Genomic DNA, 72,089 nt, shown 5'->3' with positions numbered 1-72,089 from the left:
AAAGAGTGCTCAAAAAATGGCTCTGAGCACTATGGGACTTAACATCTGAGGTCATCAGTCCCCTAGAACTTAGAACTACGTAAACCTAGCTAACCTAAGGACATCACACACATCCATGCCCGAGGCAGGATTCGAACCTGCGACCGTAGCAGTAGCGCGGTTCCGGACTGAAGCGCCTAGAACCGCTCGGCCACCGTGGGCGGCCGACCAAGTGCAACAGGCATGGAACCCCATCGCACGAACTGACATCCGGCACCTGTAGAACAGAATACATGCGCGTTTTCATACTTGCATGTAACTTTCTGGCGTTTACACCGGCTGTTGATGTACCAGCATTTCATGTATGCAATGTCTTACCTCGTACTTACATTAACATGTGGTCTTACAACGTTAAGCACTTAAATATGTTACTTTTTTTTGGTGTTGCGATTGTTTTTCCGTTAGGGTATTTGTAGAAAATTTTAAATTGGTATTAGCTAGCAGAATGATTTCTAGAACAAATTTTCCTTAAAACTAACCCAGATATACAAGCACCAAATGAAGAAGAAATTATCTAACAGATTAAAAACCTTGAAAACAGCAACATTTCAGGCGTAGACGGAATTGTTGCACCAATCAGGTGGCTCAAAAACAATAAAGGAAGTTAACATTGGCCATCCGAACGCTTAAGCAACCAGAAAAAGTCTTGCTGACTGGAAAACACCATAGGTACGACCGCTATATAAGTCGGGAGACAGAACTGGTATTAAGATTGTAGCGTTCCATTGCTCTTGTTGCATACAACTAGAATGTAAAGTCAGTGAATACCAAGCAAGCTACAGATCAAACAAATCGTGACCACAACAAAATTAGTTTTTGAAGCGATTTATATAATATCAAGAAACTTATAGTAATAAAGTAGTTTGTGTTTTTGTAGATTTTAAGAAGATTATGAGTCGGTAGACTATAATTGCCTTTTCAGAATTCTGAAGAAGCGAGGTCTGAACTTTACAACTTCGTCATTAGAAGAACACCAAATGGTGCAAAATCTAAACTATAATTCAGAAGATAAATTTTGGAACATTTTGAAATTAAAACAAGGGTGAGATAAGAGATGAATGCCTTCCACCTCTTATCAACTTTTAGAGAAAGTGAAAACAAAAATCAGCTCTTGAAATTGAGGGTTAGGACGTTGTTTACAGTACAAGAGTTGCCTCTGAAAGATTTGCTATGAAATTCTTTGCCAGAAAATAGAAATGTGTGCCATCTGTCGTGTAAAAGTTATTCTGTGCTTTATCGTATTCTAAAGGTTTGCACATCTTGTTCTCTGAAACGGAAGGTCCAATATTAGGATACATTGCTGACATTGACGACTTGGCAGTTCTGTTTTTAAACCAACAACAGGAAGAGTAGGTCTTCAATTTGGAATAAGAAGTACATACCCAGCAACAGTATGGCACCCAAAAGGCTAGAAATTAAATACAAAGTAATCGACAGTTTCTCATTTCAAATGTTTAAATGGAAGCATTGAAGAGAGTTGCCTCTAAATGGTTAACTATGAAATTCTTTGCCAGAAAGCAGGAACAGCCGCCACAGTTTCAAGAGACATTTAAGAGAAAAAAATACACCTCAAAATACATAAAACTTAGTCCTACAAAAAGTCATCAAACTACTGTAACATTGCTAAGCAGAAAAATTAATTTTAAATAGTTTGAAGATAAGACAACTTCAGCTGAAGCGGTCCTACCCGGATTACAAAGTCTTCTGCATAATTTTAAATAGGAATGAAACTCCGTAAAACCCAAAAGATGGAACAAATAGTTCCCAGGAACATTTTAGGTCCAAAAAACATTGAGGAATAAAGATGGAGACAGCTTTCTGTTTCCCTAGCATCCAGGTTCTCTTTTTCATGGTTTGGTGAATTTTACGGCGTTATTTAACTTCGTGGATGGATGCCCTTCCTGATGCCGTAGTCGTCAAGGTAACTTAAGGGATGGAAGTCATGCGTGTCATCTGTCGGGTAAACTTTGGCATGTGTGTTATCGTATTCTAACGGTTTGTACATCGTGTTCTTTGAGATGGAACTGGTAAACAGTTCAGCACTTGCCTAACGATTGCGGAAATCACGTAAAAACGACACTACAGCCGGTGACCCAGCTCATAATTAACACTCTGATCGATCTGGATCTGGACCACCTCCTTGTCTCGCTGTGTATTGCGCTGTGGGCTCTGCTATACGAACAGGTAAACATCACTATGAGAGCAAATAAGGAAATTCAAAAGTATGCCAAAATTTAATCACACGAGAAAAAATATTGGTCAGAATTGTGTTGGTGTGTTAAGGTAATGGAGCCAACCAATAACAATACTTTGACATCGAATGATTCACGACATATGTTCAAAAACAGAAAAGGTTGCACAAGACAGTAATACATTCTTCTGAATATATCATTGATTAACATTTGGTACGATTACACATCAATGATTTGCTGTTATTTACTTTTTTTTCAAAACATTTTGTGACATTATAACACCGCAGGTTATTACTACAAGAGCAAGTCCCCTATAATGTTACTCCCTGAGAGTTGACCTTGATCATGTGTTAGTGGAAATTTATTGGGCTATGTTACGTCACCAGACGTTTTATGTTTCGAGAGAGAGCAGCACTTATTTCAGCGGGAATCGAACTCACGGTATTAATGTTTTAAAAGTAATTATGTGATCATGCAAATGAATACGATCGCCAGCCTAATTAGTCAAAGTAATTCCAAACAAATATACGGCCAACAAAGTAAATTAGGACTGTTTTAAACTTTACTTGCAACAGAAACGTAAATCGGACTTGAAAACAACAGCACACCCAAGCCTGCAGTATCAAAGCAACTATCCATGAACAACAGCGATAAATAATAAAATAGTATTGGCAACAAGCTATCTCACACTAATGTACACTGTCTGTTCTAAAGTGTAGAGTTTAATGATCGCTATAAAGTACCATTTAATAAGGGAGGAGCATAGATAATTTGGGCATCCGATAGCTTTAATATTTTACTGTTGAGAGAAAGCAATTTTGAAATAGTTGTCAATCTGTCATTTTACTTAACATCAACACTATTTCTTTCATGCAAACCATATTATATAGATCATAATAGAAACATGTGGACTATGAATCTGTTATGGTTTTAATAAGTTGTTGCCAGTTATGGTTTAAGTGTTCAAATATCTCTAGGATCATTCCTGAACTTTGTAAACACTTTCACTGCGAAATTTACTAAATCAGTGGCTCAGCATAGGGTGGGAACTTTTAACAGGACACAGTAATAATATACACACAAACACGAACATATGAATAAAAGCACCAATACAAATCTGTAAACCAAAACGTAGTGATTTAAGACTTTGAACTGTAATGGCCTCTACTTTCTTTTTTATAATTACAGTTCCATTATACAACTTTTAGTAATGTGAACTTTAAACAATAACAGCAAATAATCACTTTGATAAAACCTTATCAAACACACTTTTGAAATGCTTTAGATATACACTTTGATGACCAAGTGAAACATTTCATACAGAAGATTAACTAAACACTTAAGAAAGTTACTACTCTGTGTAAGTTAATAAATATTTTCAACAGTAATGACTCTGTTGTCCATTATCCTCGGAAACACTTGATATATTTCAGGAATATAAACACAAACCTATTCAGTAAATGGCTGAGGATAAATCTGTGTTCTTGACACAAAGTTAAGAATGGAAAAGCTATTATTTAAATGTTCAGAAAATTACTGGTCCGTGCAGATAAGTACAACACTAAACTTTACTTGTCCCGAAGGTGGTGGTCGTGATAATTTTCTGGGTCACACATGATCGTGGCTCTTGGTGTAAAATGCGCCATAAAATATCTTCATTGCGGTGGAATTTCATGATTGAGAGCAAACCAATCAATGCCATAACCTAATAGCCAACACAAATCCACATCTGAGGTATAATTAATCCTTTCTTGCTATAATTCTTGGCTCATACGCACCCAGGATCGCAGCGTGTTGAATTTAGGCCGCAGAATATTCAGCCCCGAAGTCTTCTCGCGCCACTTCGCGCCAAACCATCTTTTGCGCTCCCGCCTAAAGCTTTTTGTTGCGGAGGAACTTCCTCCAGGTTTTATATTTCATTCAGTCCTATAGCCGCGAATCATGGGGCCACTTTAACAGACAAAATTTTAATACATTTGCATTACGAAAGAACATCGTTTTAAAATATACTTTCACAAATTAATTCTAATTACGTAACATTCCAAAATGAGAACAGTCTTTTCCGTATGTGTAAATTCAAAGAACATTATAACTCTGATATTACAGCATTTATAGGATACCCATCCAATTTGAATTGCGTAAGTGATTAAAATTTTTTGGATTTTCTTTCTCTTTAACTTTGAACTCGCCAGCTGTCAGACGAGGATATCTTGCATTTCCATATGATATGGTAACCCCACCCCCCACCCTCCAGTATTAGCATCATTTAGTTAATTACAACGTTCCATAAATAGAAATGATGTGGAACGAATCAGTTTACAAGCAGGGTCTGTACACAAGCTTAATGTTAACATAATGAACACTTTTTTTTAGTTCTACTCACGCAACTACTCTAAAAAACAAGCCGTTTTTTACGGCCTACTAGTTTTAAATGGAAATTCGTCAGCGGAGCAGAAGGAGTTGTTCAGGAAAAACTACTTTAGGTTAGGTTTAAATATGTGTGAAGCTTGCTTTGCTAAATATCACATTTGTGTTATTGGGCAAAGGATCAACAATTTTTGTTGCTGAATATTTAACTCCTTTCTGAGCCTCTGGCTGCTTTAATAATGAGTAATAAAAGTCATGTTTCCTGTAGCGCTGTAGGCTTGGACATCACAATTATTCTCCAATTATGATGGATTATTTATGAGGAATTTCAGTAGCGAATTTCATATGTTGTGATGCTGCAGTTAAAATGGCTCACTCCTTTGACGACAACGGATGAACACACATATTATTCTAACTGCTCGCTTTTGGCAATCGGTACTTCTTTCTAATTAGTGAGTAACCCCTAAAAATTTTCTGCAATTTCAATTCAGATTTTAGATAACTTCGCTGCCTGTCAATTTTTATGTGAATTCTGTCCACTCACTAGAGTAAGTTTACGACTTTGCACTGTTCGGACATAGCGGAGCCATCATTTTAGAGGTAGGTTAAATTATAACTCAGGCCAATGACATACTGCGCTTCTGAGTCAGATTTATAACCACGGTGACAAGTAGATCGTTTAAACTTCTTATTCTGCATGTCACTATGATACTTTTATAATGTAAATCCACAACTCGAGAGTTCACCAAGCAGAAATATCCAAGTAGACCGGAACCATTTTCTCTGAGGACAGGAAAAGAATTCATTGTGAGGGAATTAAAAATAGGAGTAACTAAAATAAATTTCTGAATTGCTCTCTGTTATACGTCGCTCAGTCCTCTAAGGCCAAAGCAAGAACAAAAATAATAACAATAATGTAAAATTCAGCTTTCAGCGTTTGATCTTCTACCGTATTATGGTATCACCCACTTTGCACTTCATGTCCCATATTCTATGAAAATGATCAGGAAATCCTATCTATGTTTAGTTGAAACTTCCTTTAGTGCGGATGAGTAATACCGTCCCAGCGTTTGTGGCCGTCTGCCTGCGGTCAAGCATAGCAGTATAGAAATAGGTTCCGTTAACCCAAAACGGCTCACATATATAAATAATACAGGTAAAAATCAATTAAGTTCCAATTCGACCGAGAATTCATTGATACATGATTGCATCAGTTTTCGCAAGTCTCACCTTGCTTTGTACTAATCTTATAGTTTCTGCACATATTATGTCCAGTTTATTCGATAATATGTGTTACACACTGCAATCTCCGAGTAACTTCAAGTTGGTTTCTTTCTCAGAGTTATCTTAATGATGGTCACATTCTATTTGATATTGCCAGAAAAGTGTGTCTGCCTGACGCTGCACTCAGTAACGTATCGCGGCAAATGAAAGGATCTTGCAACATAAAAAATGTAATACCTACAGACATCTAGCGATCACGATAGCTGTCATCACTCCTCGGAAATAAAATGAAATACACCAGGCTATGTCATCAAAACCAAACTCGTAAAAAGAGTTTTTGCAATCCTTTTCCCGTAGAACCGTACAAATGCTATGCTTTTCGTCCACAAATGAACTCAGAGATAAAATTCACTATCGCAGAAGTAAAGAAGCAATACGAAAATAAAAGGTAGAGACAGGAAAATACGTGTGTGTGTGTGTGTGTATCGCTGACCCAGAGTAAAACGTCCTTATTCTGGAAAATAGCAGATTTGAGCAACTCAAGCGAAAATTTTATTGGTGTCCTTTATAATGCCCATTTTATGTACGTTAGTTATTTGTTTACAGTTCCCATTACTTGTAGGAGCGAAAAAGAGGAACAAATTAATGTTACTTCGAAATGACGCATACTTCTACATTGCTTCAGTCTTTTTAATCAGAATAGAACGTACCTGTCAGTGAATTTGATTTACTAACATTTCAACCAATGACATATCTGGCGTGAGGTACTGCAGCCTCTCCCCCCTAACCCCCTTCCTATAAAAATAATGTTTGTCTTTGAAAACTCATCTCCCTCCTTGCTCCGCTCTGGGTTCCAAATGCATGGAGCAGAGGTTTATACCCAACTCGTTGGTTTTCTGTAGTGCTAGCAACCAATGTTAAAAACATGAATCTGAACGTTACCTTACTGGTAGTAAAACAAAATGTACAAATTTCAACCAAAAACTATACTCAGTTAAGTATGTTGAACATAGCAGGTACATGCAGTCTACATAAAGAAATACAGTGAAATTTCATATTGTGAAATAAAAATTTGCATTTTGAAAGTGAATTAATTGGTGAGTGACACACAAAGTTTTGGTAATAATGCAATAATGAGAAAAGTTACAAACTATAAAACATATTTTTTAGCATTTTAGGAATTTAACTGTTTTCGAAATGAAACGTAATGGGCTTACGGACCAGATACAGGATGTGTTATGTCATATGGCGAATATTTTCTAGTTATATTGAAATAACTTCATAACTTCGATGACCCAACAGCATATTACCATACTAAAACGAACCGATACAACGAGATGTCGATGAGATACAGCTCTGGTATTGTGGCGTGGTTCTTCCATTTCACAAACCACTCACACAATATTCTGATAGACTTAAAATTCATGGTGGTACAATAGTTTTGACTATTCCATCAAGTTAACCTCTTCATAATCGAGAAGCGCTGCAGACCAAACGGCGAGCACCCACAACCAAGCTGCTGTGCCCGTCTGCATCTAGTTTTATCCGTATCGAAGCGTAAGAACGTTTTTGACGTGTTCAGGAATCGTGTAACTGAGGCGGAACGTGGGACCCAGCCAGATATTCACCTAGTCGGGTGTGGGAAACCATCTGAAAACCAAATCCAGGCTGACCGGCAAACCGACACTCATCGCTAATCCGCGGGAGAGATTCGATCCCGGAAGCGCCGTGCTGACGCGCACTGCTCCCTGGGCACGTAGTTTAGACGATAATTGCACTTCCGAAAAAAATATGTGAACTTTTCGAAGCTGACTGTGAAAACTACGATTTTCGAGTTCCTTACTTTAGACAACCCAACCACTATGAACTTGATGGACGGCTCTACTGTAGCCACAAGTTTTTGGAAAAGTTATTTGTACGTCACGAGCTTAGGGGCCATTTACAAATTATCTCCAGAGGCTATCAATTACACTGTAAGTAGGCTGTTTAGGTTTTTATGTTGGTAACGCCACATAGCGCTCTGTAAAGCAGGCTGTTTAGGCTTTTATGTTGATAACGCCACGTAGCGCTCTGTATGAAAATCACTGACTGTGCTGTGTGCACTCTGTGGTTGGTTGGCATTGTTGTAATATTCGCTATTATAGTGTTGGGCAGTTGGATGTGAACAGCGCGTACCGTTGCGCAGTTGGAGGTGAGCCGCCAGCAGTGGTGGATGTGGGGAGAGAGATGGCGGAGTTTTGAGAGCGGATGATCTGGACGTGTGTCCATCAGAGACAGTAAATTTGTAAGACTGGATGTCATGAAGTGATATATATAATGACTTTCGAACACTACTAAGGTAAATGCATTGTTTGTCCTCTATCAGAATCATTCATTTGCTAAGTATGCCTATCAGCGGTTAGTGCCTTCAGTAATTAGAATCTTTTATTTAGCTGGCACTACTGGCGCTCGCTGTATTGCAGTAGTTCAAGTATCGAAGATTTTTTGAGGTAAGTGATTCATGAAAGCTATAGGTTATTGTCAGTCAGGGCCATTCTTTTGTAGAGATTATTGAAAGTCAGATTGCGTTGCGCTAAAAATATTGTGTGTCAGTTTAGTGTTGATCAGAGTAAGTAAAGAGGGAAATGTCTGAGTACGTTCAGTTCTGCTCTGCTGTTTGAAAATCAAATAACGTAAGGGGTTTATCAGCACAATCATTCACAAATTTTTCTAAGGGGAGGTTTGAACACCATAACGCAGCATGTGTGGCGGGCCCTTATATACAGTGGCGGACATTATTATTGCAACGCCTGGAAGGATAGCGAATAAGTAATGTTGTTGTTGTTGCGCTGTAGAGACATATACAAACCAAATTTCTTTGTGAAATGCGACTGTAATGGGCGTGAAATGTAGTTTCCAGAGCTACCACCTATAGCAGCAGCAACAGCTCTAATCAAGGTTCGCATCCAGTCGAACTGAAGTGAGATAAGAGAAACAGGTACTTCATTATACGCTTATTCAACTCTTTGCCAGAGTTCATCTACTGTACACTGGTCACATTAACGTGACCATCTGCCAGTTGCCTGAATAACAAACTTCTGCAGTGCGGACCGCTGGTGCAGGAAGAGTGTATTAGTGAGGTTCTGGGAGGCACCGACATGGAAGTGCAGCCATTCTGGCTCCAGGGCCGCGACCAGCTGCGCAAGGTTTCTCGGTTGAGGATCCACATGACTTCTAAAAGGACTCGGTTACACGATACATCAAACAAATGTAAAGGCAGTAAATTCAACTAAATAACTAGGCATTACAAGTACGAACAACTTAAACTGGAAAGATCACATAGAAAATGTTGTGGGCAAGGCGAGCCAGAGACTGCGTATTCTTGTTAGAATACGTAGAAGATGCAACAGATCAACTAAAGAGACTGCCTACTCTACGCTTGTCCATCCTCTTTTAGAGTACTGCTGAGCGGTCTGGGATCCTTACCAGACAGGATTAACGAAGTGCATCGAGAATGTTCAAAGAAGCGCAGCACATTTTGTAATACAGAGAAATAGGAGAGAGAATGTCATGAACATGATACAGGATTTCAGGTGAAAATCGTTAAAACAAAGGCGTTTCTCGTTGCGGCGGGATCTTCTCACCAAATTTCAATCATCAACTTTCTCCTCCGAATGCAAAAATATTTTGCTGACGCCGACCTCCGTGGTCGTAGCCCCGAATCCTCCCGAAACCAGGTAGGTAAGCAGGTAACAGGACCAAGAAAAGCCATAGAAGATATTTGTGAGAGACTGTCAAATTATTTACCAGAAGTTAAAAGAAGAAGATACGCAAGATATAACTACGAGGGATGACAACAATTTTCGTAAATTTTCGTGGCTCCAGCCGCACTCTTCTGAGTTTAAACACTTTCGCCGGTCTCCTAACTCCACAGGCATGAACGCTATTGAATATACCTTGGATGCCCTGCAACGTGCTGTTCAGAAGAGATCTCCACCCCTTCGTACTCTTACGGATTTGTGGACAGCGCTGCAGGATTTATGGCGTCAGTTCCCTCCAGCACTACTTCAGACATTAGTCGAGTCCATGGCACGTAGTGTTGCAGCACTTCTGCATGCTCGCGGGGGCAGGTGTTCTAGCTTCTTTGGCTCTTCAGTGTATAATCCAATGTTTGCTTCTTTTATCTTTGTCACTGCCCTGCTTTGTGTTAACACCACTAGTATTCTAGCACTGTTGTGTGTTACCCATCGACTAAGAAGTCCAGTTACCTTCCATAACTTCATGCTCTGCTCACCATTGGATACCTCCAGTCCTGCCCCTTGGCCGGCCGAAGTGGCCGTGCGGTTAAAGGCGCTGCAGTCTGGAACCGCAAGACCGCTACGGTCGCAGGTTCGAATCCTGCCTCGGGCATGGATGTTTGTGCTGTCCTTAGGTTAGTTAGGTTTAACTAGTTCTAAGTTCTAGGGGACTAATGACCTCAGCAGTTGAGTCCCATAGTGCTCAGAGCCATTTGAACCATTTAGTCCTGCCCCTTATTGCCATTAGCAGCCAATACTGCGGTTGCATGGTACGCATTATATGGGGCGTCGAATGCCGTAAACATCATTGGCCTTTTGCGACCTCACAGGCAAGGGTCTCCTTGTGACCCACAGCTGAAGACTCGTGTTTTGTATTGTAATTCTTCGTACCTTTTCTTTAAAAGCATATAGAGAAAAACGTTAATAAACAACGCTTACACATTAATACAGTTCCTTTCCAACCATCCTTCCCTATCCAAACTTGCCACGACGGTTACTACAATTTTAAGGAAAAAGAGAGAAACTATGGCGTTGTCTTTGCTCGCATACATCTTATGAAGTCCCTGACTTGTCTTATAACACGCAAACTGGACAAATAAACTACTCATCACAGGAGACTTCATGCTGACACCATGCGTAGCCCAATGTGAACTGATAGAATCTATAATTTGTTCCGCAAGAGCTGTCTAGATTTTTTCTGTGACGTAATCATTGTCCGAAATCCGATATTGAGTAGAGTTCATTGCTATGTGTTTTCAGAAAAAAACCTCTATCTCCAATGTTTTCTTACAAGGTCTGCCGGATTTACATTGGTAAGAGGGTCGGCTAGCATCAACACAGTAAAATAAAAAGAAAAGAGAAGAAGGATTCTTACTGGGTGAGCATATACGTAGGGTTGAAAAAGTTATAAATTATCGTTGATGTAGGAGTGCAACAGTAATGTGAGTGTGTTGGTAGAGCACCACTGAGGAATTATCTCGACCCATCATGAGTGCCATAAAATAGATATCCTATTTCCTAGCATATATCACAAAGTCGATCTCCAAGTTACTTCTGGACCCAGAAATAATGCAAGCAGCTGTGAAACGCTGTATAATTTGTGCTAATAGGCAGAAGACTTGCGTCATAAAGCCACCGCAAACCCTTCCATGTCCAGAGAGGCGTAGTATTACGTGTTAATGCGACGGCTCCTTTCTGCTACTCACATTTCGCCCGTGTGCTGAATACTGTGTGAGTGGCATGCGACGCGCTCGGTGGAAAGAGGCGCTCTGTTTTTGTGCAACAAGCTGTGTACATTCTAGCCGCTTTCCTAGAACGCTGCGCGCCGTCGATACGTTTCCTCCGTACAGACGACCAACTCAATGCAGAAACTGCTCCTAAACCAGCTACCACGGACAAGCGGAATGTACAACTCTCTCTCTGTGTTAGTCTCACAGACACACTGCCAAACTTGGCAATTGTCGACTATGAAATACCGTTACGTTTAGCGCAGTTAGTCTCAGACGATTCTCCGGTTGGGGCTTATCGGCAGTCGTTCGTGAATAACTCAGTCGCTTAGAGCATTTACTACAAAGAGCAAGAGTAAGATACATATACTACCAATTTACAGACATAACCTACGACTACACTAGAAGGTCCCGTGACCGCCTGTTACACCACATATGGCGTTACAAAGCGACAACTATCTTCTTTTACAGGGGTGGCTAATATTTTGTTCCGTAATCTTAAAATAATTTAGGCAACAATCGAATCAGTGTATGGTGGGCAACAGTCTGTGTTATACGTCTGTGGATTCTACAAATGCAACGCGGTCTGACGTATGAGTCATTACAGATACTTTGTTCAGAAGCGAACGTTGCAGCAGTCGACAAGCGGTGATGAATTAAGAGAGGTAATTGTTTAGACAACAGCCCCAACGAGGTGCAGAAGTTTCTACACATTCTAAGAAAAAAGGAGAACGAGTACTAATGGCGGATTCACTCTTCCACGGTGTCATGCACTGCTTAGACACTGGTAACGCACTGACTTTTCAGGGCATTCTTCAAGGTATATGGTTCAAATGGCTCTGAGCACTATGGGACTTAACTTATAAGGTCATCAGTCCCCTAGAACTTAGAACTACTTAAACCTAACTAACCTAAGGACATCACACACATCCATGCCCGAGGCAGGATTCGAACCTGTGACCGTAGCGGTCGCACGGTTCCAGACTGTAGCGCCTAGAACCGCTCGGCCAGCCCGGCCAAGACAGGTGATAGTCGCAAAGCAACATGAGGCCTGGCTATACAATAATGGGACTCCTGCTGTAGAACATTTTATTTCAAAAACATAATTATTTAGTCATCGTTATCATCAATATACTCCACTCCACTTTCCTCAAAAAGCACCATACAAAATTTCCATTGATGGAAACAGTGCTGGAAATACTCCTCTGTGAGATTCTTGATGACACGTGCCGCTTCTTCTTTCATTGCTTGGGCAGACTGAAATCTTGTTCTTCTTAATGCAGATTTGAACTTGGTGGACAGATAAATCGCATGATGCTAGATCAGACGAACAAGGTGGGTGGTCTAACGCTGGGATGCTGGTCTTCGTTACTTAACAGACTTTGTGATATGAGCCAGTGCGTTGTTTTGGTGCAGAACCCATAACTTGTTCTTCAGCAATTCGGGTCGGGTGTTTTTTTTCCACTTGTTGAGCGAGAACCTCAAGGTAGTAACGATTTGATACTCAGGAACCCAGTGAAGACACACATTTCCAGGAACACTGAAAAAAAGAAACAATTATCACCGCTTTGAATCTTGATTTGCTCATTCGAACTTTTTTCACTCTTGGTGAAGTGCGGCAGTTCCAATGCATGGGCTAATGCTTAGTTTCTGGATCATACGTGGAAAACCAAGACTCGTTACATGTTATCTTTCTTTCCAAACAATTAGAATTTCAACGGTATTCCAAGTGTCAGTACAAATATTTCCACGAGGTTCTTTTTGGTCGATCGCGAGAAGTTTCGGAACCAGTTTCGGAGGCACTGTTCTCATCTTTAACTGGTTATGTAAAATTTGCCTAACGCATTCTTGGTCAATTCTTAAAGTTTCAGCAGTCGACAGAATAGTCAACCGACGGTCGGGTCGAATCACATTACTTACTTTTTCACCATTTTCATCCTTTTTTGATGTTGAAAGACGTCACTAGCATGAGTCATCTTCAACGTTTTCTCGTCCATCTTAGAAACGCGCTTGAACCACTCAAAAATTCGGGTACGTGATAAACAGCCTTCGCCCTACACTTCTGTTAGTAAAAGATAGTTTTCAGTAGCAGTATTTCGATGTTTCTTGTGAAACTTCACAATTCGTTGCTCTGTTATGACACTTACGATTTTTCCGGCAAAACAGAATAACAGCTCTTAGACAAACGAAGGCCACACTGCTTTATCTACCAGAGATACCCCATTCGGAAGCACAAACACACACACACATTACTAGACTAGCAATACCGTATACATTATCAGTGGTCTCACTAAAGTATTGCCTCAACACATTCCTTGACATTTGCTACAGTTTCAGCAAGTTATCGAATACTTAACCGATTGTCAAATCAAACCAGGTTACCTACGTTTTCGCTATTTTCATCCGTTTCTCGTGTTGAAAAGTGTCGTAATATGACGGCGAACGCAAAGGATGTGTATACAGCTGTTTGTGTATTGACAAAGCAATCGTAAGAAAAGGTGATGTACTGTTACAATTACGGGTCAATATATGTGACGTGTTTGGCTGTATCTTTTCGAGCACCAACTTAAAGATACAAGGAAAAAGACATATCTCAGTGCAAGCATAATTAGAAACATCTTACGTAGTTTTCTTTCTGAGATTATGTAGGACTTTTATTCGAATAGTATGCTCGTTATGAAAGAGCTCCTTTAAGTAGAACGTGCTATTTGTCGTTCATAATAGGTGCCTTTATTCAACAGAATGTTCTTACGAAAACTACAGTCTGGTTTAAACATGTATTTATGTAACTTAATGCTCCTCTATGATACCTCACAACTAGGGTTTGAATACCTTTAAGGAAAACACATGGAAGGTGGACCTACATATTTCACCATTTGCTGTTTCATCTAATACACTTTACTGCTTAACAACAACGTTACAATTACAATTTAAGAAAAACCTTATTAAAAGAATCACAATGCTCACAAACTTTAAAAATCGTGAACAGGTTCAGTTCATTAAAAGCAAATTTTAACAATTTATATCATTAAGAGCAGGGCTTGAAACCGGAGGTATACAGTTCCCCAGAACCTTAACAATGGATTAACGACCGATAAAGTGGGGGATGAATTTGCCGAGTCGAACGCCACCAAGTGCATAGCTTCTAACAAAGATTTTATCCCCTACCTTCCAGTGAAAGAGACGTCTACCCTGGTTTTAGTGCTTTGCCTGTCAATGATGGGCAGACTCGATATTGTTCCTGGCCCATTGCCAGTTTTGCTTGAGGGTATCAAGAGTGATAGATGCGGGCAGAAGATCGTTAATATTCTACAAGTTAGCTAGTGGAGAAGTGAGGGTATACGGCAACATCAGCTTTTAATGTTTCGTGTTGATCAGAATCAAACGCTGCTTGAGCCGAGGTAGGGTAGTATCCCATTTACTCGAGGACTTATTATGGTATAAAATCAAGGCCGACCTAAGATTATGGTTCACTCTTTCAGTACAGATTATATGGCGTGGTAGTGATGTGGTTAGTGACTCTGTGGAGACAGAATTGCTTAAACTGCTTAGAAAGAAACGCCAGAGCGTTATCGCTCACCAGAGCCTTAGGAGGGCCAATCCAGTAGAAGATGTTGGCCATGTGTCCGGCAGTAACAGCGGCAGTATCCCCTCAGCTCGGAACGAGCCAAAGAAATCGCGAAAATGCATCAACGACCACAAGGATATAGTGGTTTCCTTTCTTAGTGTGGGGAAGGGGTCCCACAAAATCAATAAAGATTTTATCCTTAGCGTTCTGTTCACGCTTGAATTGTAATAACCTGCTTAGCGGGTTGTTATTGTGTTTCCCTCTTCTGCAAGAGTCGCACTCACCAACCAAAAACAGACATCCGTATACAAAGACGGCCAGGTGAGGTGAGCTCTTAGACAAGATGTAAATGCCCACGAGCAACGAACTGTAATGAAAGATGGAAGGGACTAACTAAAGAGGCAAGCAAATCCTAAATTCCCCATATTCGCAAACTTCTTTACGCAATATCCCGTTCTTCAAAGAATATCTCAGAATCTCCTTTCCAGACAACAATTGCCTCCTAATCGGTCCCTACATCAGATCCTGGTCCTGCTTAATTTTAAGATGAGCAAATAATTGGGGCACTTCATTCATAACAGTATAAATAAGATCAACAGAGCACTGAACTTGATCTCCCTCAGTGGTGTCTTTCTGTTCAAACATCCGGCTGAGTGCATCAGCTGCCTGATTCTTGGAGCCATTAACATGGCACACCTTAAAGTGAGACGTCGAGATTCGGACCGCCCAACTCGCGATTCCCAGGCTTTCCTGGGCTGATTATCTGTTTTCAAATGGAACTCCCTACGTTCCAGATAGGATTGAAATGTTTCTAGGGTGAAAAGAATGGCAGAAGCCTTACACTGATACACAGAATAATTCAACTCGGAGCCAGACATCCTTTTTGATACAAAAGCTAAACGAAGTCTTTGATTCTGATCTTCTTGGAAGAGTACCGCAGCAGCCCTTGGGTTGGAGACGTCTGTCTGTACAATAAACCTCTTGCCGAAACTGGGCATGGCCAAAATTGGTGGGGCGAGGTAGGGGAGGGGGGGGGGGGGGTTCCTGATGGCAGTCTTAATAGCTTCAAAGGTACTCTGTTGGGTTTCACTTCATCCAAAATTTTCTCCCTTCCTGTGCAGATTATTAAGAGGGGCAGCAAACTGAGAGAAATTGGGAAGGAACCTGCGGAAATAGTTGGCCATTCCAATAAATCTAGCTAACCCTTTCCCAGTTACATGTTGGGGGAATCTCTCCAAGACCTTCGTTCGCTCTTGTTCGATACTAATGCCAACCCCAGAAATGACCCAAAAATGAAATCTGACGGCTCGCGAGAGTAATCTTAGAGGGTTTGACAGTCAACACAGCGTCGCAAAACTACATCTGTCTAACATGGGACAGGTGTTCCTCAAATGAACTACTATAAATGATCACATCATTCAGGTAGTTAAATACACTGACGAACTACAAGTCCCCCAAGATACGATCCAACAACCGAGAGAGAGAGAGCAGCGGCGTTGGTGGCCAAGCCAAATGACACCCTATTGCACTCGTACAGATTTCAGTCGGTGCAAAAGACCGTGATGTGGTTAGATTTTTCGGTAAGAGGGATTTGATAATAGGCTTGATTCAAATCACACACAGTGAACCACTTAGTCCCAGAGAACTACATAAAACAGTTGTGAAGATTGGGCAAGGGGACTGACTGTAAAACAACCCTACAATCCACGACTGGCATATAGTCCTGATTTTGATCCTTGGGGACAACAAAAATGAGCGAAGCGTAAGGAGAAGTAGAATGCGTGATCACTACATCATGCAACATATTAGCCAACTTATGCCTGAAAATATTGATTTTAGAATACGAAAGTCGATAAGGAGAGTGCTGAACAGGAACATCATCAAACAGACGTATATCATACTCTATCACACTAGTTACTCCTAACTTATTAGATAAAACATCAGGAAATTCCCACAACAAACCCAATTAATGCGTAGCCTGCTTCGATTGAAGATGAGCCCCGTCCAATTCCCAGTCTCGCAACTTACAGACTTAATCACGCTCGGACGGCGACAAGAACAGAGAGCTACCTTCTCGCCTTGCCGAGAATTTAAAGAACAAAGCACGACTAGCAAAATCAAGGACCATTCCGGTTCTTTGAATGAAATCACAGCCGAGCGACAAATTTCCTGCTACGTCATTTTCAACCTGGAGATTAACTGGTAATGAGATACTGCAAATGAAGAAGCCACCATGTACCTCCCCAACCAGAGGCAGCTCCTGCCAATTGGACACACGGCATCCCTGAGGGCACGGGCGCATGGGAGATAATTTACAGAAATGGCCGAATTCCAAATACCAGTTACAGTCAAGTAACGAGACAGAGCTACTGGAGTCGAATAATGCCTACAGATGTTCCTGTCTGACACGGTCACAAACATAAGGGAGCGACGATCTTGTTGCAGCACAAATACGTGCACACTAGGGAATTGACCTTCTCCAACGCGTACAAGGGCTGCCCCCTCCATGGCACTAGCTGTTAGGCCTCGACGCCTTCGCAACTGGACACTCGCGTACTAGATGGTGAGTTCGTCAGCCTAGGAAGCTGAAGGCAAAAGTGTCGAACCCACACCTACCCTACGCTGCTCATCAGCAAAAGTGCGGGGTTCAATAGAATCTACTAATTATTGTAATTGATCAAAGTTGGTGGGAGGCCGAACAAACACCAAACGTGGATCGATTCTCAAGGCGCGTGTCCTAAGATATTGGAAATGCTGTCAGACTCGGTAACGGACATCCCAAGGCCTAACACGGCCGTGCGCACTCGTTCCACATGTTGGCTCCACGACTCTGAGGACGCCTGTACCTGCCAATAACACTTCACTCAAGCTCATTGCGTGTACGTGCCGACAACTTTCCGTCTATAATAAGCCCTGAGCTGCCCTATAGAATCCTGATGTTTCAAGGTTTCCGAAACCAAGGTACCCAGTGCTCTTTTATCTAAAGGATAAAGCAAGGACAGTAAAACATGGAGCAGTATGTGTAAGGTATCAGCATGAGACAGAAACCGCACAAGTAGCCACAATATTTGCTGCACTTGATTTAAACTATCTACAGACAATTCTGAAATGCCATTCAAGGAGCACATAATCGGGTTGGGATAATTACCAAAATGATCAGAGGGCAAACTACGTAGACTTCAGAGCTCTTATCGCCGAGTTCATGAAGGCCTTTAATTTCCTACCCAGAGCATACATTCTCACTTTCTAAACTCAGGGATGCAGCACCAACCTTCAAGTCCCTTGGTCAATCACTCAACTACTTAAATAACAGGGATAAACCAAGGACTTCCACTGGAACGTTATGAAGAGAGGCACCTCTTCCCAATGATATCCACCGAGCGGTTCTAGGCGCTTCAGTCTGGAACCGCGCCACCGCTACAGTCGCAGGTTCGAATCCTGCCTCGGGCATAGATGTATGTGATGTCCTTGGGTTAGTTAGGTTTAAGTAGTTCTAAGTTCTAGGGGACTGATGACCACAGATGTTAAGTCCCATAGTGCTCAGAGCCATTTGAACCATTTGAACCCAATGATATCCGTCGAAAGAGTAAGCGACCTGTCCAACGCCGCACGCAACCTGGTCATCCATTCCGGGACGCAACCTTTGGTTGGAGATTGACATATTTATAGTTCATACAGAAAGAACTTCTTTTTTAGATGCAAAACTCTGGGTCACCCCCTGGAATCCAGGATAAATAACGGCCCCCTGAAAACAATGACAATTTGATAAGAGTACAATACCTTGAAAAGGATAAATATATTACCACAATAATTACAAGAGGCGACAAATGACGCCAAAGACAAACAACTCTAACCCCCTTCCTAAACAGAACGTAACCGCGCTCTGCGTATACCAATTGATATACCTCGCAACTACGGTTGAGATAAATTTAAGGAAAACACATGGAAGATGCACACACATATTTCGTCATTTGTTGTTTCATCTAATACGCTTTATTCTTAACAACACTATTATAATTACAATTTAAGGAAAACCTTGTTAAAAGAATCACAATGATCACAAATGTTGACCAGGCTCAGTTCATTAAAAACAAATTTTAACAGTTTTTACGATTAAGAGCAGGGCTTAAAACTGGAAGTATACAGTTCCCAAAATAAGAGAGAGGTCACATCAACTAGGCGTGGCTGCAAGCAGGTCAACAAACAATTTTATCGGCAAAATAAATTACAAAGACAGCTACTAAATGGACTAAATTTCCGAGCTTGGGTAACACATTACACAAGTGGATAACGCCCATTCAGATTACAGAAAAAATAACAAGTTACACCACTGATTGTGGCTGTTGGAGAGCCCGTAACTACGTGTAAGCTGTAAGCCTTAATAGGGATCCCTTAAGCAATAAAATACACAAACCCGAAAAATACAGACAAAGCTGGGAATCATACAATTTAAATGTGGCTCCCAACTGGTAGACAACAACAGAAACACTGATAATGAACCTTAAATAAATATGCAACTGCCCAAAATACAAGATAAGCTGAGAGGACATACAATTTAATGTGACTCCCAACTGATACACACCCGCAGAAACATTGACAATGACCCTTAATAAAGATACACCTGCTCCAAGTGCAAGATAAATTAGGAGGATATGCAATTCAAATGTGACTCCCAACAGGTACACTCCAGCAGAAACGCTAACGATGACCTTTAATGAATATACAATTGCCGAAAATTCAGGGTAAGCTGAGGACTGCAGCAAACGGCTATCACAGCCAACAAGTACGCAAGTTTCACAATGAGTGGACATAGGTAATGACTGTACATCAAAGAAGAGTCTCAACAGTTTATATCGATTAGTAAAAGGGCTTCAACTTACGCACTCAGAAGCAGCAATACGGGTACAATGTTAGTTAAAGAGCAGGTATAGCGAGAAGGAGCTTCATGGTTGCAGAACATACTTTAAAATAGGGCAGACTATTGGTTCCCGATTAATCGGCGCCGGCCGCTGTGGCCGAGCGGCTCTAGGCGCTTCAGTCTGGAAAAGCGCAGGCATGGATGTGTGTGATGTCCTTAGGTTGGTTAGGTTTAAGCAGTTCTAAGTTCTAGGGGACTCATGACCACAGATGTTTAGTCCCATAGTGCTCAGAGCCATTTTCTTGATTAATCGGCGATCAACTTTACTTAACTTGAGCCACAAAGACGCGGCTGCGGCTGGTAGAGGCACCAGATTTCTGGTCAACCAAGACGCCGTGTGACGATGGAAGTGCCGCCACGGCCGAAAGCAAACATGTCTCTGCTCCGGGCCCAGGGAACATGAACGCGTCGTCACTGACAAAGCTACCCTGCCAACACACCAAAAGGGAACAGTAATCCGTGCAGATATTGCTTCAGACGAGAATGCCTAATATGTAGTTATTTAGAGGCGGAAATATCAGCTCCTGCTGGCGCCGTGATTGAGGAATACTCATCTACAAAGGGTACTTTGCCTCTGACAATGATTATGTAACGAATATAATTTCCCCCATTCAGTTTATAACGGAGAATACTCGTACACTTGCATGGCTTACGGCCTGGAACACAAATTTCAGTCACTTACACTGACCAGTGATCATACACACAGTCACTCATAGGCATGTTAATATAACAGGTCCGATTCCACATCACACAGACATGGCCTTGCAATATCAAGTACCCAAAAAATAAGAAAAGAACACGTATCTCAACTTATATGTGAAGGAGTCGTGACTTGTAGGATTCCAGCCGGGGCGCTATTGCCTCCAATCCATACAGGCGGTCTTCGAGGTGCTGGAAAATTTAAGCTTGCGGAGTTGACCAGGAACTTGTCGACCGGGTTGAACGCGATGTCCTGTGCTCTTCCCGCAACTAGCCACTAACAGTGCTTAAGCTAGCCGGAAACACTTGCTGCTGACTGATTTAACCATTCGCGGCTTCCCGAGGCCCGTCCAGCCGATTGACTGTACCAGGCCCCGCCAAACCAACCCCGCACGCTTCGACCAAAAACCCTAGCTCGCGAGGTACGCTGAGATCGATATCAGTACAACGCAAGTAGATAATGGCGCCAGCGGGGTGCCATGCTGTCATGATTAAACCCGCCACTGGTCATCGCCATAGCACGATTCTACAATGTATGTGTTAAACTCAACCAATACGCAAATATTAGATAAACTGCAGAAATTGTTTAGACCAAGGCGCAAAAATTCATTTTGTTTCAAAAAATCTTAGAGGTACCCTGCAGAAACTGCCTGAGACCACCATCTTACCTCACAAAATGCCAGGTTTCAGTAAAAGATACGCCTTTGGCAGCCTAGTAATGTATCTCTGTGCGGAGAAGGTTTCACTCTTCACAGCTATTGGTTGTTAATCTCTGGCGCATGTGTATTTTGTGACAGCGTCATCCCCGTTATTTTACAACTGCATTTCGTAAGTCCGAACTTTAAGGCAAATGGTCCTTCACCACCCTATGGTAGAAAACACAGGGTCCTAAGTTGCTATGGCAGTGTTCGACCGAGTATTATCATGAAACAAAATCACAGCCTGGGACAATCTGCGCCATCACTTTCTTTTAATAGGTCTTTGGATGTTCTGTACAGCTTTGCAATAGCATTGATCGTTGATTGTCGTAATGACGAGTATTCTCTCCAACATTAATAATTTTACGAGATCTTAATGCTCATTTGCAATGTGTTTCGTCTTTCCTATATCCATTTTTTTTTTCGCGATTATGCGAACTTTCAGATGCTAGTGTAGGGGGCCGCAACTGTCATAGATCACTAGACAAGAACTGTTTTACCAGCTCGTTATAAGAATGTGGAGATGTAATGAGTGTGGTGAAAATTATCTCAATATAAATTAAATGGGCTTTATAACCAAACTGTTCTAGGAGCCTTAGTACAAATGTTGATGTACGTAAAAGTAGTTATAACATCGACAGTAGTTTCGAACAGAACGGTGTTTCTATTACCCCGTGGACCGTCCGAAACGGCGAGTAGTATTTGGGTTGTACGAGCGCCCTTCTGTTCTAAAGGCAGATTCATTGAAGGATATTGGCCGGTAATCCGTGCCCTCCAAAGCAAATCTGGTTATGACAGTGGATGGAGAGCTTTATGCTGCACAACAGATCGCTGTAACGGCTATACGCCTGGGGCCCGTGGAATATGTGATTGTAAACGTAATGGAAGCGATACATACTTCATTCTGTGTAATGGACGTCGTGATTACGCTAATCGCGGACCCAGGGCGACGCCTGGCGTCATCTGTTCGTAATAGCCACTCGGCATATAGCAGTAAAGCTTCCATATGCAGTTTGCATAAGCGCAGCGGCAGGTCGTATGTAACAAGCTGATACTCGTCTCTCAACGTGTCATTATCCCATACTAACAGTGTATCCGTTTTTAATAAAGATTTAGTATATAGTGACTTTTCCCATTAATAAATCGGAGAAACAAATAGTGTCATAATTAACGATTTTTTTCTATATTCTTGAATATCTTCATTTGTGACTATCTTTCCGTTTCTATAGGATCTATATTCTCGTTATATGCTTTGCAAAGTCTACCCTTATTTCGCAATTCTTCACATTTTGTCCACACACTTGTTTATTTTAAGCTCAGTTTGTAACACCACATTTAGAATGTATCCTGTTTCTTCTTTCCCGGGTTTCTCAATGTGCGCGTAAGACTTTCGTTCACCTGTGTTCCTGAGGCAGTACTGTACAGATTTCTTCCTTAAATACGTCTGCACTTTCTGTTCAAATCAATACTGATATCTATCAGCGCACGTTAGTGTGGGATGCGTCCAACCTCATTTTGCTGGAAACGCTTTCAGTGAGGCGTTTAAATGGTTGTGTAGGACTGACATCCCATTCTTTCTCAAGAGTCGAAATCAGAGAAGGTACTGATGTTAGACGCTGGGGTCTGGAGCAAACTCGACATTCTAATTTATCACAAAGGTGTCGGTTGCGTTCAGGTCGCGATTCCTGGCGTGCCAGTCCATTTTCGGAATGTTATTGTCCACAATCCACTGCCTCACAGCTGCTGCTCTATGACACGGTGCATTATCATGCCGATACAAACAGTTACAGACTCCGAACTGCTGCTATACTGTACGCAGTACACAATGCTGCAGGCCGTCCGAAGTGGCCGTGCGGTTAAAGGCGCTGCTGTCTGGAACCGCAAGACCGCTACGGTCGCAGGTTCGAATCCTGCCTCAGGCATGGATGTTTGTGATGTCCTTAGGTTAGTTAGGTTTAACTAGTTCTAAGTTCTAGGGGACTGATGACCTCAGCAGTTGAGTCCCATAGTGCTCAGAGCAGAGCTGAATGTAATAACAGCATCATGAATTCCTAGTTTCATTGTATGCATACCTATAAATACAGTTTTAAGAAGGCGGTTCCGAATTATGCTGTTGAAACATTCATTTGGGTGCTGTGTCTGAACCTGCAGACATTTCCTTAGAAGGTCAGGATGAGCTAAGTCTCTGAAAATAGGTTTAATTGCTGTAATAACAGCAGCAGGAAGGGAATGCTGATGAGAATAAGATTCTCCAGTTGCCTATTGTATTTGCACCACGAACTTTCTCCTGATGGACACTGTAAGAGGTCCGAGCAGATGTAATTTTACGTAAGAGGTCCGAGCAGATGTAATTTCGATGTATTGCTCATGCGCTGCCTGCGATATGCAAGATATAAGAGAATCTCTGACCAGAGAGCAGTGTTGACTGCAGTAGGAACTGTGTAGCTGTAGCAGTAAGATATTGCTAGTCTGCAGTCTGCTCTGGTCTGGTCTGGTGTATCGTGTTGGCTGGCCCCGTCGCGGTGTAGCGATGCCGGAGCCTGAGTATTATTGTATAAGGTAAAAAGCAGCCTCGCGCATATGTAGTAATGATATCTCAAGTCCCATTTAAATGTTAAAAATCTCGTAATAATAATCTTTCTCATAAAAAAAATTACTTTTTCGTTTTATATTGCAGGTCATACGTTCCACTCAAATTTTTTGATTGTTCCCTTATTGACAACAGACGTTATTTCAGGTACGAATTTTCTGGTACAACACGACGCAATTATTGACTTTCAGAATTCCTATTTAATGTTAAAGGATGAAAATGTACAACTGGCATTAGAATTTCAGCACTCTTTATCTGCAGAAGAACAAACAATTAATCGGACAGAGGTCATTTCTGCATCACGTAACATGGGACTGTCATTCTACATTGTTCACAGATAGCGACTGCTACGGTCGCAGGTTCGAATCCTGCCTCGGGCATGGATGTGTGTGATGTCCTTAGGTTAGTTAGGTTTAAGTAGTGCTACGTTCTAGGGGACTGATGACCTTAGATGTTAAGTCCCATAGTGCTCAGAGCCATTTGAACCATTTCTTCACAGATACGTATGTTCACAACTATTATACACCAGACGAAGCCGACTATGACGTTATGCAGATGATTTCTGATAAAGTTAAACAGAGCAGTGCAAATACAGACGACGAACGCACGCAACTACGCAAAATTCTTTTACAGCAAGCTCCAGTTTTTGACAACATTCCTGGAACTATGTCCGGTTTTATGTATGAATTTCAAGTTAAACAGCACGATACATTTAAAGCCAAACATTATCCTGTTCCATATATTCACAGAGAACAAGTTAAGAAAGAATTACAAGCTATCCTTGACCAAGGAATCGTTGAACCGGCAGTTAGTCCGTACATAAACCCGCTCCATATTGTTAAGAAAAAGGATGGTTCACTTCGCCTCGTACTTGATTCGCGTCACATCAGTGACATTATTATTAATAAAACAGATCGCCCACAGACACTAGAAGAAATTCTACAGAAATTTCATGGTACTGCTATTTATTCCACATTAGATTTGAAATCGGGATTTTGGCAAATTCAGCTCCATCCGAACTGCAGAAAGTACACAGCATTTCTCTGTTTTGGTGACTGTTATCAATTTTGTAAATAACGGTTCGGTTTGACAATTTCTTCAGCAGCGTTTATTCGCGGTTTGAATAAAATACTTCAGACAGAACTTAAAGACAGAATCACAACGTATGTAGACGATATTCTTATTGCAGAAGCTAACTGGCCTGAACACAATTTGATTTTTGAACAACTGTTACAAACATTTCGTGCACAAGGACTCACAGTTAATCTTAGCAAATCACACGTTGGCAAAACTTCTATGAAATTTCTTGGACATGTAATTTCAGCAGAAGGCATTGCGCCTGACCCGGAAAAACTTAAAGCTTTACGTGACATTACTGTACCTACGACGAAGAAACAATTACGCAGCTTTCTGGGATTAATTAACTTTTTTCGTAAATTTATTCATTACTCTGCTTTAGACACCCCTAGATTATGTCAATTGACAGGTAAAAACACTATTTGGTCGTGGGATAGCCAAGCGCAGTCTGAATTTGTTAATTTAAAACAAGCTTTGTTGAATGCACCTCTTTTATCACACCCAGATCTTACTAGAAATTTTTCCATTGCCACCGACAGTTCTAACACCGCTTTAGGCGCACACATTTTTCAGGAAATTGAAGAAGATGGTTCTACAGTAATTAAAAACATCGCCTTTGCATGTCGCATTCTGTCACCTGATGAGCGCAATTATTCTGTTACAGAACTTGAAACATTATGTGTTGTATGGGCATTTACGAGATTTCGGCATTTTGTTTATGGAAGACATACGACCGTTTACACAGATCATAGAGCGATACAGTTTTTACCTTCCGCAAAATTTACACACGACAGGTTAAGCAGATGGAAACTTTATTTACAGGAATTTAATTTTACAATTGTTCATATTCCCGGTACGCAAAATATTGTAGCAGACGCACTATCCCGTTCTCTCAGCAACAATCAGCAAGACATTGCAACTAACTTCTGCCAAGCGAATTCTAGCGTCATGTATATTCAACAAGTTGCATTTGAAAACTTCATCTCAGCATCATTACGAGATATAGCACAAGAGCAGAGTAAAGACAACGTATGGAAAGAAATTAAACACCTTTGGCAAGATAGGAATAATGTTACCATCAGAAACCATTACACTGTACGCAATAACATTCTGTTTCGCCGCTCTCACCCTGACAGCAACTACTGGTTACTATGCATTCCTGACGAACTTGTTAACAAATTAATTTGGTATACTCATTTAAGTTACGCACATTACGGAGGCAGAAAATGTTTTCTTATACTGAGACAGAACTGTTATTTTGCCAAGATGGAGAAACGTATACGACATGTTTTAACGTCATGTAAAATCTGCCAGAAAGCTAAGTCAGACACGACTTCACATATTCCTCCATTACATCCCATTGCACCTGTTAAATTGAGACACATGGCCGCTGTAGACATTTTTGGTCCGATTCCCAGAAATAATAGAGGTTTTTGCTACATCTTTGTCGCTGTTGAACTCACTTCGAAATTTGTTACCTTCACTCCGTTACGCAAAGCTACTGCTAAATCGATTTCGAATGCATTTGTAAAACATTTTTTATTCCATGTAGGGCATGTATTAAAAGTAATTTCCGACAATGGACCACAATTTCGATCTCCTATATGGACACGTATGTTACGAGCAAGAAACATTTCTCCGATCTATGTATCCAGATATCACGCTTCTTCGAACCCTTGTGAACGTCTAATGAAAGAAATTGGTAAACTGTGTAGAATATACTACCATAAAAAACATATTGACTGGGACATACACATACTCTCATTCCAGGATGTAATTAACTCGATATCAAATGAATCTACTATGCTATCTCCGACTGTTATACTGAAAAATTTTGAACCACCTAACAAAATTAAAGAGTTAGTATCCTTTCCTACATTTCGTCAACTACGACACCATGAAGTGATTGACATTGCGCTGAACAACATCAAACGTGCCACAGAGCGCCGGGGAGGACAGCAAAAACAGGTTTGTACACGCCGTGACTTTCACATTGGACAGAAGATATTAGTACGCACACATTATTTATCCAACAGAGGAAAGAGTAGATGTAGTAAATTTGAGCTTCTATACGCAGGTCCATATCGAATTTGCAGCATTCCTCACCCCAATGTAGTACACGTCGAAACTTTGAGAACCAGAAAAAGCAAGGGCAATCACCATATTTCCAATATTAAACCCTTTATTGAATGAACATACTTTATGATTTGTCGCACTGTAATGCCATTTGCAGATATTTATATGAATGCTTACTGATGATTATCATATTTTTTCTTTGCAAATGCCCGACAAGGTAAGGTTAGCAGGTCGCTTTTCTTGTCGTTACACATCAGACCGTGCACATTTTCCATTTTTCGTGTATGTATGATTGTTTTCCTGTTTTGTCTGTATGCACTATGTAATCTTTAAGATATAACAAACGCCAGTTGACTTTGACATTCTTCCTTATGATATCTCAATATCTTGACTATTTTACATTTTTTTTTTTTTTTTGCTACTACATTATGATACTCGTTGTACATTTTTTGCACTTGAAAACTGTCTATGTTTTTGCCATAATACGTTTTCTGTCATGCTATGCTGTAAGCTTAATTATATCACTAGAAACAAATTTTCATTTAATGAGTATATGATTTAAATGCAAGATATTAATCCTTATTCATCATTTTCAGAAAGCAATAACGTGTAAAAGAAATAACTTAAACAAACCACAGTGGATTACTATGAAATGGGAATTTCACCTTTGGAATGAACGAAAGAAAATGCAATACCTTGTCATGAAGAGTAAATGGATCGGAATTAACAAGCATTAACAAGAATATACTATACACATCGTATGACAGCAGACTTGACTAATTATTTTTCTTTCAGAATACGAGGCGATTGATGCACACTGCCAGATAGAACTACACATCTTAGTTTTAGTGATGAAATATGCTAGAAATAAGAAACACTATACTATGAATAGTTGTATGAAGTAAATGTTAATATGAATGTTAATAATGAAGTGTCTTTTTTGCGGATGATAATGAATGATGATGAATAGTTATATGAAGAATATGCTAATATGAATAATGAAGTTTTTCTTTGCAGGTGATGATAGTAATGAAGTTATGGTAATATGAATAATGAAGTTTTTGCTTGCAGATGAGAATAATGATGAAGTTTATATATTTACTATTAGTTAAGAGATGCTATGTAGTTATTTAAGTGTTTGTTGCAGTTCGTTTTGACAGTATGTCTTATGTCGCATGGTATAATGACTGAATGTTTTGGAAAGAACAGCTAGAGTACATACATATTGAGTACACGTTTCATTACCTGTTGATTCGAAATTCACTACTTTTCAGCATAATATGCGTTTCTTCTTTCAGCTGAATAATCCATTTTGTATTTTTTCGAGGAGAAGCTATTCATGAAATTAATGTGCTATAAGCAGTTAGTCATTAAACCCATTCTAGTACTTGCATTTTTTTTACCCATTTGTGTGTGTCATTCATGAATGTGAACACATGTACTCTACTTGTTTCATAACCTTGCTACAGCTGACTCATGACGAATGACGTTATTAATCCTTATTTCCAGCAATAAGTCAAAAGCAAATATTTTCATGCCCCAGCAATTAATTATCGATCTCAACGCAATTGCTAGCACAAAAAAATGTATTACCAGTCCCAAATTATGCTACTAGTTTAAGAGATATTTCTAGTTCTAAATATAATGCAAATTTCTCAGATGTACTGAATCCATTATATCTATGTATTATTGGACCACAGACCTTTAGTAATAGTTACAGTGTGTTACATTTTAAATATGTCCTATGTCACTTGACTGATGAGTTCTGAGTAATACTGAATGATGTTTTGTAATGAGGCATAAATGCTATGCCAATAATTTCTGTAAATAATATTTTTGTTATGCTCTATAAATGCTATGCCAATTATTAACTCTCATTTTGAATGATGACTTCTGAATAATACTGAATAATGTTTTATAAAACTATATGAATACTTTGTAACTGGCCAATGAATGCCACTGTTTCTTATATTTTAAATTTGTCTTATGTCACTTACATGATATCATATATGAATACCAGTAGCTTGATGCTACACTCATTAGCTCCTATTTTGAATGATGACTTCTGAATAATGCATAAAAATGGTTTGTAACTGGCCAATGAATGCCAATAATTACCGCAATCGGATGAGTTATGAAAAGTGTTTTGTAATATTCAATACTTGCTATATGTTTAGTAACTGGCCAATGAATGCCAATGATTACTATAATTAGATGAATTATGTAAATGCTATGCCATTAATTAACTCTTGTTTTCAATGATGACTTCTGAATAATGCATAAAAATGGTTTGTAACTGGCCAATGAGTGCCAATATTTACTGTAATCAGATGACTTATGAATAATGTTCTGTAATACTCCATACATAGTACAGAAATGTTTAGTAACTAGGCAATGAGTACCAACAGTTACTCAAATCGGTTGATGGACTAGTGTAATTCACAATGATAACTAGCATAAGACTTAATGTCCTTCACCTTCCGACCTAACTACCAGAAATTACTGCAATATCCGTTTATCCTGTCCATCCTCATGATCATGGAGCACTATATTTGGATTTTGCACTAATTCTACGTTGGTGAAAGAGTATGGATTCTACAAGAATGTGGTGTTGACACATCATGCTGTCCACCACCTTGAACGATGGAGATGTTATTATGATCCTACTGTTTGGTGTACCTAATGTACTACCAAAATGATAACATTGAATATTAATACAACATTTCAGTGTCTTGGCTACACTGATTAACACTTCAGGGAAGAGAACTTCAGATTGTCTCACTTGGTGTTGTGCTTCTGTAGAAAGATATGGACTTTCAGTGCAGCTACGTGCAACCTACTGTGCTACAACCATGATGCAATCCTTCCCTTTCCTTTCCTAGTTTTTGTAAAATGGTAAAAATATATACAGTGTGTGTGCACTTTATGTCATTTGTTAATATGTTTTGTACTCATTGCGTGTACATTTTGTGATTTCTTGATATGTTCTGTACTCAGTGCATGTGCACTCTATTTCATTTCATGTTCTGCACTTATATATATATATATATGTATATACCCTGTGACTGTAAACTTAGTTAATTAAGTAGATTATAGAAAAATTTGTTGCTCATGGCAAGTCCAATTGACTCACCATCGCTGCCAAATTTTTGCCCCCCCCCCCCCCCCCCCCCGTGGAGGGTTATGTAAGAGGTCTGAGCAGATGTAATTATACGTAAGAGGTCCGAGCAGATGTAATTTCGATGTATTGCTCATGCACTGCCTGCGATATGCAAGGTACAAGAGAATCTCTGACCAGAGAGCAGTGTTGACTGCAGTAGGAACTGTGTAGCTGTAGCAGTAAGTTGTTGCTAGTCTGCAGTCTGCTCTGGTCTGGTCTGGTATATCGTGTTGGCTGGCCCAGTCGCGGTGTAGCGATGCCGGAGCCTGAATATTATTGTATAAGGTAAAAAGCAGCCTCGCGCATATGTAGTAATGTTATCTCAAGTCCCATGTAAATGTTAAAAATCTCGTAATAATAATCTTTCTCATAAAAAAATAACTTTTAACAACCATTCATTTCAATTTAAAGAATTTACCAATTTCTCCAATCCATGATCATCCCGATTGTTGCAAAAGAAAAATCAGTTGCTTCCTTTCACAAATGACAAATCTATCGGCCAGCATTGCACAGGGCTGTGCCAAAAAAATTTATTGTAAGAGCAGATATATATGCGTTATCCGGCGACTTCATTGAGGTAAGAACTCTTCTCTTTTGTGTTCAGAATGATCTTTCAGGGCCATGACGCAGCACTGCTGACGTCCAAGATTTACCAGGTTAAATTCACAGTCAATTATTGAAAAGTTATAAGTGAGCGACAATTTAATTGAGAGTTTAGTTACATTGTATTATTACCAGGTTACGGAAATTATTTTGTTGGGACGTTACACTGAATGTGAACGACATAATTATAATTTTTACTGTTGAGACGTTTAGGAAGTTTTCTGTTTTGAGCTTACATTAAATGAGAAAAGAATTTTGTGGGAAGGTTAAATGTGAACGATTTTTGTAGGGAGGTTACAATTGAGAACAAAATTTTGTGGGGAGGTTACAACACAATCCATCACATGGTTCATTATCAGTAGAGGACTTATGGAAAAATATGGCCCAAACATCTCTCTTCATTGCCTCCATATTTTCTTATTTCTCCTAATTTCCTACCCATAGTATACCTGCAAGTTTTCTATAACAACTACTCGCAATCACACTTGAACAAAACTAACTGCGTGTTTGAAAGCGCGTTGTTTACAAACAGCAGAAACAAAAGAATACCGACCATTGCATTCCAAGGATAGGCAATACACTCGGGAGTAAAAAGATTCTCTAGCTTGCAATGTAGGGGATATCTAAAATATATGCAGAAAATTAGGTGACAGAAAAGTGGGTGGGGCACATAAACACACGTGGTAGGAAAAAGCTCTTTAAATGCTCGAAAAACATTTTTTCAGCAAAATCTTTTTCAGAATACTTAAATAAAACCTTAATCTATCAAAATATGATGAAAACCGAAAATCGATTTTTTCGACCTGAATCACGGTGTGGTCCCATTAAGTAGTAGTGTGTAAGTCTAGAGACCAATGGCCTCAGCAGTTTGGTCCCTTCGGAATTCACACACATTTGAACATTTGTTTAAACAGTCATATAAAGTGACACCAGCTCTTCCATACTTCGCTGATGGCACTACACATGATGGCAAGCATTCGCCAGACCGAGACCCTTCCATTGGATTGCCACAGTGTTTAGCGCGATTCATCACTCCAAATCACTTGTGTCTAATTATCCACCGCCCAATAGCGTCGTCATGTACACCATCTGAAGCGTCGTTTAGCACTGACTATAGAAAACTGTCGCTTATGAGGAGCTACTGAAGCATTGTACCCCACGTTTTTAACTTCGTGTACACAATCATTGTGCTGTTTGGACTGCTGGTAGCAGTCTCAAACTCACGACTTATTTTGCCCGTGATTTTATGCGATTGTTTTTATAACCACTCTCGGCAATGTTGGTCGGTCACTATCCGTCAGTACATTGTCTCTGCTTGGTCTTGGTTTAGCTGTCGTTGTTCCTTCGCTTTTCCACTTCACAACATCTCCGGCGACGTGAGTAACTTTTGAAGGGTTGAAATGTCCCTCATGGCATGTTACTTAGGTATCATCTAATGACTGGTCCACTCCCGAAGTCGCTCGGCTCTACTGACTTACTCATTTTGGTTTTAGTGCATCTCACTCGACTATACTAATCGCATCCTATTATACCAGCAGATCCGCGTTTGGCACTTCTAACGGTCAATCCCGCATTACATAGGGATTTCTGGATATTTTTCATCAGATAGTCTAATCTGATAGAAGCAGAGATTCTTGAACGAAACTTTATTCCAAGTCATCAATCTACTGCTGATATCTACGCTGTCGTTTTCGTCCTGCTGTGTATTCGGCTGTTAAGTTGTTAAGCATGTCGCTGTTTCGCTGTTCTTTTTACTCAATTACAATACCTACACTAAGGCTTCGTTATTCTGAATCCATACTATCGCAGTACAAAAGAAATATAGAGTGATTTAAAATAAATAGGTCAAAAGAAAGTATTCCTGTGACTTTAGTATTGACTTTATTTTAGGAACTGGCATATACATTGATCAGCCAGACTATTATTACCACCGACCTACTACGATATAAGTCCGTCCCGGCGTTAGCAGCGCACCTGGCGATAATGACTGCTAGTCAGACACAAGCACGTTGCAGGTAAGTGACTTGTATAAATTAACGAGCTGCAGGATATCGTCTCGAGTCTGGTTTATACGGTGCGTTATATTTTTATTTCTCAGCCGGCGAAAAAATGTCCGCTTTTCTCGTGTTTCCACCTGATGTTTTCTCCATAACACTTCAATTATAACTGGCAGTGACCGACATCGAAGCAGGGTATGACAAGAATTGTGAATCACATCACGACTCTGACAACGCTCATTTCCGAATGGTAATCACTGCTGTTTTTCTTACACGTAAATATAAGTTTATTCTCAGAAACAAAACCAGAGGAAGAGTCAGCACGCAGAATAATTATCCGAGAACCTATTCCCATGAGAACTTTAAATCCGCCAGTACCATCACTCATTTTCAGGCAGATCTTGTTGGAATGATTCGAACTGATCATTGTTTGATCAAGGTAATACACTGTTGGCTTAAATGGTTTAAATGGCTCTGAGCACTATGGGACTTAATATCTGAGGTCGTCAGTCCCCTAGAACTTAGAACTACTTAAACCTAACTAACCTAAGGACATCACACACATCCATGCCCGAGGCGGGATTCGAACCTGCGACCATAGCAGGTGCGCGGTTCAAGACTGAAGCGCCTAGAACCGCTAGGCCACACCGGCCGGCAATACACTGTTAAACTACCTCCTTCTATTCTATCGTACAGCACCTATGCCACTTCTCTGAACTAAAAACTCTCTTCTTAACGTGTCTGCTACGAACGTTTTTTAAATTTTTTTACATTGACGAAGTGCTTAACCATTGAAGCCTGCATCACAGTAACACGTTTTTGTGACTTCGGGCGTTCATCATTCACATGCAGCACTTTAAAAGATCGTACTTAAAACCATCCAATTGTGTTACAGGTTCCTTGCGATTTCGATGCTTTCCAGGTGACACGAAACCAATTTTTTCTACGGTTCCTACAGCTCTGAATTTTCGTTTACAATTCTCTTTGCAGTTCTCTTGGCGACACCACATGGTTCTGGAGTCCGTTCTTGTGTTTTCAAATGTCAGTAGTAGGAGAAATGCTTTCAAATTCACGTTTGAAAAAGTTCTAAATGCGGTAAATAATCCACGTCGCCTGCTTGTGAAGCACTTTTCCCGTTCCAGTTGCTTATTCAATGCGGAAATAATGATCGTTAAATTACTGTGTGCCCCCTATAATTAATCTAATTTTCTCTTTGCTGTCTCTACAGAGGACTGATGAATATCTCAATAATGGATTTCGAAACTTCGTAAGTAGGCTTTCGTAGGATAACTGGCGTCTAGCGTCTGTCGATTCCCGTTTCTCACCATTTCCGTAAAAAAAAAAAAAAAAATAAAATAAAATAAAAATAAAAAAAAATTGTGTATGTTCAGTATCCCCTGTTATTCCTAACCAGTATAGATCCCACGTATTTAAGCAATAATTTAAAATGGGACACACCAATAATTTGTAAGCAGCCTCATTTGCAGACTGCAGACTGATTGCATTTTCACAGTATTCTGCGAATGAACCGAAGACTACCTCCTATCTACACCTGAGCCTCTGTGATCATTCCATTTGATGTGGGTACGAACTGTTACATCCAGGTATTTGACTGAACTGACTGATACCAACCCATTGATGTTATAGGGTAGAGTCATGCAGTATCGGCTGGCATAAGTTTTTAACTTCACTGTGTATGTGTGGTGGTAAATCGGAATATTGAACAGCGTAATGATTTTCATTTGTTTTTTTAGTACTTAATTACATCGAAAGTAAAAGAGTTACAATTACAAGGCTGCTAGAAAGTGTCTTGCATCATCGTCCATTATCTTTTCTGTGATAATATAGGTTGTTAACGATACACTGCAGTCATACTTACTGAATAATAGTAGAACACATGAGTATGGGAACTTAAGGTACTATTTCACCTCAGTTCACCAATGTTTAGCCCATTGTTTTACACATCATCATTATCATCAGCCAATTCAATCATTAAATGATGTGGCCTCTTCGAGTCGTGGATTCAGGTAGGCTTTCAGCAGTCTTCTCCAAGTGGGACGGTCTTGGGCAGTTCTCCGCCAGGTGTTACCAGCGATCTTCTTGATGTCTTTGTCCCATCTGTCTGGTGGTCTTCCTCTAGGCCTCGGGTGCTCTCTCGGACTCCACTCCAGTACTAGCTTCGTCCATCTGTTGTCTTTTCTTCTTGCGACGTGGCCAGCCCACTGCCATTTCAAGGAACCTACTGTCTCTAAGATGTCCTTAACCTTCGTCACAGACCGAATGTTATCTGCCCTTTTCCGATCCTTTCTTGTACAGCACAGCATTGATCTCTCCATGGCTCTCTGTGCTGTCCTAAGTTTCCCTTTTGTAAATGAGTTCAGTGTTCATGTCTCGCAGCCATACGTCATTACGAGAAGAATGCACTGATCAAATACTGCTTTCTTCAGATTTACTGGCAATTTTGATCTGAATACCGTTGAATTCTTCTAAATGCTTGTCAGCCAAGCTTGATGCGTCGATAGATTTCTGGCCTTATGTCTCCCTTCATATTTATAATCTGGCCAAGGTAGACATATTCACTGACTTCTTCTAATAAACTGTCCTTGACTTTCACATCTCCAGCTGCGACCCATTTGTTGGACATTACTTTTGTTTTGGAAAGGTTCATGTTCAAGCCCACCAGCTGACATTCCGATGCAAGATCTGTAACTAAGTTTTGGAGCCCTGCGAAGTCTTTGGCCAGTAAGGCAATATCAACAGCAAATCTCAAGTTGGTAAGCCTTCTTACATTAATTCTAATTCCCTTACCTTCCCAGCTCAGCTCTGACATAGCCATTTCTAATACAGCAGAGAACAGTTTTGGGGAGATGGGATCGCATTGCTTGACACCCCTCATGATGCGGAATTCTTGAGTTGATTCGCTGATGTTAACATAAGCAGAAGAATTCTCGTAGATTTTCCTGAGCACTTCAATGTATGCTGCTCCCACTCCTTGCTCACTCAAAGCTTGGAGGACAGATACATGGCTAACGGAGTCAAATGCCTTTTCAAAGTCAACAAAGGCAATGCAGAGAGGCAGTTGGTATTCATTCGCTGCGCTTATCACTTCACTAACGGTCAGAATGTGGTCAATAGTGCTAAAACTGCTTCGGAATCCTGCTTGTTCTACAGGTTGGACTGAGTCTAGGGTGGAACTAATTCCGTTTAACAAGATCTTTGTGAAAATTTGGTACAAAATTGAGAGCAAGTTGATAGGAAGGTAGTTTTTAATATTGTGAATACTTCCTTTCTTGTGTATCAAAATAATCTTAGCCTTGTTCCACGATAGTGGGACTGAAGCATAGTGCAGGCAGGAAGTAAATACTTTTGCCAAGTGATTTATTGTTGCCTCTCCTGCCAGTTTGAGAATGTCAACACTGAGCTCATCATCACCCGCCACTGTTCCCTTCTTCATGCTATCTAGAGCACACTTGACTTCCGATGGGTGTATATCTGGAACACTAGGTAAATCATTTAATTTAGATACACTCAAATTTTCCCTTGGATTGCTATACAAATCGCTATAAAAGTCTCTGATGAACTTCAAAACCTCCTCCTTTTCAGTGATTCGACAGTCATTTCCATCGAGTGCGATAATCTGCTTTTTACCGATTGTGCGTTTGGCTGACTTTAAACTTGTCTTGTTCTCCAAGCTTGCTCGTAAGGTGTCTTCAGTGAATTTCTGTATGTTAGTTTTCATTTCTCTTTGCACTGCCTTGCATAGTTCGGAATAAGCTACCATGTCACGATCTGTTTCGATTTTCATTTCTCTCCTCTGTTGTAAAAGGGTTTCAGTTTTGACACTGAATTTCTTTGGTTGTTTATTTTTTTGGCATAGGCCACCGACTTCTTGTGCACTTGAAACAATCATTTCCGCCAAGTCACCATCTTTAGTTACGTGGAATTTGCTTTGCAATTTCGAGGAATGTTCTTCCAGGTTTTTGAGGTTGATTACCCTTCTCTTCCGTTTCATAAGTTTATTCCTTTCATTTCTCACAATGAGTTACATGTTTTACACATATTGCAAATAAAAATGCTCACCTGATCCACACAGCCAACATGTCCCCAGCCTTGAGGCTTGGTACACAGCACCCAGGTCTTTTCCAAATAACTCTAAGCCACTAATGCACTGTTCAGTCTCTTCTGTTCACCCATTATCTCTAGCACATTCCAGTTTTACTCGCCGGTTTGTAATTGGCTTTTCATGTGCATGTTTTGCGTGCTTTTTTGGCTCTGAGCACTATGGGACTTAACATCTTAGGTCATCAGTCCCCTAGAACTTAGAACTACTTAAACGTAACTAACCGAAGGACATCACACACATCCATCCCCGAGGCAGGATTCGAACCTGCGACCGTAGTGGCCCCGCGGTTCCGGACTGTAGCGCCTATAACCGCACGGCCACCGCGGCCGGCGTGTGCTTTTTTATTTTCGACCACCCTACTTAAGTTCAGCTTTCTCTTCTCTTCACTGACGATCTTTTTCTTTTCTAATTGTCGTTTTGTTAGACATAACCTTGCTTACAGCAATTATAGCGCACTCTTCATTACATTTTCCTCGTACTTTTTCTCACATTTTCCGCCATATCAAAGTGGAAGGAAGTGAGAAGAAGAAAATATAATTTAAAAATTGAAATGACTTCTGGCAGATAATGAAAGACAATCGGGTAGCCGGTACTGCATGACAAATACGCATTATGAATAGTATATTGTGCGTTCTTTTATAGAAATTACAACGAAGCGTTCCTTAGATCCCATTTCTTACATAACATGGATAACCGAAGTTGTTTTTGTTGTTGCAGTCTTCAGTCCTGAGACTGGTTTGATGCAGCTCTCCATGCTACTCTATCCTGTGCAAGCTTCTTCATCTCCCAGTACCTACTGCAGTCTACATCCTTCTGATTCTGCTTAGTGTATTCACCCTTGGTCTCCCTCTACGATTTTTACCCTCCACGCTGCCCTCCAATGCTAAATTTGTGATCCCTTGATGCCTCAGAACATGTCCGACAAACCGATCCCTTCTTCTAGTCAAGTTCTGCCACAAACGTCTCTTCTCCCCAATCCTGTTCAATACCTCCTCATTAGTTACGTGATCTATCCACCTAATCTTCAACATTCTTCTGTAGCACCACATTTCGAAAGCTTCTATTCTCTTCTTGTCCAAACTATTTATTGTCCATGTTTCACTTCCATACATGGCTACACTCCATACAAATACTTTCAAAAACGACTTCCTGACACTTAAATCTATACTCGATGTTAACAAATTTCTCTTCTTCAGAAACGCTTTCTTGCCATTGCCAGTCTACATTTTATATCCTCTCTACTTCGACCATCATCAGTTATTTTGCTCCCCAAATAGCAAAACTCCTTTACTACTTTAAGTGTTTCATTTCCTAATCTAATTCCCTCAGCATCACCCGACTTAATTCGACTACATTCCATTATCCTCGTTTTGCTTTTGTTGATGTTCATCTTACATCCTTCTTTCAAGACACTGTCATTTCCGTTCAACTGCTCTTCCAAGTCCTTTGCTGTCTCTGACAGAATTACAATGTCATCGGCGAACCTCAAAGTTTTTATTTCTTCTCCATGGATTTTAATACGTACTCCAAATTTTTCTTTTGTTTCCTTTACTGCTTGCTCAATATACAGATTGAATAACACCCGGGGAGAGGCTACAAACTTGTCTCACTCCATTTCCAACCACTGCTTCCCTTTCATGCCCCTCGACTCTTATAACTGCCACCTGGTTTCTGTACAAATTGTAAATAGCCTTTCGCTCCCTGTATTTTATCCCTGCCACCTTTAGAATTTGAAAGAGAGTATTCCAGTCAACATTGTCAAAAGCTTTCTCTAAGTCTACAAATGCTAGAAATGTTGGTTTTCCTTTCCTTAATTTTTCTTCTAAGATAAGTCGTAGGGTCAGTATTGCCTCACGTGTTCCAACTCTACGGAATCCAAATTGTTCTTCCCCGAGGTCGGCCTCTACCAGTTTTTCCATTCGTCTGTAAAGAATTCGCGTTAGTATTTTGCAGCTGTAACTTATTAAACTGATAGTTCGGTAATTTTCACATCTGTCAACGCCTGCTTTCTTTGGGATCGGATTTATTATATTCTTCTTGAAGTCTGAGGGTATTTCGCCTGTCTCATACATCTTGCTCACCAGGTGGTAGAGTTTTGGCAGGACTGGCTCTCTCAAGGCTGTCAGTAGTTCTAATGAATGTTGTCTACTCCCGGAGCCTTGTTTCGACTTAGGTCTTTCAGTGCTCTGTCAAACTTTCCACGCAGTATCATATCTCCCATTTCATCTTCATCTACATCATCTTCCATTTCCATAATATTGTCCTCAAGAACATCGCCCCTGTATAGACTCCTTCCACCTTTCTGCTTTGCCTTCTTTGCTTAGAACTGGGTTTCCATCTGAGCTCTTGATACTCATGCAAGTGGTTCTCTTTTTTCCAAAGGTCTCCTTAATATTCCTGTAGGCAGTATCTATCTTACCCCTAGTGAGATAAGCCTCTACATCCTTACATTTGTCCTCTAGCCATCCCTGCTTAGCCATTTTGCATTTCCTGCCGATTTCATTTTTGAGACGTTTGTATTCCTTTTTGCCTGCTTCATTTACTGCATTTTTATATTTTCTCCTTTCATCAATTAAATTCAATATCTCTTCTGTTACCCAAGGATTTCTACTAGCCCTCGTCTTTTTACCTACTTGATCCTGTGCTGCATTCACTATTTCATTCCTCAAAGCTGCCCATTCTTCTTCTACTGCATTTCTTTCCCTCATTCCTGTCAATTGTTCCTTTATGCTCTCCCTGAAGCTCTGTACAACCTCTGGTTCTTTCAGTTTATCCAGGTCCCATCTCCTTAAATTCCCACCTTCTTGCAGTTTCTTCAGTTTTAATCTACAGTTCATAACCAATAGATTGTGGTCAGTGTCCACATCTGCCCCTGGAACTGTCTAACAATTTAAAACCCGGTTCCTAAATCTCTGTCTTACCATTATATAATCTATCTGAAACCTTCTAGTATCTCCAGGGTTCTTCCATGTATATAACCTTCTTTCATGATTCTTGAACCAAGTGTTAGCTATGACTAAGTTATGCTCTGTGCAAAATTCTACCAGGCGGCTTCCTCTTCCATTTCTTAGCCCCAATCCATATTCACCTACTACGTTTCCTTCTCTTCCATTTCCTACTGTCGAATTCCAGTCACCCATGATTATTAAATTTTCGTCTCCCTTCACTACCTGAATAATTTCTTTTATCTCATCATACATTTCATCAATTTCTTCATCATCTGCAGAGCTAGTTGGCATATAAACTTGTACTACTGTAGTAGGCGTGGGCTTCGTGTCTATTTTGGCCACAATAATGCGTTCACTATGCTGTTTGTAGTAGCTTACCCGCACTCCTATTTTTTTTATTCATTATTAAACCTACTCCTGCATTACCCCTACTTTATTTTGTATTTATAACCCTATATTCACCTTACCAAAAGTCTCGTTCCTCCTGCCACCGAACTTCACTAATTCCCACTATATCTAACTTTAACCTATCCATTCCTCTTTTTAAATTTTCTAACCTACCTACCCGATTAAAGGATCTGACATTCCACGCTCCGATCCGTAGCACGCCAGTTTTCTTTCTCCTGATAACGAAGTATAGCAACGAAATTAATCACTTACCTTAAAACGGATATCACATGCCACAAAATATCTTCCGTGCACTAAGAGGTACAGCAACATTCTCAGGCACTCAGAGCAGACAAAACACTGAAGAGAGGAGAGAGATAACAGATTACAGTGCACATCAATGCACAGGCTTGCTTCTGCTTACTCTACACTTCTGCCACAGTAGTGGCCGGTACTGTAAGCCGGCCGATACTGCACGACTCTCCCGTAATCGTAGGATTCCACTTATCTTCGTTTTGTCGTGTTCCATTAGTGGAGTCTGCGTTCAGTTACGGTCCCCGTTGAGTTAAACACACTAGAATTCTTCCTCTCCATTGATCAAAATTTTCTGTGAAGTTCCACAGTTTGCAATCATGCGATGCTCATATTTAGTCAACTGCTGATTCACGACCAATGGCTCTGAGTACTATGGGACTTAACGTCTACGATCATCAGTCCTCTAGAACTTAGAACTACTTAAACCTAACTAACCTAAGGACATCACACAACACCCAGTCATCACGAGGCAGAGAAAATCCCTGACCCCGCCGGGAATCGAACCCGGGAACCCGGGCGCGGGAAGCGAGTACGCTGCCGCACGACCACGAGCTGCGGACTCACGACCAATGAGTAGATCAATTTAGATGATAGTTGTCACAAGACAGAGACACAATTCATGGTCGCAGGACAGACGCATACTTAAACGACGAGACAAGTAATTTTTTGGCACGAAGTAGCATTCGGTACAATGTCAGCTATCAATACTGTTCAGCAGGTCCTCTACGTCTTCTACACTTTCGGTCAGAAGACCGTTCATGAAGCCCAACATTGCTATATATCTCGTTTGCCTGTGTATAATTACATTGTCAGTGTGTGAAACAGAATTACTTCCAGCTTCAGAACCAGTATTACAATCATTCTTACAAGGAGACCGCGTCTACTCGTCTACACCGAGATCGTCCAAATTTATGGCATGTATAAGGCTTGGCCAGAAATGAAAGTGGCAGAAGTGGGAGTTCCAGATAGCCAAACGTTTAAAAAAGATAGCATTTTTGGCTCGAGTCGGTCGACACATGGGTCCGAACGGCAAATCTCCTGAAAGACCACGGCATCTTAGTCAAACTCCTGGGACAGAAATTCCCAAGACGGGGTGAAAAATAGACTGGAAACGAATTTACAAAGATTTCTTAATGGATTAGACCACAGAAATATATAGACGACGCCATTAAAAATGCACTGCAGACGATACAAACGACACAGGACAAATATGTGGTCGCGATCCTAATCGATATAGCCGACCCCTTTAATAACTTCTGGGGGCCTGGACTATTTGGAAGATTTGGGGATATGCAGATACTCACATTGTTATACAGTCAAACCTCGATATAACGAATTTCATGGAAGTATGGAAATTAAATTATTGTACCAGGTTTTGTTATCGTGACTCGGAGCAAGGAGCCATGTTTTCGTGGCTGAGAAGTACATTGCTGTAGTATTTTTCTGATGAAAAATAACATTAAAAGACAAACAATGAAACACATTTTGTTCACTTCATTTGTTAATACTGTACCTGTAGAATGTCTTAGTTTTGTGTACAGAAAAATTCACTTATTTTCATTTGTTTCTTTTTTCTTCAAGATTCTCTTGTGAATATTGTCTTTATCTCCTCTGACGCAATCAACTGCTGCGCTGAAACACTGGGAATTGAAGAAGCTACTTGCTGAATGGTTTCCAACTGACCTCTTAGCTTCATCAGAGGAGGGGGACTCTCACTTATCACATCACTGTCATCGTCAGAATATTCAACAGACGAATCACCCCTTAACTCCTCGATGATAGATTCGTCGGTATATGCTTCAAACTCCAACGCCTTATCATCCACTTACACATATTCAACTACTGAAGCATATGGTTTTACCAATAACTGCTGAATAAATCTCCAGACCACTTTGAATATCATCCTGAATTATTTCATCCACTACAACATTCTCACCAACATCTTCACTTTCGGAAATTCTTGCATTTTTCCAGCAGTTCACAATCACATTCGGATGTACTCTGTTTCAGGAACTAGGAATCATGTCACAAGCCAGCTTCACATTGAAACTGTAGCGATTGCTCACCTTCGTTTCAACGTTTGCGATGCGGGTGAACTAAACGTGAACGGTATTTTGTCTTAAAGTTCTTAATTATCCCCACACCTAGTGGCTCAAGAATCAAAGTACCCTTTGGGGAAAGTAGCATAGTTCAACGTTCTTCAACGCTTGCATGTTCTTATGCGCACTACAATAATCCACCAGCAATTCAATTTTCTTATTCTTCATTGACATCTCTTTATCAAGCGAAAGCAGCCACTCACTAAAAGGGTAGGCGTCATCCATGCTTTTCGATTTGACTTTTAATTGACTGCAGTAAAAGAAATCACATTTACAATACGACTCTAGCAAAACATTACAGCTGAAGCTATACTGTACCGAATTAACTTATAAATTAAGGAAGGTAAAATAAAATATATGTACCCTGTTACCTGGTAAGCTTCTTACATTTCTGAAGCACCGTGGGTTTGCTGATCGTCCGATCATCAGTGGTGTCAATTTGTGTGTCCCTGACGCGTTGGCCGGCCGGTGTGGCCGTGCGGTTCTAGGCGCTTCAGTCTGGAACCGCGTGACCGCTACGGTCGCAGGTTCGAATCCTGCCTCGGGCATGGATGTGTGTGATGTCTTTAGGTTAGTTAGGTTTAAGTAGTTCTAAGTTCTAGGGGACTGATGACCACAGATGTTAAGTCCCATAGTGCTCAGAGCCATTTGAACCATTTTGAACCTGACGCGTTGCTGCAGAGAAGAACAGTTAAGGTACGTTGTCCAAGACGCGACGCACACTAGCGACTGCGACGGGTCGCTACGTGACGTCAGAGGTTGTCCGCTGGCGCATGCGCAGTTCGAGTTTGGGATGCGACGCGCGACTGTTGCGGCAGCTGTCGCAGCACTGCACCAGTGAGCAGTGTTGCGACGGAAGTCGCACGACACAAAGACGTACGGCTGCGAGAAAGATGTCGAGCCAGTCAAGGAAAACTGAAATGAGCCACTCACAGGATGTGATGCTCTGTGAGCTGGTCTCGCAACAGCCTTGCCTTTACGATTTGAAGAACCCTAAATATAGAGACACTATGTTCAGAGACAGAATTTGGGAAGAAATTGGTGCACAGTTGAAACTGGCAGGTGAGTGAAATATATAATATTTTCCCATTAATGCAAATTTTTCAGGCCTGTTATGAAAATCAGCATAATCCATGCAGATGTAGAATTAGAATGATGAAAATGAACTTGAAGGTCAATTTTCGCATTACTCTTTTTTGTGACGATAAAAATTGAAAACGGCAAATACATTATAAAATGAACAATCTAAAGTACAACGAGAAAGTTACATTTTACAATACCTTCACTTTGAAAATAAACGGTAGATTGGTGTCTTGATGATACCTTCTAGTTGTGAAAAACCACCACCAGATTGTTGTACAGCTTTCTGTAATCAATAGATGTTCGTTTTTGAGGAAGGCGTTTCTCAACAGATTGCGCAAACAGTATGCTGCAATAAGTAATTTGTCACATTCACTTCAATTCATTGGTAGAAGATGGTGCTCATAAAACTTGTGCCACAAGTGCACTACTGTTTTACAAGGCCCTTCTGGTCTGACACAGTTCACAATTGAAATTCGTCTTTTGTAAATCCTGGAGTCATCTTTTGAGTGCAGCTTGGCAAGATTAAATGTTCATGTCATCCATAACGATGTATGCTGTCAGAATACAAGAATATGGAAGTTCATTTGGATGGGAATAAAGATTCAGTCGGCTATGAAAGTTGCCTTAGCTTGTTCCAAAAGTTTCTGCATGGGAGAAACTGACAAGTATAATTTGGGAAAATTTTGTGAACAAGCACGGACATTATTTCTTCCACATTTCTGCCAGTGTATACTGTAGACGGTAAGAATCAAAATTCTAGAGATGTTTAAGGTGTAACCCATCTTGTTGTCAAGAACTCAAAACAATGCAATGACGCTAGCGTGCGCTTATTGTTAATAAACTTATCTTTCATTGGAATTTTAGGTGAAATGTGCAAAAACAGTTGGAGGAATATTCGGGACTCGTATCAGAGAAATAAACGAGAAAGAAAGCTTGGAACAGGTTCAGATGCCTCAGCAAAACCAAGGAAATGGGTTCTGCTTGATCACTTGGCTTTAAGAAACCTACGTTTCGTGGCATTTTAAGTGAAATTGTCAAGAGCATATGGAGAAATATTAGTAACTCATACCGGAGGAATATGACATAAAATGGTTTCATTAGGTCCAAATGTGTCAGCGAAACAAAACAAATGCATTCTCTATCGTGTGATGACCACACGATTCTCGTTGCGCGTCGACAGAACTGGCGGCTAGTCGCGACGCTCCCGGAGATATATGAGCCCAAATCTCGGAAACGGAGATCGATATCATGCTGATCTCAACTTAAAAAATAATTTCGATATGTTAGCATCTTTTCATCGGCAACGATGTATGACCTAACGTGAACCATACGTAAAGTAGCCAGCGACCACATTTTTCACTGTACACAATTCAAATTTTATGCAGTAGGTTACTTGTAAATTAAGTATCGGAATAACTGTGACGAATATCGGAAAAATAGACGCCTCATTATCAAGCTGTGATGTGAAATTGTAAGATACGCAAACATCAATTTTTTGTGCCTTTTACTTTCCTCACAATTGATAGAGAAGTAATATACAGCGAAAAAAACACGCAAAACCGGAAGAGATACTTTTCAATTTTTTAAAGTAAAAGGAGAATCTGTATCGAAAAACTAACTCTGGGAGCCGATGTAACTTTGTTGCATTAACATACAGTATTTTTTACAGCAAGCAGACGGCGACACGGCCGCAACACGACTGTTGTCGTCGCCGTTTCCCAAGCTCCGGTCGGCGGCGGCGGATTCAAATACACAATAAAAGTAAGAATTCCGATTTTCTTGCTGTAAAAAATACTGTATGTTAATGCAACAAAGTTACATCGGCTCCCAGAGTTAGTTTTTCGATACAGATTCTCCTTTTACTTTAAAAAATTGAAAAGTATCTCTTCCGGTTTTGCGTGTTTTTTTCGCTGTATATTACTTCTCTATTAATTGTGAGGAAAGTAAAAGGCACAAAAAATTGATGTTTGCGTATCTTACAGTTTCACATCACAGCTTGATAATGAGGTGTCTATTTTTCGGATATTCGTCACAGTTATTCCGGTACTTAATTTACAAGTAACCTACTGCATAAAATTTGAATTGTGTACAGTGAAAAATGTGGTCGCTGGCTACTTTACGTATGGTTCACGTTAGGTCATACATCGTTGTCGATGAAAAGAAGTTAACATATCGAAATTATTTTTAAAGTTGAGATCAGAAAGATATCGATCTCCGTTTCCGAGATTTGGGCTCATATATCTCCGGGAGCGTCGCGACTAGCCGCCAGTTCTGTCGACGCGCAACGAGAAGCGTATGGTCATCACACGATAGAGAATGCATTTGTTTTGTTTCGCTGACATATTTGGACCTAATGAAACCATTTTATGTCATATTTCTCCGGTATGAGTTACTAATATTTCTCCATATGCTCTTGACAATTTCATTTAAAATGCCACGAAATGTAGGTTTCTTAAAGCCAAGTGATCAAGCAGAACCCATTTCCTTGGTTTTGCTGAGGCATCTGAACCTGTTCCAAGCTTTCTTTCTCGTTTATTTCTCTGATACGAGTACCGGATATTCCTCCATCTGTTTTTGCACATTTCACCTAAAATTCCAATGAAAGATAAGTTTATTAACAATAAGCGCACGCTAGCGTCATTGCATTGTTTCAAGTTCTTGACAACAAGATAGGGTTACACCTTAAAAATTTCTAGAATTTTGATTCTGAACGTCTACAGTATACATTGGCAGAAATGAGGAAGAAATAATGTCCGTGCTTGTTCACAAAATTTCCCCAAATTATACTTGTCAGTTTCTCCCATGCAGAAACTTTTGGAACAAGCTAAGGCAACTTTCATAGCCGACTGAATCTTTATTCCCATCCAAATGAACTTCCATATTCTTATATACTGACAGCATACATCGTTATGGGTGACATGAACATTTAATCTTGCCAAGCTGCACTCAAAAGATGACTCCAGGATTTACAAAAGACGAATTTCAATTGTGAACTGAGTCAGACCAGAAGGGCCTTGTAAAACAGTAGTGCACTTTTGGCACAAGTTTTTTGAGCACCATCTTCTACCAATGAATTGAAGTGAATGTGACAAATTACTTATTGCAGCATACTGTTTGCGCAATCTGTTGAGAAACGCCTTCCTCAAAAACGAACATCTATTGATTACAGAAAGCTGTACAACAATCTCGTGGTGGTTTTTCACAATTAGAAGGTATCATCAAGACACCAATCTACCGTTTATTTTCAAAGTGAAGGTATTGTAAAATGTAACTTTCTCGTTGTACTTTAGATTGTACATTTTATAATGTATTTGCCGTTTTCAATTTTTATCGTCACAAAAAAGAGTATTGCGAAAATTGACCTTCAAGTTCATTTTCATCATTCTAATTCTACATCTGCATGGATTATACTGATTTTCACAACAGGCCTGAAAAATTTGCATTAATGGGAAAATATTATATATTTCACTCACCTGCCAATTTCAACTGTGCACCAATTTCTTCCCAAATTCTGTCTCTGAACATAGTGTCTCTATATTTAGGGTTCTTCAAATCGTAAAGGCAAGGATGTCGCGAGACCAGCTCACAGAGCATCACATCCTGTGAGTGGCTCATTTCAGTTTTCCTTGAGTGGCTCGACATCTTTCTGGCAGCCGTACGTCTTTGTGTCGTGCGACTTCCATCGCAACACTGCTCACTGGTGCAGTGCTGCGGCAGCTGCCGCAACAGTCGCGCGTCGCATCCCAAACTCGAACTGCGCATGCGCCAGCAGGCAACTTCTGACGTCACATAGCGACCCGTCGCAGTCGCTAGTGTGCGTCGCGTCTTGGACAACGTACCTTTAGGCGTACTTTCGACTGCTTCCCTCCTTTACACTTTTCTTCTCTAAAGGCCATCGTCTTCTCTGGCATCATTTGATAAAACAATCCCGTCTCAAGAGCGTTGTACAAGTTTTCAGGACTGTATTTTTCTAACAGTTCACACGTAGTGTTTTTCCTCCAAAATTCTGCATCAGCTAACGGTGCTGATTTTTCTTCTCCTGAAATCACTTTAAAAATGATCCCATGCCTGTCCTTAAACATTTGCATCCATCCGTTACTTGCCTTAAAATTAGTATCGCCAAGTAACTTAGCGAAGTCTAAGGCTTTTTGACATATCAACGGACCATTAATTGGTACATTCTGCTCAGGCATCTCGCTAAAGCACCGCAATGTAGCACTGTCCACATTGCCTGCAGCAGCCGTCTTCATTGAAGGGTTAAATTAGCCACCTACAAAACTTTCTTCAATTTCTTTTCGCTTTTTAAGGAATGTAGCTAACATTGACTACACAAGTTCATACTCCTTCGCCACGTCTACTTGTTTCATTCCGTTATCAATGTCTATGAAACCCCTATTTTCGTCTCCAGCCTTATTTGTTTGCGAGTTTCAGCCATTGTCCAAATCTTCGCGAAGTCTAAAGCGTTTACGTCAACTAAAAATATTCACAAATTGCAAAAATCACGGACACAAGCTGCTTATGAGCCCAACGAAACACTTATGTCTGTTACTGAAACTCAACAATGGACAAACTAAACACTCCTTCAAACAAAGGAGCTTTGCGACGTTTGTCGCTCAGCACAGCTCGCCCGCGGCTGTACGCTTTTCTCTTTACTGCTAGAATAAATACAGTACTCCAGTATGTAGCGAAGCTTCTGGAAATAAAGCGCCGAGAGTCTAATAGTTAAATAAACAATACCTACCGCTATAATAAGCTTCTTAGCAGTAGGGAATAATAAATTCCTCGAAATTTTGTCTTCGTTATAACAGGATGTTGCTAAATTTACTTCATCGTTGTATTGAGGGGTAATTAACATGGTAAATATAGGAAATCAGCCGGGGCCATATAAAGTTATTGCTGTACCCGGGTTTATCATATACGGAAGTTTGGCTGTGTTAGAGTCCCCTAGACTATTGCAACAATAGAGCTGTAGAATGGCGCGCAGGCCATTAGAAAGTCTTCAAAAGAATTACAAAAGGCAGCCCACAGGTTTCTATATGCGGTCCAACGTTCTTGATGAGGAGAACAGGACGACAGAAATAATTGCGTATGCAGACGACGTAATGGTAATTATGTCGATCAAGTCAAAAGCAAAGGCAAGACAGAACTGGAAAAAGTAAATAACTGGCGCTGCAACAACTTAAAATAGCAGCCAACACAACTGCCTACCTACTGCTAAAGGGAGGATTGCAAAGAAACCCAACAGTCAGATCTCACAATACCACCATACAACGAAAACTAACGACAATATACCTCGGAGTATATGTTGACGGAAAACTCTCATTCAAAGACCACGCAAATCTCGCGACTGACAAAACGAAGAAACTGATTCATAAACTAGCCAGACTCAACACTGCACGTTTTAGACAACCACTGAAGATCATGCGAACCTACCGCATCGCCTTGTTTGAGTCCATTCTGAGCTTCACAGCCAGCACGTGGGTCCATCGTCTCTGCCTCGAGTCACGCAATACCATAGTACGACACGGAGAGAGAAGCATCCTTTCAAGAATGTCTGGAGCGTTTGGGACAACATCTATGGAGACATTATGCGTCGTACTGTCTGTGTACCCAATAGGATTTACCATATGTTTCAGAGCTGTAACATACTGAATGAAAAAGGGACGACAGGTCAGTGAGGCCTGGCAGAGCGAATGGGACACAAACAGACAAAGGACGCAGAGTACACACATTCTTCTCGAACATCCGAGAACGAATGATCATGAAATATGTATATAGATCCGACACGTGGTATGCTCAACTTTCGTACAGAGCATGGACCATACCCACAGCATCTCCATCGTGTTGGACTAAGTGACACAGACATAATGAGAAATCTGCACAGTGGAACACATGACATTATATTGCGACGTGTCTATACATATTCAGCCACAGCAGCTCGAAAATGCCATACGACAAAAGATAAGACAGCTGGATGATCGGTTAGAACTAAACACCACCACAGGCAAAATTTCACAGGCACTGCACACAGCATACAGACAGGAACGACCCTACATGAGACGACAGAACACATGGAACGATTCCGACAACACAACCACTACTCGGAATTCTCAATAACCTCAGAACAAGACAACATTGATACACAGAACACTGTAAAAGTAAATACACTACTGGCCATTAAAATTGCTACACCACGAAGATGACGTGCTACAGACGCGAACTTTAACCGACAGGAAGAAGATGCTGTGATATGCAAATGATTAGATTTTCAGAGCATTCACACAAGGTTGGCGCCGGTGGTGAGACCTACAACGTGCTGACATGAGGAAAGCTTCCAACCAATTTCTCATACACAAACAGCTCGGCGTTGCCTGGTGAAACGTTGTTGTGATGCCTCGAGTAAGGAAGAGAAATGCGTACCATCACGTTTCCGACTTTGATAAAGGTCAGATTGTAGCCTATTGCGATTGCGGTGTATTGTATCTCGACATTGCAGCTCGCGTTGGTCGAGATCCAATGACTGTTAGCAGAATATGGAATCGGTGGGTTCAAGACGGTAATACGGAACGCCGTGCTGGATCCCAACGGCCTCGTATCACTAGCAGTCGAGATGACAGACATCTTATCCGCATGGCTGTAACGGATCATGCAGCCACGTCTCGATGCCTGAGTCAACAGATGGGGACGTTTTCAAGACAATAACCATCTGCACGAACAGTTCGAAGACGTTTGCAGCAGTATGGACTAGCAGCTCGGAGACCATGGCTGCGGTTACCCTTGACGCTACATCACAGACAGGAGCACCTGCAGTGGTGTACTCAACGACGAACCTGGGTGCACGAATGGCATAACGTCATTTTTCTCGAATGAATCCAGGTTCTGTTTACAGCATCATGATGGTCGCATCCGTGTTTGGTGACATCGCGGTGAACGCACATTGGAAGCGTGTATTCGTCATCGCCATACTGCCGTATCAACCGGCGTGATGGTATGGGGTGCATTGGTTATACGTCTCGGTTACCTCTTGTCCGCATTGACGGCACTTTGAACAGTGGACGTTATGTTTGAGATGTGTTACGACCCGTGGCTCTTCATTCGATCCCTGCGAAACCCTACATTTTAGCAGGATAATGCACGACCACATGTTGCAGGTACTGTATGGGCCTTTCTGGATACAGAAAATGTTCGACTACTGCCCTGTTCAGCACATTCTCCAGGTCTCTCACCAACTGAAAACGCCTGGTCAATGGTGGCCGAGCAACTGGCTCGTCACAATACGCCAGTCATTACTCGTGATGAACTGTGGTATCGTGTTGAAGCTGCATGGGCAGCTGTACCTGTACACGCCATCGAAGCTCTGTTTGACTCAATGCCCAGGAGTATCAAGGCCGTTATTACGGTTGGAGGTGGTTGTTCTGGGTACTGATTTCTCAGGATCTATGCACCCAAATTGCGTGAAAATGTAATCATATGTCAGTTCTAGTATAATATATTTGTCCAATGAATATCCGTTTATCATCTGCATTTTTTCTTGGTGTAGCAATTTTAATGGCCAGTCGTGTAATAGAACAAGGAATAAATAAAATTATTTATAGAACATTAACCAATGATAGAAAATGTATAAGGATTGTAGCTATACATAAGTAACACGTACATAGTTGCTACGTTTAATATCATAACGGCTTGTATTACAGAAATACACTGAGCTCAAACTTCCTGTGGAGGTGAGGCTCGTCGAACTTCCGAGGCTCCCCTCCCATAATAAAAGCCATGTCATTGCCAGTAATTATTTAAGAATGTCATACTAATGTCAAACGCCATCTGAGCTGTAAATTTCCCATAATAGATCATTTTCTATAATGCATTACTGGAAATTACACTATAACAGTAAAATTATACGAGAAAAATACGTTAATTTATTGTGTATAATGAAAAACTGTAAATAATATAGTTCAATACAATTTGTAGTTAGATCTAAGCAAATTTCTGTTCCATCTGGGACTGGCTCGAAGTTGCTCCGATGCCCTCCCTCCTGGAACAGCCAGGTAGTGGCACACCTTCTTCTAATAAAACCCTCTCCTATCATCTGCTAGCTTCTTTTGAAATAAACAGATTGTTTCTGGTTTCTTTTCCTCACATTATGCTCATTTTATAGCAATATTAACTCATTATTGTTACTCTTGTCGTATTGCTAAAAACAAATTTTGTTAGAAATATGGAACAATGTACTGTAACATGTAAAATTGTAAAATGTATTACCTGCTTTTCAAAATAGAGAGCAGGTTTTGAAATAGGCGATAAATGAAACGAAATTTCCATTAGTGTAGTTTCCAGGCAACGGTGGGCGCACGGAACGGTGTTCTGAGGACCGTGGGATCGATTCCTTATGCGGACCACTTTGTTACTTTCATTGTTACATTACTTACACTCCAAACAAACCAAATCCATAATATATTGTATTTCTTAATATTTTCATAAAAGGCATGGTAATGGAAAATTTGGGGTGGCAAATAAATTTCGAAGAAGGTGTCGTCCTTACAGCGTCCGCGAGGACCCTGCTTGTTACGGCTTAACGTGAAGCTCCGGAACGCCAGTCGAGAACGACGGAGGAGTGAAGGCTGTGAGAAGAGGTCAGCCATTCGCGTGTTGACCGACCTCCCTCCAGGACGACAACGCGTCAGCTCCGGCCCCTACGTGAAGACGACATAAGCGCCGCGCCCGACTGGTGGCAGCCCACTTCGATAGCCACTTCGTTAACCGATGCATTGTAGCCTCTATCATTAGAAATCTCTACACAGCACAGACTTGTGTTTGTCAATTCTGAAGAAGAATGATTAATTTGTATGTAGCCATTTGCTTGCGACATATCTGTACTAGTTAAGTATTTGTGCCTGTCTTGTTGCAATAAAACTCATTAATATGAGTTGTTTGATTGCTTGTCTAGCGAACCTGGTATGCAAGATTCCTAGACACAACACTGGTAATAACTTTCCAAGAAGGGATTGTAATGAAAGCGTACAGGACTACGTATTCCATTAGTTTGATTTTGACCTTACGTGAGTTGCGTGAGATCTGCTGCAAACTGTGCGATAAGAGAGAACCTTAGACAAATGTAAACCAAGTTTGTTTTTCTATAGAAGCCATAAAATAACCACGTAACTGTAAAAATTCAGTTCGTATATTGTGTTTGTAACGTTTGCAATACGCTGAGGAAATTGCTGCTTTCCCAGTTTTACGATGAATATAACCACAGGACGTGTACATCACCAACTATAGAATAATAAAAGGATATAATTTTGTATACGAACTTGTCGTGTACGTCTTACAATCGTTTCTTGGAAATTTATTTGCTATCCCAAATTTTCCTTTTTCTTTCCTTTTGATCCCTGTTATGAAAATATTAATAATTGCAATATACTGAACATCATTTTGCTTTACTTGCAGTGTAAGTAACGTAAAAACTGAAATTAAAAAACTTTACTCTTAGGGGCGCGATTACACGTCCCTCGGATTACCGTCTTGCACCAACAGCTGCCTGCAAACCTCGCTAATATAAATGGCTCACGCCTCTCCCGACACGCGCCGAAAATGATACTTTCTTGCAAACGAATTGTCATCTGGAGCTCTCACTTTTGTCATTTCTATTTCTGGTTAAACCTTACACATGCCATAAATTTGGACGAAACTGCTGATGACAAATAGGCGAGGTCTTCTTTTTAGTCTTACACTATCTGACATTTCGTGGACAATTCCCAACAAATTTCCTTACAAAAAGGGCAGCCGAATTGCAAAATTTAGTGCTGTGTTTGCGGATGGTACCACTACACCATTAGATACATAAAACCGAAATTTAAGCTCGCAACATAAGAAAATTCAGTTTGTAATGGAACTGGGAGGCTCTGTTATAAATTTCTTGGGCCTTAATATAGGCAGTAGCACAAGATACTTAGCATTTACAGAAAATACCTAGCTACATACACGATAACCCCTGGAAGCTCCCAGCATCCAACAGCCACAAACATACAGCTTTCGATTCGATGGTGCATCTCCTCAAATTTGTTTCACTATCTGAATGAGCCTTTCAGACAGAACAACACACCATCAAACATATACCTTCCAGCAATGGTAGTAGCTCTCCCTCAATTGATAAAGTACTACGAAAAAAGGAAATGAGTAAAATCACAGCATTTCTGTACGCTGGTCGGCAGGAATGAGTTAATAGTTATAAATCTTGGTGCAACATCCCGTATATTGGCCACATTTCAGACAACCTTGCAAAAAAGTTAAACTCTCGCAACTATAGGTCAGGTTTTTACAATACCAACAGCATCAAAAATTTTTGTTCAATAGTAAAAACAACTGCAACCCTTGTCACAGAATGGTGTGTATAAAATCTATTGCAAGCAGTTTGAAAAAGTTTATATTTGTCAACTAGGCAGAGGTGTGGCAATTAGTTTATCTGAACATCACAGAAACTGGACATTGAGGAAAAGAGATTCAGCATTCACTGATTATCTTTTAACAGAAAACCATTCATATGGTGCAAAAAGTTTTACATTTATTGAGAAATGCAGACGGATGCCTTACCAGAAGTACTTGAAATAAACAAACATGACACAGAATGCTAGCTAAGTATTAAATGATAAGTATTAAATGATAATTTCCTCTTTCCCCTGCGTCAAATCAAGTTTTCGCTGCAAATACTAAATTCAGATTGGTAATTGATCTTGTTTGTCATCAGTTGTTAATGCATCTCCACACAAAACCTTTGTTTTCCCTCGTTTTTTAGTCGATGTAATTATTTTTATGTGACAAAAAATGCAATGTTTTCCCATGTAGACAATCTACGTCATTGTATCTTCTATAGAAATAATATCTTTATAAGTCACATTATTTTTAGCTGTTTGCGACATTTTTGTCACCGAAAATGGCCTAAGAAGCCGAAAGCCGATTCGTGACCAAATAAATACAATTTTAAAGGACGTCGGGAAGTGTTTCCTTTGTAATATTTTAATATTTCTTTGAATTTGTCATTCACACGTTTCATTGATTCATCGGCATACAAGTTATAGCGTAGTGTTGATAAATTGCAGCCATGAGCCAGTTACTTCTTAACACGAGCTTATTTTTCTTCATCTTCCACTCCTACCCCTTGCAACAGATTTTTGCATCTACTGTGCATTACGATTCTGTTTCTCTACTTTATCCCTACCTTTATCAAGACTTCGAATATCTATTTTTACATTACCCTGTCGAAGGCGATTTCCAGATCTACAATTGCTCCGACTGTATGCCAAATTCCTATTCTTCGCTTATTTACGTATTTCTTATCTATCCGTCTCCACACATTCCTGATGTGGTACAACTGCCTTCTAATAGTTTTCAAATTGTAGTGTTACAAGTTTTATGCTGTACTTTTGAAGACTTGGCCATTTTTGTGACATATGTTAAAGCACCAAATACGGCATAACAAGTAATAAAGGTAATCTCATTATCTTAAACCTATACAGAGGCGACAAAAGTCATGGGCTACTTCCTAATATGGCGCCGGACCTCCTTTTGCCCGGCGTAAGACAGAAACTCGTAGTGGCATGGACTCAACAAGTCGCTGGAAGTCCCCTGAAGAAATATTGAGGCACACTTTTTCTATAGCCGTGCATAGCTGCGACAGTGTTGCCGGTTCAGAATTTTGTGCACGAACTGACCTCTCAATTATGTCCCATAAATGTTTGATGTGATTAATGTAGAGTGGTCTGGGTGGCCAAATCATTCGCTCGGACTGTCCAGAACGTGCTCCAAACCAGTCGCGAACAACTGTGGCCTGGTGATATGGCGTATTGACATCCATAAAAATTCCATCGTTGTTTGGGAACATGAAGTCCATGTATGGCTGCAAGTGGTTCATGAAGCCGAACATAAACATTTCAATCAACGATCAGTTCAGTTGGACCAGAGGACCCCGTCCATCATTCATGAAAACACAGCCCACACTATTATGCAACCACCAGTAGATTGCATAAAGCCTTGTTTATAGATTGAATTTATGGCTTCATAAGGTCTGCGCCACACTCGAACCCTACCATCAGCTCTGACCGGGTCAGGGTTTTTAAGTCGTCTAGGGCCCAACAGATAGTCACGAATCCAGGAGAGGCGCTGCAGGCGATGTCGTGCTGTTAGCAAATGCACTCGCTTCAGTCGTCTGCTGCCATGGCCCATTAACGCCAAATTTCGGGCACTTTCCTAACGGATACGTTCGTCATACGTCCTACAAGGAGTTCTGCGGTTATTTCATGCAATGTTTCTTGTCTGCTACCATTTACAACTCTTCGCAAACGCCGCTGCTCTCGGTCATTAAGTGAAGACCGTCGGCCACTGCGTTGTTCGAGGTGAGACACAATGCATGAAATTTGGCATTCTCGGCACACTGTTGACGCGATGGATCGCAGAATACTGATTTCCATAACGATTTCAGAAATGGAATGTCCCATGCATCTAGCTGCAACTACATTTCGCGTTAAAATTCCTGTTGTGCCGCCATAATAACGTTGGACGCTGTTTTCATATGAATTACCTGAGTACAAATGACAGCACCACCAATGTTGATACTACAGCCCTCTATAAATGTGCATATCTTTATCCCATGAATTTTGTCACATCAGTGTAAGGTATATTAACATGGCTAATATTTATTTCCATGTCTGCCTGATAATGATATAACCACCATTTCCTTAATTTACTTGCGTGTCAAATTAAATATTACTGGTGGTTATCTAAGCAATGAAACGAATTAACAACAATAGTAGGATGAATTCTGACAGATATTTTGACAAGAAGTATTCACCTTTCTCGCTACATTCTATCTGAAAAGAGGTGAACCTGCAAATGGTTATGCCAAGAAACAAAATAATTTACCAGGCTACGTAACAGAATAATTTTCCTTCAGCGAAGCTAACTACACAATTAAACAGGTATGTTACTAGGGGAGTTCGGTTAGTTTAGGTGGAGTAGTGAGATTACAGAGACTATATGCAGTGGTTTCATTTCCTCTTCTTAACATTCCTTAATCTAACATGGTGCTCGCTATAACAGTTGCTCTTCTGGGTGAGCTGCAGAAGTCAGGAGCACTGTATATACTAGACAGGTGACGTTCGGAGAAGCTCGGCGGAAACGACTTCCGTTGAGCTTGTAAGTAGTCTGTTTGTATGTTGGCAGCGCTATAGACTGTGTTAGTATCGCTGACAACGCTCTGCGCCATCTGTAAGAGATCCTGTGATTGGACGGACTAGCAGTAAGCGAGTGGATAGGGAAGTGTATGGACATGATATTCTTAGTGGAGACTGTGAGTTAGTAGGACATGCATTGTAAAGTGAGATGAAATGGTGTATTTATAAGAAAATACGCAAGGAAATGTATGATGATGGATGTTTGCTTGATAATGTTTGGACAGTGGAATTATTAATTATCGCGAAAGTACCCGGAACTGCACGACATATCATTTAGTATTGCGGTGTGCAGTTTTTCGGTCGGCACAACTCTCATCAGTCTGGGAGAATCATGACGTCATCGCTGTTTAACATTCACTATTTTTTCATGGTGTGAAGGACATTCACAGCTTCAGTAGTTGTTTGCACAAAAAGGGCGATCTAGCGATCTATCGTCATAAGCCTTTAAAAAATGAATCGGAATGACAGAAGAGAGGGATGATGATTCTCAATATACGAGGGTTGGAACTTAAATAGTGGCAACTATTTACTCACAACCGACACAAAAGAGATACATGTTTGCACCTGTTACTGTCCTTCAAAGTAGTCACCAGCGTTGTGTAGAACCCGTTGCCAGCGATGTGGAAGGTGTAGTATACCTTTAGGAGGGCCTGTTCTGTCGATGGTGCGAATGGAGCGGTCTAAAGTTATGCTCGTGTACGACTGTGATGGTGTTATCCTAATGCATTACGTTCCTCCACGTCAGACCGTCAATGCACAGTATTACTGTTCGTTTTTGGAGCATCACCGACGACCAGCTTTGCAAAAGAAGCGGCGACACTTTCTGCGCAACCCGTCCAACATTTGCACGACAATGCGAGGGCGCTGCGCCAGGTCTTCGCCAGAAATCGCAGTTTATTAGAAGTTAAGTGATTGGAGATATGTTATTTCATTTACTTGTTAAATTCTACTGATTTCCTTGGTGAGGTCACCAGCCGCTTTGTTTTGGGGTCGTCCCACCATTCTTCTCCGTTCGCCCACCCGCAGGAAGGTGGTTATTTATGAATTGGGTGGTCCGTTTTTCGCTTGTGGAGTAGGGGCGGGTTAGAGCAATCTGCGGTTCGGGTTGTTCAGTAATTCCCCTGTCAATCTGCTATACGTTAATAGCCGTCTCTGCCGTGTTTGTCGGATTCGGTGTAAACGAATTTATTGCTTAAGGTGCAAAGGCCGAATTCCTGAAAATTATAATCAGAAAGCATCCTCTAAATATCAAGTTACAATTTATTCAGAGGCAGAAACAACTTTTTTTATTTATTTTTTTACAGTATGAGCTTTCGCGCTGAGAATCTTCCCGCTCCCTTGCAACACACCAGATTACTTTAAACTAAAAATTTTAACAACTCACACAAACACATAAACTATGCCCCCCGTAGGAGGGATGGAAATGGTACAAAACACTCACATTAAAAAATTACTTGCCACCGAAAGTGCAACTTCTTTTAAAAGAAAACTCTTATGGTGGAAGGGTGGCAACTTTATATACTAAAAGACCATTTAAATAAAAACTCATGAAATGCAGTCTTACATAAAATGTACAAACATGCTCTACATTACACATATACCGCTTCTCAATATGATAGGCAAGATAAAAACATATTTCAGGAATTCGGCCTTTACACCTTAAGCAATAAATTCGTTAACACCGTATCCGACAAACATGACAGAGACGGCTATTAACGTATAGCAGATTGACAGGGGAATTACTGAACAACCCGAACCGCAGATAGCTCTAACCCGCCCCTACTCCACAAGCGAAAAACGGACCACCCAATTCATAAATAACCACCTTCCTGCGGGTGGGCAAACGGAGAAGAATGGTGGGACGACCCCAAAACAAAGCGGCTGGTGACCTCACCAAAGAAACCAGTAGAATTTAACAAGTAAATGAAATAACATATCTCCAATCACTTAACTTCTAATAAACTGAGATTTCTGGGGAAGACCTGGCGCAGTACCTCCAACGCTCTCCCGAACCGTCCGCTGCCAGCCTCTTCAACGGACGCAGGAAGTCGCGCCGATCTCCCGTCTCACGGCGTCGCAGCTCGCACCGGCCAGCCCGATGTGGTTTGACTCCTGTTGCTCTCGTGTCGACCGCGAAGCCACTACCCCTTTCTATACGGTGCCGCCCACATGCGCCGACGCTCAAGGCGGACAAGTCAACTCGTGTCTCAGTGCGCGACCGACCAACCGACCGATCCAATCGCCAATGACCGTTGCCCGAGCATCTGGAGCAGACTCTGGTGCAGGAACTCAGCCCCGACCGGGCGACCACTAGCTGAGTTCTGTTACTGGCGGAGTAGCAAGACTATCATTTTCTGGCTTTAAAATTTGATCCAAACGACAGACATACTAGCACTCTGAATGACAGACAGACACTAACTGCCGCACAAATGCGAACTAGAGACAGACCAGCAACTGGTGACGCGAGGCTGACCCAGCCTCACTCCCACTGACCAACTGCCACTGGCGAGCTTATAGCTCCCCTTAAATGCACGTGATCAGGCAACCTTTCCCCTTTTCCACCAGAGGGAGACACCAAAGCTGCGACTGCCACAGCGGCGCCACCGCCAGAAGTGGAGGGCGACTGCTTCACACTACGCGCTGCGGCGCGCTCTTCAAAACAGCAAATTTTACCACGGCTCAGGCGCATACAGCGCAAGCTGGGACTACTCTGTTCGCTCGATGGGACTGTGAAGTACAGTACTCTACTATCCACCACACTCCCCGGACTTGAGTCCTTGTGACTTTGATTTGATTCCGAAGATGAAGGAACCAATTCGTGGCATTCGCTTCAGAAGTGTTCCAGAGATTCGTCAGACAGTAGACCACTCCATTCGCACCATCAACAGAACAGGCTCTGCTAACGGTATACTACGCCTTCCACATCGGTGACAACGGGTTCTACACAACGCTGGTGACTACCTTGAAGGACAGTAACAGGTGAAAACATGTAACTCTTATCGGTTGTGAATAAATAGTTGCCACTATTTAAGTTCCAACCTTCGTATATTATGCAGTTGCAGAGAGATGGGTAATGTAATTTTGCTATGAGATGACGTTACAATACCACGTAGAAAGACATTAGGGATTTAGCTGACAGTGAAAATGCACAACATTACAACGATCGACAGACGGGATTCGTTGTTCTGTACATCAAGTAGCACTTTGTTCTAAATTTGCAGGCATGAAGGACGTGAAGAAATTGGTGGTACGAATAGTAAAACTTCTGAAGCCGCACGCATCAGTCCACTGTCAGTTGCAACAGTTTTTGATGGAACTGAACGAGGCGTATGGCGACACTGTATATTAGCCGAAAATACGTTGCTTAAGTCAAGGGGAAAGCCAGGATGAATTTTAGATTTGAAACTCGTTATTGTTGGATTCATGAAATAAAAAATAGTGCAGAAACGGAAATCAGGACACTGGAATGGATTGCGGACTTCGCATTTTAAATGGAATTGACTGCACATTGCGCACAGTAAGATATAGCAGGGCGAGAAACAACATATTTCTTACTGGACGGGGATGCATTTAAAAAGAAAATTGCGTTACAGAAGGGACACATTCTGACAAACACAGTCCAGTTTGCTGAGCTTAAAGAAAATTCGAGGTTTGATGTATGCATTGTGACCTTCAAATAATTACAAGGAAGTTTTCTAAACGTTTTGAGAACACGGCGAATCTTACATCTGTTTCCGAGCTATTTTAGAGATCGTTTGCAGTTTCAATTGAAAGCAGCCCTGGTGCATGTGTAGCTGTAACCGACTGATTTGCAAGTTAATTAGCGTCTTAAAGACACATCCTTTTACGTTAAAACTGTCCAGAACGTCTGCATTACTTTCCTCAGGAAAAGTTTTCACGTCTCGATAATGAGATTGCAGTAGTGTTACAATATTTTGATCAACATAGGTGTGCGAAAGATGTTTTTGAATTAGAAAACTAAATAAGTCACGAATATGTGGCAACGTAACTTCGAAAATTTGTACCAGATAAAAGTTATTTGATGGCTTCAGCGCACCGAAAATAATAAAATAATACTGAACATTTATTTTGTTTGTGATCTATGTTGCTGTGAAATGTGAAACACGAAACTGAGCAGTATGCAGTGCAATTGCACTGCACTTTATGTGTGACGCGTTCGCAGTTTCTCCCTCTTCCCCTCCTTGGGCTCCGACAGCGAGACGTGGCGATGGGGGAAATACGCAGCGATGCTGAGCGCTATGGCACTTGTTTCAGGGCGCGGCTCACGAGCCGAGTACTCGGCCGCTCCCGGTTTAGACAATCCATCTCCCCACCCCCTCCCCCTCCACCTTCAGGCACCTTTCAAGAGACATAGACCTTTTTGATATCATTTCTGAAATTGCTGATGATATTCTAAATCCGTCTTTGCAGGTACAACAAAATGCGTGTTTTTGTCATCAAATGCGTTTCGTGTTATTAAAATAAAGCATCATCAGTGATCTCTAATGAAACACATTTACAATTTGGGTTCCTTTCTGCATCTAAAAACAGTTTGTTACAAAAGTTGTTGACGTTACTTACGGTGTATTATGTCCGATTTTTGCTCCCAACGGGAAACACTGTCTGCTTGCTTGTTTTTGCGGTATTCCATCGTTTGGCCTTGTTGTCACTTTTTATAATATTTTGGTCCACAGTTGAAACACTGTCTAGAAAAGATTCAACTATCTCTTTGTGTGCCCTATTCTTTTACATGCTTCTTTGTGTAATGCTGATGTGTAAATTTTCGATACAAGGTATTTCATGGTACACTTGTGTAGGTTTTTCGATGTGGCCTTTAACATGCTTACAGCAACTTAAACTTGCTGTCACCTACAAACCACTCATTCATCAGTGGAATATTTTCAAGTGTCTTCTACATCTGTCTGATTGCCATGTTAAAATTTGCTTCTTTTGGCGAAACAAAGCGAGTTTACACAATATCATCTCAATAACATCCTAAAGCAGTTGCAATTGCAGTTGAATATTGAAACAGTGGTTTATTAAACGAGTAACTGAAGACACACCAGGTCAAAAGGGTACGAAAGCGCATTCTAGGCAGAAATATAGAAGTGTTATATCTTCACTTATCTTGTTGCAAAGCCACACTAATTCACATTTCACCAGCTACCGCTGACTTTTCAAACGGTACATCGTTCCGTTTCAAAAGTCTACTCTAATGACGTATCGTGGAGCTAAGAAAATTCCGCTTATTTACCATACGTCAAAATACTCTCCTCTTTGTGCGTCATCATTTGCCAAAATCTCGTTTTGTATCTCAAACCGTTTTTGAGATATGAGAGGCGTTACGAGTATTTCATTCCACTCTTGTCACTGACATGTGACATCGCAGATGAGGAGTTCAGTAACATTAATTTTCTCGAGATTGTTGATATGAAGAGACCGCCTGCCAGGTCTACAGAAAAATTCAATAAGTTATCTAAATTTCATATTCAATAATGTATGGTCTATATGCACCAATCGCAAATTCTTAGCGATCCCTAGTGTTCATTGCCAAATTTTCGAATTTCAGGGAATGTGTTAAACTTAAATGTGAAATGTCAAAGTGACTACTGTACGACCATTAGCGAAATGACAGGCACTTCATCATGAAACTTACTTATAACGCTATAACTGACGTAAAAACCAAATTTTTATCGAGTAGTATCCTCAAAATAATCTGAGAAAGACTGCAGGGCATCCAACTTTAGCGCGACATTCTGCCCCACGTGAAACTCACGGACTTGGCTGAACGAAGCTCGTCCTAGAAATCCGCCAGCGTGTGTGCCATCTGAGAGACCGGATCGGCAGTACCCAGAACTGCGGGTAATGATCTCAAGGTTGTGCTTCCACTAACACACTGTGGGGACTGCAGGTCTTGAAGAATCCGACGAAAATGCCCGAGGCCGCTATTAAACTCCGCTCGTGGGTCATCGCCTCGCTTGTTGCTTCTCTAGTCAGGCGCTCGCTTGCCGGATACGCCAAAATAGCAGATAATTTATTTAGTACCAAATGAGTACACCATGTGAACCTATTACGAGAAAGAAATAAACCTCTGCTTGCAAGGAATTACGTTTAACATTTTAAAAGTGCAACGTACGATTCTCAATTCTCCTCACAAATTAAAGCGTCACGAACTCAGGGCTGTAGTATAAGACGGCATTCCCTGAACAGAATGATAATGGCGTAACGTATGAGAAATGCATTTAGAGATTAAGTAACTTGCCACCTGTAATGAGAAATGAAATCTATTTGCAACAGATTTTCTGATTACAAAATCGATGAGTAAATGCTTCCTTTCTAAGAATTTCCACTGAAAAACTAATATTTTCAACTAGTGAAATTCCAATCCCAGTACCGTTCGTCAGGCTCCACAAAAATAACAGAACGAAAATTAGTTTTGATAAAAAGATAACTGGCAAAGTTTTGGTAAAAGAATACTCATTCCATTCGCCACAACCTACAAATGTGAAAGTACATTCTTTCTGTAGTAGCAATAAAAAGGAAAGAAAAACATCGAGTATATCTAGCGCATGGTTTGTGATATACATTAGCCAAGTCAAATTGACAGTAAAATATCTTAAAAATAAACTGCTGAATGACTCATTATTTCTTACTTCAGCAAAACACGTATCAAATAGTTGAATTTCATTTCCTTGGACTTTAAGTAAGTATCACATTGAAAACTAAAATACTCTGTTTAATTTTCCATAATAGTATTAACTTTATAGTTGTTGTGAACTGACTTACACCTTTCTAGACCCTCGTCAGGCAACTATAAACTGAGCAGATATTATCTAGAATTTCTAGTTGTATAAAGACTGTTATTTTCAAAGGTATGTGATATCTAAAGATTATGTATCCTCGCAAAAAATGCAAAGTTTGAGTGCTTCAGTTTGAAATAGGAAGAAAACAGGACGTATTATGTAGTGATAACTGAACATTTTGCACTCCAAAGACAGGAGTATAAATCTGTGAACCAATTGTCTAACTGACCTAAACGTATTGAACTCTACAATTTATACAGATATTAGTTAAATTTTCTAAACTACACATAAAATAGTATTGAAGTATATACAAAGAAGTTACGTATCAGTACACCTTATATTTAATGTTTCATACCTTTTTACTGTATCAATACACCTTATACTTATTGTTACATACCTTGTTAGTGTATATTTCAATATTAGCTCGTAGACAATTTAGAGACTTTAACTCAGTATGTATAACGTGAGCAGCATGCTTAGGTGAGTCAGTGTGTTTGCGGACTTATACACCTGTTTTTATAGTCTAAAATATTCAGTATATCACTACACAATATATCCTGTTTTCTTCCCATGTCAAGCTGAAGCATTCCTATTTTCTGTTTTACGTGCAGATGCATAATCCTTAAACGTCACATATCTTTGGAAAAAGTCTGTGCACATGTGCATGACTTGGAACTGTTCGAGTAGTTGGCGTTACAGCTCTATGAATCTCGGGCTTTGTACGAGCTTCCGATTGCCACCTATAAAGGCACATTTGCATGCCGAGCGTGAGTTTCCTCGGAAACGCGAAATATTAATTAAATAAATAATCAGTGACAAATAAATAAAGCCTATGGCACACAACTGCAGCGCTGTGTCGCTGATAAAACAAAAGCACAATTACGTTACTCTTATGTTTGATTAAGAAAGGGAGAGCTCTGGTTGAAGTGGTGCGAGAAGCACGTATTTTATTTTATTGTCTGGCACACCGCCATATTTCATGTTATAGAAGAATACTGCGAGTTGCAACCACACTAGGCACTCGATTCTGTAAAGAATTTATATTTATAAAAGTAAGTAGGATTATGAACTGTAGGCTTATTCATTGAATATATCTGATTTAACTAACTGTGTAACTTTTTTATGTTTAGTAGACAATCACCTCTGTACGACGTATTGACATGGCTGGCAAATTATTGTAATATTGAGATTTAGATTATGAGTCCGCACCTACCGCAGCAGTCTTTGGAAACGATTTAATTACGAAGTCCGACTATTTCAGTTTTATTTCACGGTCAACTACGAGTAACATTGCCTTTACGAAAAAGCCATTGTCAAGCGTCTGATACCGAATAATTAAATGTCTACGTTCCAGATAAGCAAATACAATTGCAATCACAATCACCATCATACAGATAGAATAATTAACATATTTAAAATAACAATATTTTTTTATTTATTTTATTTATTTTATATTGGCGACTGCGTGTCGGACTTGTTATTTTGTCATTTGTTACATTGTTCTCTTTGTTTCATGTAAAAAATCAACTTTCTGGACCTGGACGTCAATGTATGAGAGATAACAAAATCTGAAGATATTTTCCAATTCTGAAATTTTGCGGGAAGACGCAATGAAACTTCCAGCAAAATAAGGTAAGACGCAGCATCTTTGCATTGGTAGGCTTGACCAGACGTATAATTCAGTGTATTAGCTTTTCAGTAAATTCTGTAGTGTTTCTTTTCTGCATAACAGTTTCAGTGATAAATTTCATTCTCAGTACTTTTCCCTAAACAATAACGTATGCAACAATACCAATACACGAGTGTACAATATGGCCGACTTCTGTACGATATCATGTAACATGGCCAGCAGCCATTACCAATAATCTCAAATTCAGTTTATATTTTTAAATTAACAGACAGCCATTGTTGCTACGAGCGATTCATGCTCAACTACATTTTATTTTAAAATCAGTGTCAAAAATTTTCTTGAAACATATATCACGTGTGGCATGGTAATAACTAGAAAACAATACGCAAAAATGGAACAGCAAGGACGTACTATTCAGACGCAATCCGACTCGGACGTGAGACAAGTGTTAGAAAATGACTTTACGACAGCAACCGGTAGTGACAGACGTCATCTGTGAAGCGATCTTTTACTTTGAGAAATAGATTAGACGCACATCTCTCAACACGAAAAGCATCTATCAGTAGTCAAGGCCACACAGACACTCTACACACACGCACAAAACGCGAGGAATCGAACATTTTCTCTCTCTTACTATTTTGAATATTTATTGAGTAGTGAAAACGCCTGGTCTTGCCTACTGATGTAATGAATTTTGTGTCTAACCTATCTTAATTTCAGATGACATCACAAAAAACATCGATAATATCCCAGCAAAACCGCTAAAGAGGATGTAAATATCTGCAATTCATGTAATCAAATGTGACACAATGTAATAACCTATAGCGATGTAATGATGATGTAAACATGTTTATGTGCAACTATATTATGTTTATGCTAAGAAAATATGTGACGTGTGTATGTATAATTACTTATTTTTTTAACTGATGTGTAGTGCAACTGTTACTATGTAAAAATTTGAACAAAACGAGTGCCAAAAAGACATTGCATAGTGAACCACTGTTCACGGACATTAACGAACATTACTAACTCTGCAACTACGCAGAAACCTATGTGAAAGAAACTGTTAATGCCATTCATTATGTAGCGTATCTATGTAAACGCGATGAACGATTTCCTTGATTAATAACTACGAACATTTAGGTGAGCTATATTCAGCAAAAAACTGAAAATGTGAAGTGCATAATTCGTGCATCGTCTAGTGACATTACTACAGTACCCAACTTCAAGATGTTAACTGGATTAAATGGACACAAAGTGCCTGTCCAGAAAACAACACGACGGGTGGAAGAATTTTGGTTGGAACTTCAGGGAATGAAATGTTCTCGAAATGTGACGGACACTCTTACCTGGATTGTCCAAGGATCGACGCCAGCTATGTGCCGTCCGAGGTTCTGCAACCAAGCTTCCACGGAATGTAAAAAACGAACTGCACGTGTACCAATCACTCGACGGGTCACGTCTGATCTGTAATAAGCAATGCTTTTAGTCACAACGAACTGCATCACTACGACTATAATGGAAATGAGAAATGGACACGCTTATGTATTAATCACGTTGTTATACAATGATGTTACTGTGATCAAAAAACTTTACCACGACGATACTAACCTGTAAAAAATTATTGTGCAGCGGATGAATATGAACTGTAATAACGACACAATGTGTATAGGTCAACGCACCTGAAAAATACGGACATTTTTCTTTGAAGTATTTCAAAACAATACTATGTAACTAAGAACATTCGACAATCTAAGTTGTATTGTGTTATAACAAATATTGTAAATTTAAAACTAAGTTACCTGTCATAGAATGTAGTCTTCATATGTAATCTTGGTTGAATATTTTCTTTGTGCAACGACTGAAAAACGCGCGCACACGAACAATATGAACTGCAATACTGTGCCGCGTGATCTAACTGTACGATATAACGGCAGTCCCGAAGTTACACAGACGCTTCTGCGCATGCGCGCACTCTATCTGCCAACATAAGAACTTTTACGGCACACCCGCGTCATTCAAATTTTGTATACAATGTGTATAATGTGTAATGTAAGTCATGTAAATAGTTGTAGATAACTTAGATTATCTTGTGCCTTTAGGTGAATTGCTCGCCTGCAGGTGTGTCCTTTCGCCTCGCAATTCAGGGGGCAATATAAAGGCACATTTGCATGCCGAGCGTGAGTTTCCTCGGAAACGCGAAATATTAATTAAATAAATAATCAGTGACAAATAAATAAAGCCTATGGCACACAACTGCAGCGCTGTGTCGCTGATAAAACAAAAGCACAATTACGTTACTCTTATGTTTGATTAAGAAAGGGAGAGCTCTGGTTGAAGTGGTGCGAGAAGCACGTATTTTATTTTATTGTCTGGCACACCGCCATATTTCATGTTATAGAAGAATACTGCGAGTTGCAACCACACTAGGCACTCGATTCTGTAAAGAATTTATATTTATAAAAGTAAGTAGGATTATGAACTGTAGGCTTATTCATTGAATATATCTGATTTAACTAACTGTGTAACTTTTTTATGTTTAGTAGACAATCACCTCTGTACGACGTATTGGCATGGCTGGCAAATTATTGTAATATTGAGATTTAGATTATCAGTCCGCACCTACCGCAGCAGTCTTTGGAAACGATTTAATTACGAAGTCCGATTATTCAGTTTTATTTCACGGTCAACTACGAGTAACATTGCCTTTACGAAAAAGCCATTGTCAAGCGTCTGATACCGAATAATTAAACGTCTACGTTCCAGATAAGCAAATACAATTGCAATCACAATCACCATCATACAGATAGAATAATTAACATATTTAAAATAACAATATTTTTTTTAATTTATTTTATTTATTTTATACACCCTATCCAGCAATTACTGTTGGCATTATCGCGATGACGTATCCTAGTGTTATTAACGTGTTATGGATTTTAACCATAAAATAACCGTGCAACAGGAACTACAGCTACTTAAACAGTGCAGCTCATACATAAACAAAGCCTGTAATAAATAAATTAATGTGCACAATCACGATGCAGTCTGATTCTAGAGATTTAGCTCGTTCTGTGACCTAGTGACGTTTCTTGGCGTTATCTTCGCAACGGTGATTCGTTCCTGTCATTTAATCTCCTAGTCGTAGTTACAACCAGTTTAATATAATTTATTTCGTTTATTAGGTATTAAGTTCCTCACGTATATTCTTCCTTATTCATCTGAGTATTACCATCGTCTTTTAAGGCTGATTAAAACCTAGTAACTTTTCACACGTTGTTTAGTATCTGGACAGATAAGGTCTCTAAAATTACTGTAGTAGATGTGTTCTTGTAAATCAGCTCAAATACAATAGGAGTTTGAACAGTGGTAGCATCTATTATCAATCCGACTTATGTTTCACGAAACTGTCAGATTTCAAGTTGAGCTAAAACATGTTCTTGTGGTAACTTTTTAAATTCTCGTGATCGCTTGCTTTTGCGCCTCGCGAATCAAATGTAAAAAAATGTTCAAATGTTTGTGAAGGCTTATGGGACTTAATTGCTAAGGTCATCAGTCCCTAAGCTTACGCACTACTTAACCTAAATTATCCTAAAGACAAACACACATACCCATGCCCGAGGAAGGACTCGAACCTCCGCCGGGACCAGCCGCACAGTCCATGACTGCAGCGCCCCAGACCGCTCGGCTAATCCCGCGTGGCGAATCAAATGTCACGTGATTGTTAGAGCAGCGCTTGATACTATATCGGGCTCTTCAGCGTACGTGGAAATGGCAAGCCTGTTCGAAAGCGAGTATCTTTTACCCACTGCTAGCTAGAAGCTCTCGTTAATATTGTGTGATGTCTGTGTTCAGTCTTAAGTAGTCTGAGATGGCGTAGAAAGCCGTAAGCCGGTTCATAAAACAAAATTTAAAATGACTATTATTTCGGAATATTAAAACTGCGGATCTCAGTTTTTGGAATGTCTACGTTCATTTAAGTACCGACGGAATGTTCTATAAATATTATAGCTCACCACGAATTTTATAAATAAGGGTGTTCACAATTTCTTTTCAGTCTAAAGATTATGCTATTGTGTGAATTCGCTCTTATAGCTGATCTCGTTCAGGAGTAATCGATCATCTTAGAAAGCCTAGGAATTCCTGGTGTAGAAAATGTTGGAAGAACAGCGTCGGCAGAACCCTACTGAGAGCTTTATCAGTATCAGTACTCTTGCAATGTGTGTTGGATTGACGCTGATTCCCAAAGAAAAACTTGATCAAAAGCGTAACAACGTTAGTTCTGGCTAAATAGAGTAAGGAATGGTGACATAAGATCAGGAGAAGAAGCTAAAACCTAGATAAGGTTAGAGAAAAACAGGAAGAAATGGAAAGACTGTAATCTGAATTTCATGACTAGCAGTGGAAGATGAAAATAACTCTTTGGCTGGAATCAGAATAGGCATTTTTCTTGTATCATGAAATAGAGGTTATGAAGAATAGTTAACTGATCAGTGAAACACTGATTTAATTCAGACTGAAATCATTAAGCGCCTGGTGCGAGGTATTGCAGAGAGGGGGATGGGAGACTGTGAGGTCGATTCGTAACCCGCAGCGAATAAAGACAGATCATTTAATTCCGTAATCACTCAGATGAGTATTATTTACTTCATTTCAAATGCTGTATGTATTTTACGTGTGGTTGGTCCATCAAAAGGGCTGATAGACAATCACAGTAACAGCGCTATGCTGGTATATCTTGTTTACAAATTTGACGCTACATTTCCTCTAGCAATGTGCTGTGCCGAGTTTGCAGAGCGAGGTAATACTAGATGAAAATTTTGTTTGCTGGTAAATAAATTGGGATTATTAGCTTAATCACCAACGACGTTACCGTCCTTCAGCAGCGTACATCTGCATAGTGATATTGGAGGCTGCAGAACGATCAACAGACTCAAAGCACAGAGGACATAGCTACAGGATAAATGTGCTACAAAGGTATGATCTTATATTTGAAATCTTTTTTCCTGTGCTCAGTCATATAGTTTGTCTATGGACCTACCAAAGTCGAAGGACAGTTGGTCGTTAATTTAAGCAATACCGAAAAGTGTTCTATCAGCTTCAATTACTTTCATAAAACACATCTAAACAATATTGACATTATTAAGCGTCTAATTGTTAAATTAAAAATTCTTGTAGCTGTTTACGAGTTATCACCGAATTTTAAAATGAATTAGACGTTACCTTCCGTCACAGTAAACAATTTCTGGAGAGTATGTTGTAGACCAAAACAATAGGAAAGATAAAATGATAAACTACTAAGAGAAATTTCTAAAAAATATGGTTCAAATGGCTCTGAGCACTATGGGACTCAACTGCTGTGGTCATCAGTCCCCTAGAACTTAGAACTACTTAAACCTAACTAACCTAAGGACAGCACACACATCCATGCCCGAGGCAGGATTCGAACCTGCGACCGCAGCAGACGCACGGTTCCGGACTGCGCGCCTAGAACCGCGAGACCACCGCGGCCGGCGAAATTTCTAAAATCAATGGAAAGTTGCCAGCACAAGAGAAGTCTTAAGTTTAACCTTTATTCTTCGTCTATGTTGGAAATCTACTGAGAAATGGCTCTGTATGCACAGCCGACAGAAGGTTAATTTTTTCTTGTGTTCACTGAGGAACTTCCGTCTTCACAACTTTATGGAGTCAACGAAAAATACCACCAGAGAGCAGAAAACAACTTTCACCGTAATCAGGTGCTCTCTGATGTATTTGTACATCAGGTAATACCTGATTATGATAGCGAGTTACGTTGTCGAGATATTGCGAAAAGAAAACACAAGATGTTAGTGGTATGCCCGAAAGCGCCTCATGAGACATCGAAAAGTTTTTGAGGTATTTTATATGGTAGCTTTAGGAAGAAACTAAGGGTACGCAAGTTAATCCACAAGCCAAATATTACAACGCTACAGGATAAGAAAACATCTAGATGACTACAACTTGACTGCTTGACTCAAACTCGCTGGGTATCTTAAGAGCGGGATTATGAAAAGACGAATAGTAAATGGTAGCGTATGAATAGGTTGGTTGGTTTGTGGGGGTTAAAGGGACCAGACTCCTACGGTCATCGGTCCCTTTTTCCAAAAAACTAAAATCACCCACAGAGAATAAAAAACGAACAACAGAAAAGACGGCAGACGACACAGGACAAGAAGGACTCAGACAAAAATTAGACAAAACAAATTAAAAACACACAGAGTGTGACGGTGGTTCGCCGACCATAGACAAAAAAGGAAAAACCAGCCACCGAGAAACATATTAAAAACTCAGTCTATAACCATAGGCCAAAGGCCAGAATCAACATAAAATAACATAACAAACACTCAGATTGGTTGGTTGGTTTGTGGGTTTAAGGTTGGTTGGTTGGTTTGTGGGATTAAAGGGACCAGACTGCTATGGTCATCGGTCAGTTTTTCCAAAAAAAACTAAAACAACCCACAGAGAATAAAAAACGAACAACAGGAAAGATGCCAGATGACACAGGACAAGTGATACTCCAACAGAGATCAGACAAAACAAATTAAAATCACACCGAGTGTGACGGTGGTTGGCCGACCATGGAGAAAAAAAGGAAAAGCCAACCACCGAGAACACATTAAAAACTCAGTTTAAAATCGGAGACCAAAACCCAGAATCAACATTAAAAACAAACATTCAGATTAAATGATAAAAACCCCCTGCTCGAATAAAACGTAAAACTAAGCTAGACATAGCATCGTCGTCAG

This window comes from Schistocerca serialis, chromosome 7 (genome assembly GCF_023864345.2).
Source record: "Schistocerca serialis cubense isolate TAMUIC-IGC-003099 chromosome 7, iqSchSeri2.2, whole genome shotgun sequence".
Taxonomy (NCBI): domain Eukaryota; kingdom Metazoa; phylum Arthropoda; class Insecta; order Orthoptera; family Acrididae; genus Schistocerca; species Schistocerca serialis.
This window is presented reverse-complemented; position numbering follows the sequence as displayed.